This window comes from Myotis daubentonii, chromosome 3, assembly GCF_963259705.1.
Source record: "Myotis daubentonii chromosome 3, mMyoDau2.1, whole genome shotgun sequence".
In the NCBI taxonomy this organism is placed as follows: domain Eukaryota; kingdom Metazoa; phylum Chordata; class Mammalia; order Chiroptera; family Vespertilionidae; genus Myotis; species Myotis daubentonii.
In genome coordinates, this window is record NC_081842.1 from 73,448,548 (window position 1) to 73,520,636 (window position 72,089).

Consider the following 72,089-nt stretch of genomic DNA (forward strand, 5'->3'; position numbering starts at 1 on the left):
CTGTTCTTAGGGGAAATGGTGTTAGTTTTTGTCCGTTGAGTATGATGTTGGCTGTGGGCCTGTCATATATGGCTTTTATTATGTTGAGGTATGATCCTTCTACTCCCACCTTGCTGAGAGTTTTTATCAAAAATGGGTGTTGAATTTTGTCAAATGCTTTTTCTGCATCAATTGATATGACCATGTGGTTTTTTTCTTTCAATTTGTTTATGTGATGTATCACGTTTATTGATTTGCGGATATTGTACCATCCTTGCATCCCTGGGATAAATCCTACTTGGTCATGGTGTATGATCTTTCTGATGTACTGCTGGATCCGATTTGCTAAGATTTTGTTGAGGATTTTGGCATCTATGTTCATGAGGGATATTGGCCTGTAATTCTCTTTCATTGTGTTGTCTTTACCTGGTTTTGGTATTAGGGTGATGCTGGCTTCATAGAATGAGCTTGGAAGTGTTCCTTCCTCTTGAATTTTTTGTAGTAGTCTGAGGAGGATAGGTTTTAGTTCTTCCTTGAATGTTTGGTAAAACTCCCCTGTGAAGCAGTCTGGTCCTGGGCTTTTGTTTGATGGAAGCTTTTTGATGACTGCTTCAATTTCTTCCATAGTTATTGGCCTGTTGAGATTTTTAGATTCTTCCTGATTGAGTTTTGGAATGCTGTATTTTTCTAGGAATTTGTCCATTTCCTCCAGGTTGTCTAGTTTGTTGGAGTAGAGCTGTCCATAGTATTTTTTAACAATCATTTGTATTTCTGTGGGGTCTGTTGTTATTTCGCCTCTATCGTTTCTGATTTTATTTATTTGGGTCCTCTCTCTCTGCTTCTTGGTGAGTCTGGCTAGAGGTTTGTCAATCTTGTTTATCCTTTCAAAGAACCAGCTCTTGGTTTCATTGATTTTCTGTATTGTTTTTTTGGTCTCTATGTCATTTATTTCTGCTCTAATCTTTATTATCTCCTTCCTTCTGCTCACTCTGGGGTTTTCTTGTTGCTCTCTTTCTAATTCTTTGATTTGTAGAGTTAGATGATTTACTACCATTTTTTCTTGTTTTTTGAGATAGGCCTGTAGAGCTATAAACTTCCCTCTCAGGATTGCTTTCATTGTGTCCCATAGGTTTTGGATTGTTGTGTTTTCTTTTTTTTCTTTTTTCTTTTTTTTAATATATTTTATTGATTTCTTACAGAGAGGAAGGGAGAGAGATAGAGAGTCAGAAACATCGATGAGAGAGAAACATCGATCAGCTGCCTCCTGCACACACCCCCTGGGGATGTGCCCGCAACCCAGGTACATGCCCTTGACCGGAATCGAACCTGGGACCTTTCAGTCTGCAGGCCGACGCTCTATCCACTGAGCCAAACCGGTTTCGGCGGATTGTTGTGTTTTCATTGTCATTCGTTTCCAGGATGTTTTTAATTTCTTCTTTGATCTCATTGGTAACCCAATCAATATTTAATAACATGCTATTCAGCTTCCAGGTGTTTGAGTATTTTGGGTTGTTTTTATTGTAGTTTATTTCTAGTATTATGCCATCGTGGTCTGCGAAGATGCTTTTTATGATTTCAATCTTCTTGAATTTGGGGATACTTTGCTTGTGACCCAATATGTGGTCTATTTTTGAAGATGTACCATGAGCACCTGAGAAGAACGTATATTCCCTGGCTTTGGGGTGAAGTGTTCTGAAGATGTCTATTAAGTCCCTCTGATCTAGTGAGTCATTTAGGATTGCTGTATCTTTGCTGATTGTTTGTCTATAGGACTTATCCAGTGCTGTCAATGGTGTATTAAAGTCCCCTACTCTGATTGTATTGTTGTCGATCTCTCCTTTGATATCTTCCAGGAGTTTTTTTATGAATTTGGGTGCTCCTACATTGGGTGCATATATGTTTACCAGGGTTATATCTTCTTGTTGTATTGATCCCTTTAGTATTACGAAGTGGCCTTCCTTATCTCTTGTTAAGGCCTTCACTTTGAGGTCTATTTTGTCCGATATAAGTATTGCTACCCCAGCTTTCTTTTCCTTTCCATTTGCCTGAAAGATATTTTTCCATCCTTTCACTTTCAGTCTGTGTGAGTCCCTTCTAATGATGTGGGTTTCTTGTAGACAGCAGATGTATGGGTCATGTTTTTTTATCCATTCAGCCACTCGATGTCTTTTGGTTGGAGCATTTAGTCCGTTTACGTTTAAAGTTATTATTGAAAGGTACTTGTTTGTAGCCATTTCTTTGTGTGTGTGTGTGTGTGTGTGGCTGTTTTCTTTCTGAGCTTTTTATTTCTTCTTTTTATACCAGTCCCTTTAGCATTCCTTGCATTGCTGGCGTGGTGGTGACAAACTCCCTTAGCCTTTTTTTGTCTGTGAAGCTTCTTATTTCCCCTTCAAGTTTGAATGATAGCCTTGCTGGATAGAGTATTCTTGGATTCAGTCCTTTGCTTTGCATCACTTTGTAAATTTCAGTCCATTCTTTTCTGGCCTGATGTGTTTCTGTTGAGAAATCATTTGACAGTCTAATGGGAGATCCCTTGTATGCAACTTTCCGTCTCTCTCTTGCAGCCTGTAAGATTCTCTCTTTGTCCTGAACATTTGCCATGGTGATTATGATGTGTCTTGGTGTGGGTCTTTTAGGGTTCACCTTGTTTGGGACTCTCTGGGCTTGTGTGACTTTTTTCTTCCCCACCTCAGGAAAGTTTTCTGATATTATTTCTTCAAGTAGGTTTTCTAATCCTTGTTCATCCTTCTGTTGTTCTGGTACTCCTATTATTCGTATGTTGTTTCGTTTCATGTTGTCCCAAAGCTCCCTTAGGCTCTCCTCCTGTCTTTTAATTTTTTTCTCCAATTGCAGTACATTTTGGGTGTGTTTTGCTTCCTTGTCTTCTAATTCACTAATTCGGTCCTCCGCTTCTCCTAGTCTACTGTTGATACTTTCAATGGAGTTTTTCATTGCAGCTATATCACTCTTCATTTCTTCTTGGGTCTTACTTAAGTTGTTGATTTTTTCATCTGTTTCTTCTAGCTTCTTCCATATGTTATCGATTTTTTCATCTGTTTCTTCTAGCTTCTTCCATATGTTAGCGATTTTTTCATCTGTTTCTTCTTGATGAAGCCTGAAGTGTTTTTGAATAAACTTTGCCTTCAATTCCTATTAGGATTTCTTCCCTGTTGTAAAAAAGTTAGTCTCATTTAGACTACAAGAACTACGAAATAAAATAAAATGCTTTTTTTCTGGCTTCTAATGATGTTTCAATATAAATCTGTATCATTAAACCACCTAGTTAAGTAAAAAATTCAACTGAATATCATGAATAATTCCAAAGTTTTAGCTGTTAGGCCATTAGACACTTCCAGATAACCACTGGTCATTTGTCAAAAATCTGAACTCAATAGAATTTCCCTTCTCTGGAGACAGAAAGTGAAGGAACAAGAGCTATGGTGGATAGAAACAGAAGATGCTTAAATATATATTAGTTATATATATTTATAACTATATATATATATATATATACATATATATATATATTAGTTAATCTTATATATAATCTACCTATATATATATTAGTTAATCTTCACCTGAGGATATTTTCCATTTACTTTTAGGGAGAGTGAGAGAGAGAGGGTTAGATAAAGAAACATCAATGTGAGAGAAACACATTGATTGCTTGCTTCCTGCATGAGCCCTGACCAAGGCCCAGCCCAGGAGGAGCTTGCAACGAAGGTTTCTTCCCTTGACCTGGTTATCGAACCTGGGACCCTTTGGTCCACAGGCTGACGCTCTATCCGCTATGCCAAACTAGCTACAACTCACTAGCGATATTTTGACTAACACATCCCCAGACTGTTAAAGAATGTATTAGAAGTTTCTTTCCTAACCTCTGTAAATGCAGGTATTTGATTAATTAATTTGAGAATCTGAAATTATCAGCTTTTCCTAAAACCAAACCTCACTGAATCAGAAATAGATTGCTATGAGAAGTCTCTTATTAAAACCCACAGAAATGATGTTGTTTGTTATGAATATAATTTGACTACTTTCCAGTTCCACCGTTTCCACTGTGTGTGTGCGTGTGCTGCGTGTGTGTGTGTGCTGCGTGTGTGTGTGACTGCATGTGCATTAATTGGAATTTTTTTCTATTTTCTCATTTATAAAAGGGGACAATAACTTCCCAGTGGCTGATAGCTGAGGGAGCTATTTGGAAACGAGAATGATTGTTGATTCACTGAGCCCCTCATATTTGCTCCCTTGGGAGAAGTGCCCTGTGGTTTTGCTGGGGGCTGCCAATCACATGATCATACCCCCAGCACCCAGTCACAGAGGTAGCTAAACAGTGGTTGTGATGACATGGCCAGGGAGCAGCAATGGGCCTAGACCAGTGTCCTTCTCTAGAATGTTCTAAATACAAATTGGAAGAGAAAAGGTATATTTTCTCTGTGTTCAGGAGCTATGAGAATATAACTGTGTTCAGGAGCTGTGCAAATGTGGCCATGTTACTGCCACATGAAAAAAAGCTGAGAGAGTAGTGCCATCACACAGTGATAAATCAAATAGAGCAGACCGAGAGGGAAAGCAGAGACAGGACCCACCACATCCAAGTCCCTGTCCTGGCCCTGCTCCCAGATGGGCTGCCCCTCATTCTGGTTGTTCTTTGATTCTGGGGCATAATCTAGGATCTTCACAAAATACTTTTCACCCAAATGGATTTGAATTGTATCTTCCTCATAATACAATTCGCTATCTAACTATTCTTTCTTTTCTAAAAATGACAAAAACAGGGAAAGAAGGCTGTTAAAAGTAGGGCACTTTTTCAGAGATAAGTCATGTATTTATATCTTACGCAGATGATGGATGAACAGCTACATGATAGGGAGTTTCATCCTTGTTAGATTAGTTTATGGAGGTTTCAACTGACTTTCAAGTGAGAGAAAGCATCCTTCAATGACCTATCCCTAGGTGTCTTCCTTCTTATGAGGGGCTCCTGGAAGTCAGGCGAGGTCCCGGGGGCTTCAAAGAAAGTCTGGTTGAGTTGACTACTTCCTCTTGGCAGCAGTACTTCTGGACCAGTGTCCTGAAGCCACCCAAGAGTTCATTGAAGAGGAGTGACACCCCCTTCACCAAATTAGAGTTGCACCAAAATGTGCTTTCACAGAAATCCATAACAATGATATTGTATCAAAAGCATCTGTTCTGCATACCATGTTCATGGATTGGTAGAATCAACATCATTAAAATGTCTATACTACCCAAAGCAATCTATAAATTCAGTGCACTCCCCATTAAAATAGAAACGGCATATTTCACAGACCTAGAATGAACTCTCCAAAAATTCACCTGGAATATAAAAAGACCCTGAATAGCTGCAGCGATCCTGAGAGACAAAAACAAAGTAGGAGGGATCTCAATACCAGATCAAGCTGTATTACAAAGCCACTGTTCTTAAAACTGTCTGGTACTAGCACAAGAACAGACATATAGATCAATGGAATAGAATAGAGAACCCAGAAATCAGCCCCAACCAGTATGCTCAATTAATATTTGACAAAGGAGGCAAGAACATACAATGGAGTCAAGACAGTCTCTTCAATAAATGGTGTGGGAAAATTGGACATATACATGCAAAAAAATGAAACTAGACCACCAACTTACATCATACACAAAAATAAACTCAAAATGGATAAAGGACTTAAATGTAAGACGGGAAACCATAAAAATACTAGAGGAATCCAAAGGCAACAAAATCTCAGTCATATGCCAAAGCAACTTCTTCAAGATACAGCTTCTAGGGCATTGGAAACTAAGAGGAAATAAACAAATGGGACTACATCAAAATAAAAAGCTTTCGTACAGCAAAAGAAGCCATCAACAAAACAATAAGAAAGCCCACTGCATGGGAGAACATATTTGCCAATGATATCACCGATAACGGTTTAGTCTCCAACATTTACAAGGAACTCATACAACTTAACAAAAGGAAGATAAACAACCCAATCAAAAAATGGTTAATGGACCTAAATAGATACTTTTCAAAAGAAGACATAAGGAAGGCCAAGACACATATGAAAACATGCTCAAAGTCACTAATTATCTGAGAAATGCAAATCAAATCAATGAGGTAGCATCTCACACCTGTCAGAATGGCTATCATCAACAAATTAACAAATGACAAGTGCTGGTGAGGATGCAGAGAAAAAGGAACCCTCGTGCACTAATGATGGGAATGCAGATTGGTGCAGCCACTGTGGAGAATAGTATGGAGTTTCCTCAAAAAATTAAAAATGGAACTACCATTTGACCCAGCAATCACACTTCTAGGAATGTATCCCAAGAAATTAGAAACACCAATCAGAAAGGATATATGCACCCCTATGTTCATAGAAGCACAATTTACAATAGCTAAGATTTGGAAACAGCCTAAGTGCCTTTTCCAAAAGGCAGATGAGTGGGTTAAAAAACTGTGGTACATCTACACAATGAAATACTATGCTGCTGTTAAAAGGAAGGAACTCAAACCATTTGCAACAGCATGGATGGAGCTGGAGAGCGTTATGCTAAGTGAAATAAGCCAGTCAGAGAAAGATAAATATCACATGATCTCATTTGTGGATTACAATGAACATCATAAACCGATGAACAAAAACATATCCAGAGACAGTGAAATATCGATTAGATGGTAAAACCTCAGAGGGAAGGTAGGGTAAAGGGGAGAGAACAACCAACAGACTTGTGTGCAGGCATATAAGCATAACTAATGGATGCAGATGATAGAACATGAGGGTGAAGGCATGATTGGGGTAGTGGGGGTGGGTAATGGGCTGATAACCACACATTTGTAATACCTTAATCAATGAAAAAAATATTTTTGAAAGCATCTGTTCTTGCTAGCACAGTTATAAACAACATTTTAAACAAAATTTGACAAGGTTTCTGAACAGAAATTTACAGCACTTTTATTATAGCACTAGAGGCCCAGTGCACAAAATTTGTTCACTTGAGGGGGGGTTCCTTCAGCCCAGCCTGCACCCTCTCCAATCTGGGACCCCTCGAGGGATGTCCGACTGCTGGTTTAGGCCCGATCCCAGTGTGATCGGGTCTAAACCAGCTGTCGGACATCCCTCTCACAATCCAGGACTGCTGTCTCCCAACTGCTCGCCTGCCTACCTGCCTGATTGCCCCTAAATGCTTCTGCCTACCAGCCTGATCACCCCCTAACCACTCCCCTGCCAGCCCGATCACCCCCAACTGCCTTCCCCTGCCAGCCCAGTCACCCCCAACTGCCCTCCCCTGCAGGCCTGATTCCCCCCAACTGCCCTCCCGCCCCTGTAGGCCTGGTTGCCCTCAACCTTCCTCTCCTGCTGGCCTGGTCACCCCTAACTGCCCTCCCCTGCTGGCTTGATCGCCCACACCTGCTCTCCCCTGACCACATGGGGGCGGCCATCTTGTGTGAGGTTGTGATGGTCAATTTGCATATTACCTCTTTATTATATAGGATTAGTAGTATTTCAATGAGGAAACAGGTAATATCCTGCTTACTAGAGAGAAGGACAAAGGGCAGAGGATCATACTTGCTCCTCATCATCTGAGTGGCATAAATGTCAGAGGAAGAACAGTATGTTGAGAAATTAGATGGCTTGAGAAGCATAGCGTTGTCTTGAATTCATGTGAAGATTCTGAAGTTTTCCCTGAAATAACAATAAGATACTTTAAGGAATTCTTTTGAAAGCTTTTACACCTCTGAAATGTGCTGTAATAATATAAAGCAATGAAGCTGAGATATTTCAGCCCAAAGTACACACACACAGATGTTATTTTAAAAGCAACAATCCAGCAATTACCCATAATGTGATCCAACTTCATGCATCACATTCCTCACTCTATCGAGTGACAATGCTTGCCAGGAAATGCTGCATTTTAATTGAGGATATCAATATGAAATTTCACACAATAAGAGTGAAGGAAAGGGAGAAAGGCAGCGCACGTCTTTGGTTGATGAGATGTAAAGCAGCATCTAGGTGTGTCATATCCTCCTGCACATTTTGGCACAGTTTGGCTGTTTGCTGTTTGTTTAGGTTAGAGTTTAATTGAGTATTCGAAGAACATTGCCTGAGCATTTTTGTTCTTAATCATTATTATAATTGACCAGTGATGAATTGATTTTATATATAGTAGTATGTTTTCTTTTGTGGGACTTGGTTTCATTTTAACCAGCTGTCTTCCATGTAACATATGCTTTTACTAATGGATCATAATATATTAATAAAATATCAGTACATTGTGTTTATTCATTTTTTATTGGAAACAATAGATAATTTTTCTTAATTATAAGACAAAATGAATTTCAATCATCAAACTAAAGGATTGAGACAAATTTGAAGAGTGAAACAAATAATTATTCTTAACTAAATCCTGGTAGTAAAGTAATTTCCATGCACATTGATACAAATGTCATTACTTGAGTTACATTTTTTTTGTTCACATGTAATTTTGTGATTCATGTGCATGCCCTGTAAGCAACTTTTCTGAGAGAGTAGTTGTTTCAGACCATGAGTGGATGAAATGAAAGCTTTCCATCATGACATCATGTAAACAAGTGCCACCCAAAGCATGTGTGCTCCTTCGTCACCTAGGAGCTCCTTACAATTTAGACTGTCACTGAACCAGAATCTGAGTTGGCAAGGCGCTCCTGGACTCTTGTGTTTCAACAAGCTCTCTCAGTGATTCAATGCATGGCGAGGTTTGACAACCTCTACTGTAGATATGATAGCATTTTAATTCCTCATCTATCAATGTTGATTAAAACTTTCTATTCAAAAGCCATCAGAAGATTTAGGTTTTTCCCTACCCCTCATGGACACTAAAAATAAATAATCATATTCATTTAGGGAATAACAGGGTCAGTCACTGCTATGGTGTCCTCATGGGGAACTACTCATTCCTTCAGTTTATGCGTTCTGAGTCTAAGAACCGGCTTAATTTTGGAAACTAGCAAGGGATTCTGACACTCTAATAGGGCAAATGACTGCAGCCTAATGCTCATCCTTTAATTTTTTTTTTTTTGTTAGTAAACTTATACAGTTGTGTAACAGTGACCATGATCCAGTTTGAGAACATTTACATCACACCCCAAAATTCCCTTGAACCCCTTTCAAGTCAATTCTCACTCCCACCTCTAGTCCCAGACAATTTCTGATCAGCTTTATTTCTCTATAAATTTGTCTGTTTAGGACACTTTATATAAGTGGAATCTTACATGCACACTTTTGTGCCTGGTATTTATTCAATTTTCATGTGTTATTTTATTTTTTGATTCTTTATTGATTAAAGTATTACATATATATATATCCTTTTTCCCTCATTAACCTCTCCCCAGCCACTCCAACCCCCCAGTACATGCCCTCACCCTTATAGTGTCTGTGTCCATTGGTTATGCTTATACGCAGGCATTCAAATCCTTTGGTTGATATCTTCCCCCCCACTCCTCTTCTGAGGTTTGATGGTCTGATCACTGCTTCTCTGTACCTGGATCTATTTTTGTTCATCAGTTTATGTTGTTCATTATGTTCCACAAATGAGTGAGACCATGTGATATTTATCTTTCTCTGACTGGCTTATTTCACTTAGCATAATACTCTCCAGTTCCATCCATGCTGTTGCAAATGGTAAGAGTTCCTTCTTTTTTACAGCAACATAGTATTCCATTGTGTAGATGTACCACATTTTTGAATCCATTCATCTTCTGATGGACACTTATAGGCTGTTTCCAAATCTTAGCTATTGTAAATTGTGCTTCTATGAACATAGGGGTGCATATATTCTTTCTGATTGGTGTTTCTGATTTCTTGGGATATATTCCTAGAAGTGGGATTACTGTTCAAATGGGAGTTCTATTTTTAATTTTTTGAGGAACCTCCATACTGTTTTCCACAGTGCTGCACCAGTCTGCATTCCCACCAGCAGTGCACAAGGGTTCCTTTTTCTCTCCAGCACTTGTCATTTGTTGATTTGTTGATGGTAGCCATTCTGACAGGTGTGAGATGCTACCTCATTGTCATTTTGATTTGCACTTCTCAGATGGTTGGTGACTTTGAGCATGTTTTCATATGTCTCTTGGCCTTCTGTATGTCCTCTTTCGAAAAGTGTCTATGTAGGTCATTTGCCCATTTTTTGATTGGATTGTTTATCTTCTTTTTGTTAATTGTATGAGTTCTTTGTAAATTTTGGAGATTAACCCTTATTGAATATAACATTGGCTAATATGTTCTCCCATGCAGTGGGCTTTCTTGTCTTGTTGATGGTCCATTTGCTGTGCTGAAACTTTTTATTTTGATACAGTCCCATTTATTTATTTTCTCCCTAGTTTCCATTGCCCTAGGAGCTGTATCGGTAAAGATATTGCTACAACAAATGTCTGCTATTTTGTTGCCTATGGCTTCTTCTAAGATTTTTATGGTTTCTCCTTTTATGTTTAAGTCCTTTATCCATTTTGAGTATTTTTGTGTATGATGTAAGTTGGTGGTCTAGTTTCATTTTTTTGCAGGTATCTGTCCAGTTTTCCCAACACCATCTATTGAAGAGACTGTCTTGTCTCCATTGTATGTTCTTGCCTCCTTTGTCAAATATTAATTGAGCATACTGGCTTGAGGAGATCTCTGGGTTCTCTATTCTGTTTCGTTGGTCTATATGTCTGTTCTTGTGCCAGTACCAGGCAGTTTTGAGAACAGCAGCTTTGTAGTATAACTTGATATCTGGTATGGTGATCCCTCCAACATTGTTCTTTTTTCTCAAGATTACTGCAGCTATTTGGGGTCTTTTTTTATTGCAGATGAATTTTTGGAGAATTTGTTCTAGGTCTTTGAAGTGTGCCGTTGGTATTTTAATGGGGATGGCATTGAATTTATATATTGCTTTGGGTAGTGTGGACATTTTAATGATGTTGATTCTACCAATCCATGAACATGGTATGTCCTCCCATTTGTTCATGTCTTCCTCTATCTCTTTTTTTAGTGTCCTGAAATTTTCTGAGCACAGGTCCTTTGTCTCCTTCGTTAAGTTTATTCCCAGATATCTTAATTTTTTTTGCGATGATAAATGGGATTGCTTTTTAAATTTCTCTTTCTATGAGTTCATTATTGGTGTATAGAAAAGCAATAGACTTCTGGGTGTTAATTTTGTATTGTGCTACATTGCCAAATTCATTTATTAAGTTTAGTAGTTTTTTGATGGAGTCTTTGGGGTTTTCTATGTACAATATCATGTCATCTGCGAATAAGGACAGTTTTACTTCTTCTTTTCCAATTTGGATGCCTTTTATTTCTTCTTCTTGTCTGATCACAGTGGCTAGTACTTCCAGTACTTTGTCCAAGAGGAGTGGGGATAGTGGGTGTCCCTGTCTTGTTCCTGTTCTTAGGGGAAATGATTTTAGTTTTTGCCTATTGAGTATGATGTTGGCTGTAGGTTTGTCATATAGGGCTTTTATTATGTTGGCTTATGATCCCTCTATTCCCACTTTGCTGAGAGTTTTTATCAAGAAAGGGTGTTGGATTTTGTCAAATGCTTTTTCTCCATCAATGGATATGATTATATGGTTTTTATCTCTCAGTTTGTTTATGTGGTGTATCACCTTTATTGATTTGCAGATGTTGTACCATCCTTGCATCCCCGGGAAAAAACCCCTTTGGTCATGGTGTATGATCTTTCTAATGTATTGCTGGATTCAATATGCTTGAATTTTGTTGAGGATTTTGGCATCTATATTCATGAGGAATATTGGCCTGTAATTCTCTTTCTTTATGCTGTCTTTATCTGGTTTTGGGATTAGGGTAATGCTGGCTTTGTAGAAAGAGTTAGGAAGTGCTCCTTCCTCTTGAATTTTTTGTAATATTCTGAGGAAGATAGGTTTTATTTCTTCTTCGAATGTTTGATAAAACTCCCCTGTGAAGCCGTCTGGTCCAGGGCTTTTTGATTTTGTTTATTTGGGTCCTCTCTTTTTGCTTCTTGGTGAACCTGGATAGAGGTTCATCAATCTTGTTATCCTTTCAAAGAACCAACTCTTGTATTTTTTTTTTTTTTGGTCTCTATGTCATTTATTTCTACTCTGATCTTTATTATTTCCTTCTTTCTGATGACACTGGGCTTTTCTTTTTGCTCTCTTTCTAATTCTTCAAGTTGCAGAGTTAGATGGTTTATTACCAGTTTTTCTTGTTTTTTTTTGTTTGTTTGTTTGTTTGTTTTGTTTGTTTGTTTGTTTTTTTTTGAGGTAGGCCTGTAATGCTATGAATTTCCTTCTCAGGACTGCTTTCACTCTGTCCCAAAGATTTTGGATTGTTGTGTATTCATTGTTGTTTGTTTCCAGAATGTGTTTTATTTCTTCTTTTATCTCTTTGGTAATCCACTCATTGTTTAATAGTGTGCTATTCAGCTTCTGAGTGTTTAAATTTTTTGTGATTGTTTTTACTGTAGTTGATTTCTAATTTTATGCAATTGGGATCTGAGAAGATGCTTGGTATGATTTCAATTCTCTTGAGTTTGGAAAGACTTTGCCCGTGACCCAGTATGTGATCTATCTTTGAAAATGTCCCATGTGCACTTGAGAAGAATGTATATTCTTTAGTTTTGGGGTGGAATGTTCTAAAGATGTCAATTAAGTCCATCTGATCTAGTGATTCATTTAAGATTGATGTTTCTTTGCTGATTTTTTGTTTAGAGGATTTATCCATTGATGTTAATGGGGTATTAAAGTCTCCTACTATTATAGTGTTGCTGTCAATCTCTCCCCTGATATCTTCCAGAAGTTTTTTTATGTATTTGGGTGCTCCTGCATTGGGTGCATAAATGTTTACCAGAGTTATATCCTCTTGTTGTATTGATCCCTTTAGAATTATGATGTGGCCTTCATTGTCTCTTGTTATGGTCTTCACTTTGAGGTCTATTTTGTCATATATAAGTATTGCTACCCCAGCTTTTTTTTTCATTTCCATTTGCCTGATAGATATTTTTCCATCCCCTCTCTTTCAGTCTGTGTGAGTCCCTTGTTCTGAGGTGTGTCTCCTGTATACAGCATATATATGGGTCATGTTTTCTTATCCATTCAGTCACTCAATGTCTTTTGATTGAAGCATTTAATCCATTTACGTTTAATGTTATTATTGATAGGTACTTGTTTGTAGCCATTTCTGTACTTTATGTCTGTATTCCTTCCTACCTTCCCATTTCTTCTTTTTACAGCATTCCCTTTAGCATTTCTTGAATCGTTGGCTTGGTTGTGATAAACTCCCTTAGCCATTTTTTGTCTGCAAAGCTCCTGAGTTCCCCTTCAATTTTGATTGATAGTCTTGCTGGATAGAGTATTCTTTGGTTCAGTCTTTTGCTTTGCATCACTTTTTTATACCCCATTCCATTCCCTTCTAGCTTGATGTGTTTCTGTTGAGAAATCATTTGAAAATCTGGTGGGGGATCCTTTGTAGGTAACTCTCTGTCTCTCTCTTGCAGCCTTTAAGATTCTCCCTTTGTTGTTAAGATTTGCCATTGTAATTATGACATGTCTTGGTGTGGGTCTTTTGGGATTCATCTTGCTTGGGACTCTCTGTACTTGTGAAATTTTTTCTTCCCCATATCTGTGAAGTTTTCTGTAATTATTTCTTCAAATTGATTTTCTAATCCTTGCTGCTCTTCTTGTCCTTCTGGCAGCCCTATTATACATATGTTACCTCGTTTCGTGCTGTCCCAAAGCTCCCTTAGACTCTCCTCCTGCTTTTTAATTTTTTTCTCCCGTTGCTGTTCAGATTGAACTTGTTTCTCTACCTTATCTTCTAACTCATTGATTCAGTCCTCTGCTTCTTCTAGTCTACTATTGAAACCTTCCATGATGTTTTTGATTATAGCTATATCATTTTTTATTTCTTCCTGATTTTTGCATAAGTTGTTGATTTTCTCATCTATCCAGTGTATGAACTGTACAACCATTCCTCTGAATTCTTTTTCTGTCATGTTGCATGGTTCCGCTTCACTTATTTCCTTTCCTGGTGACTCCTCATTTTCTTTCCTCTGAGGATTGTGTCATTTCCCCATTCTGGCTATCACCAGAAGGTTCAAATGTCGAGTTGTGTGGGCCTGGGTCATGTGCAGTGGGAGCTTTGCACCACCCGAGTGTCACTGATGAGCTCCGACACCAAGACGAATGGCTGCTGTGGGTTGGTGGGAGCCATGCTCTCCCAGGATCAGAGTCACTGGTGCTCAGTGTGGCCTGGTGAGTGCACCTAGAATCAGGGACCCCGCCTGTGCCGCACTGGAACAGACACCCTGCTGGCGTGTGCCAAAAATCAGAATCCCCTAGCACGTGTCAGGAGTCAGAGTTTCCCTATGCCTCACCATGAATCGAGTATCAGAGTCTCTGTTGCTTTCTGTGGCTTCATGCTGAGAATCAGAGTCCCTTTGTGTGCATGCGCCAAGAATTGGAGTCACTGGCTCTTAGTGTGAATGCACTGGGAATCCAGGATCCCAGGCGCATGAGATGAGAAAGAGAATCAAGTCACTGGTGCTCAGTGCTGCCTCTCACGCACAAAGAATCAGGGTCCCTGGTCTGCTTGGGGGACCGGTTTCCCAGTAGCACTGTGTTGGTAGGAGGTCCACTCCTCTGCTGTGGAAAACACACTACCATGTGCGCTTGCCCAGAATCAAAGTCAGGTGGCACTGTCGCCCCGCTTGGGTGTGGGGTTTGGTAGCCCGATTGCTTTGCAGGGAACAGATTCCCAGTGCCTGTGCATGCTCAGGCTCAAATTCCTGTAGTGGCGCTGCGGCCCTGTGTGAGGGGTGGATCTAGCAGTTCCTATGGAGCTGCCACAAGCCTGTGAGGAGGGGAATGGGCTCTGTGACTCACAGAAATCTGTGGATGGGATGTCCGGATTCTTGGTCTCTCTGGATCTGCAGCTGTGGTCGCAAGCCTCTGTCCCCAGTGACTGTAGGGTCCCGGTTTGCACCTGAGACCAGACTGGGTGGTGCTGAGGCCAGGATCATGGTCTCAAGCAGCTCTGTTTTTCAAGATGGTGTGGTCTCTGTGCCCACTCTGGCTGCTCCCAAAGTGTCCGTGGTGGCAGCGGGGCTCCACCATCTCAGACTGCCCTGTTTAGCCGCCCCATTGGAAGACCTACAGGATCTGACTGTCCCTAGCTCATACACACACACACCACACACGCCCACACTCTCCTCTATTGCTCCCTCACTCTCTCACACTCTCTTCCTCCCTACCTTCCTGCTGGTCACCATCTTTGTAAAAACCTAGAGGAAATATTTTAATATTGCTATTTGCCCTTTCTCTATAGTAGAAGTGTCAGAGATGAAAGAAAATTAGTAAAATGTATATGAAAATTTTCCTCCTGTTAGAATCTTGGGCACACCGTAGGACCCAGATTCAAGTCCCTGCAAGACCCAGACCCGGCCGGCCCCACGCCCATCAAGCCTCACAGGGTGAGGGGGCACAGCCTCAGGTCCCCATCAAGCCCTGCCGGGTGGGGTGGTGCAGCCTCCAGTCCCCCGTCAAGCCTCACCAGGCAGGGGGAACAGCCTCAGGTCCCCTGGCCCAGCCTCAGGTCCTCCAGCCCCAAAACAAGGGGGCAAGGGCATGAGGGCATGACACCATTTGCATATTAGCTCTTTATACTATAGGATTATACAAATTATTTATATATTCTCAGTATAGATCCTTTATCATATATATGATTTATAAATATTTTCTCCTGGTCTGTAGATTGTCTTTTTATTTTTCTTAAAGTTGTATTGTAAGCACAAAAGATTTTGAATGTTAAGGAATTTCAATTCATCAGTTTTTTTTTTCTGTTATAACCTGTGATTATTGTACCATACCTAAGAACTTTTTGCCTAATCAATGTCACAGAAATTATTCTCCTATGTTTTCTTCTAAAAGTTTTAGATCTTTATGTCAGTGATCCATTTTTGAGTTTTTTATGTGTTAGTTATTGAAATGGCTTTATAAATGGTGTTGATAAAGGGTTCAGATTTGTGTTTAAAGACATTCAGTTGTCCCCTCAGCATTTGTTGAAGAGAGTATGTCTGGGAATCTTTGTCAAAACACTATTGATTATAAAGGTAAGGGTTCTTTCTAGATTCTCAGTTCCATTAATTTCTATACCTCTTTGCCAATACCATTCTATCACAATTATTGTAATGTTATGGTAAGTTTTGAAATCAGGTAGTGTAAGACCTCCAACTTGTTCTTTTTTAAAGTATTTTTGGCTATTCATGTTGCTAGTAGGATTTCAAATATTTCTGGAAGAAATACTGAATCTGGGATACAACCATATTAGGACTGGAAATGCAATATTTTGTGGGTATATCAACTTGAATGAATGGGTATGTAAGGGCTCCTGTCAGCTGTGGGGGAATCTAACAAATGACATATGACAGTATTTACTGATTTTTAACTTATGCTATTTTTTTTCCACAAAACCTGAGCAAATTTTGAGAACCCAGGGGCCTGAGTATGACTGACAATTTTAATAAATCCGTTCTTAAAATTTTATGCATATCTCTGCTGACTTGAATTTCTCTCTGGATACAGCTATAAGTATATGTGAAGAAACTCAACTGTATTAATCAAGTTTTCTTGTTGAATCAATCTTCTTTGATACCTTCTGTTTAGTCCAGTGACACTTCCTGTCTTTGTTATTGACTATCTGAACTCATTGATAAATTCGAAAAACCTTTCTTCAGTGTATTATTTGGCTTTGATTATTTTTTATAGTGTATTATTTTTTTATAGATGACTTTATTCAGATTATACCAGACCCCCCTAAAAAGGTTTTCTGATAGTACAATGTGGAATCATCAGTGTGCAGAGGATTGTATTGCCTTTGTTATTCTCCGAGTAATAATTGTTGCTTTACTTTCTGTTCGTATCTATAATTCTAAAGTGAACTCTTATTTGACAGAGGTACCTTATCAGTCATTTTGCTTGCTTTGTCCCCAATCATTGCTTTGCCAGTAGGATTCTCCATGTTTCAGCAATTATTTCACAACACCATAAAGCTTTTATATTCTTATCCTTATTACATAGCATGTTAGTTTCTAGGATGCTTGAATGTTCTTTTATTTTACTTTGGATATTTTCAGTTTCTCATAGTACCAGTGTTTCTAAACACAACACATTGTGAAATAGAATCACTCTCAGTTGGCAATGAAACCCAGCATTTAAATGATTTTCATCATATTTGTGTAATATTTTGTTTTGTTTTTGTTATTGTTGAAGCTGGTATTTCTATAACACTAACAGGTGATTTAGTCATTAATTTGGCTCTATTACTACAGTGGGGCCTTGACTTACGAGTGTCCCGTCTAACGAGTTTTTTGAGATACCAGCTGTCTCTGCCGAATTTTTGCATTGAGTTGATAGAGTACTTTGAGTTAATGAGCTCCTTAACGAGCTCGGTCTCAGAACGAATTAAACTCGTAAGTCAAGGCCCCACTGTATCACTAGTACTAACTTTTGTTTTAAATCTCTTTTATTATGCCTAAAATATTTTTAAACCTTTTACTCATCATCATGTCAATCCTAATACATAAAAACCCAGGGTCTGTAACAAAAGTCAGTCCTGCAGTCAGTGCTGGGTTGCCATGGTGACCCAGCACTGACTGCCGGGATGGCTGCGGATCAGGCCCAGAGAGAGGCCTGGACAGAGAAGCAGGGTCTGATCCATAGCCTCCATGGCAGGTATTGATCAGCCGTTGCCTCTCTCTTTCTCTCTAGGCCTGGCCAGCAGCTGTGCCTCTTTCTCTCTTGGCCTCTGTGGGGTTGCTGATCAGCCCCCCCTCTCTGATCAGGCCCGGAGATAGGCCAACAGACGCTGACTAGCATAAAAATCAACCAATCAGAACCAAATTTGGGTGGACTGTGAGGAGCCAATGGCTGCCTAGGAGGCAGAGCTTCTGACACTGACTGGCATAGAAGCAGACCAATCAGAACCAAATCTGGGTGAAATGCGAAGGCAGAACCTAAGGTGGGGCCTGAGGAGGAGTTTTAAGGGCGACAACTGTTTGGTGTAAGGTGTAAGAAAGCGGTTCAATTTTTTAATGACCGGTTTGGCAGCATAGTGCATATGGCTGGCTATCAGTCCAGATATAGGGATTATGTATTTTTGTCTGCCAAGAGCATCTCCTCCTGCTGAAAAAGGCTCCCCCCCATTTAAACAATCCTATCCTATATAATTTATCTATACTAATAAAAGGGTAATATGCTAATTAGACCAGGTAGACAGGCCATCTTCCAGACGTCCAACTTACTTTTGGACAAAGCCATGGTGGTGGGGGCCGAGGCAGAGAGGGCAGTTGGGGGCAAGATCAGGCCAGCAGGGGAAGGCAGTTAGGGGTGACCAGGCAGGCAGGCAGGCAGGTGAACAGTTAGGAGCCAGCAGTCTCAGATTGCGAGAGCGATGTCTGACTGCTGGTTTAGTCGGACATCCCTCAAACGGTCCATTATTGGAGGGGGTGCAGGCTAGGCTGAGGGACCCCCCTCCACCCCGTGCATGAATATTGCACACTGGGTCACTAGTTAAAAAATAAAAATCCTAATACAAATTATACTTACAATAGTATATATTCATATAGTAAACTGTGATTGATCACCAGAAGTGATGTATTGATTTATTACTAAAACATACATGATGATGAGAATGGAAATTTGGTGTATAAGAATCTATACCAGCCATCTACACATTCATCCTATCCTTACATCCAAAGCAAAAATTTTAATTATCGAAGGTTTGGCCCATGGATTTGTTGAATAACTAGACTCATTCTGTGAGAAGTGGATTACGATGGCACTACCTATTTTGGGACTTACTGCAAGTACTAATATCTATAAAAGTAAGTTTTTCAGCTAGTTAATTTGTTTCCTGATTGATGTTAAAAATAATTATTAAAATGTTTAAACTATATGAATAGTAAAATGTTCAAATGTTAATTTAAAACCATCTAGTGGTGGTACATGTGGCATATAAATATCTTATCCTAAAACATCAGAACTTTGAGTCACCTAAACAAAACCAGTACCTTTAAGTCATCTGACCATCTACACTGTGCCATTCAAAGATATGAATTGTTATGAAGACTATCTGTCAATATTCTTGATTCCTGCTTCTGAATCAAACATTTTAAAATTAAACAGTGGTATTATTAATAGACAAAAGAGGAAAAGAAAAAAATTGGGTAATAGAAACCTCTTCCACTTTCTCCTCTACATCCTTCTAGTTGTAAAGTAATCAGGTAGGATTTTTAAAAGCACACACAAGCTAGATTCAGATTCCAATCCAGATTTTTTAGCTGAAAGCTCTTAGGTAGCTTAAACCATTATACATATGGTTTCCTCCCATGTATAGTAAAAATAAGTATATCTATGTTTTTGGATTCTTGTGAGGCTTTACTAAAATAGTATCAAATGTAGCATGCCTGGCACAGGGCTTGGTGCACAGATGCTAAAAATATTAAAAATACTTTTAATTATTTTTTTTACTCTGGGTTAATAACCTGCATACAGTTTTTGTGCTACTGTAGAAACTAAATTACATTGTAAAAATTCTCAAAGCTGCCTCTCTATCAAGACACTGTGGGGTGGAGGGGAAGTGAGGGCATGTGCTGGGGGCTAGGACAGGCTGGGGGGAGGTCAACGGGGAGAAAAGGAGACATATGTACTACTATTTGTAATACTTTAAAAAATAAAATAAAATAAAATAAAATAAGTATGTGCAGGCAGACCTTAGAGACATTGCAGGCTTGGTTCAAGACCACAGTAATAAAGCAAATCCTATGTAATAAAGAGCTAATATGTATATGGTCATTGCACCCTCATGCCCTCGCACCCTCACACCTTTGTGCTCCTGCGCCAGAACTGCTCAGACACTCAACACTGGGGAGAAAGGAATGGGGACCAGCCAGACAAATGAGCTTGTGAGAGAGAAATAGGGACCAACCAGACACAAATGAGCCCATGAGAGAGGAATGGGGACCAGCCAGGCTGTGGCCTGGGAGAGGGACAAGCCACCCGCACCGCAGTCATGGGTGCCTGTGGCTGCGGCCCAGGAGAAGCCACCTGCCTATAGTCCCTTGTGCCTGCGGCCAGCCTGGGTGAATCCAGCCCAGGTCCTGGGTGCCTGCGGCCAGCTGGAGGAGGGAATTCTGGGTCCCAGGCGCACGGTGAGGCAGAGGCAGTTAGGGGCGACCAGACCAGCAGGGGAACAGTTAGGGGATATCAGGCCTGTAAGGGAGAAGTTAGGGGCAATCAGGCAGGCAGAGGTGGTTAGGGGTGATCAGGCAGGCAGGCAAGCAAGCAGGTCCCGGATTGCAAATGGCAGTTGGACATCCCCCAAGGGGTCCCGGATTGGAGAGGGTGCAGGCTGGGCTGAGGGACCCCCCCTCCTGTGCATGAATTTCATGCACTGGGCCTCTAGTATCACAATACAAAAAAGAGTAAATAATAATTTCTTTAAAAATTTCAAAGGCACAACAAATCTAAGAAGACAAATAATGAAAAAACTTAAACATTTATAAAATATAGCACTTTTGTCACAGAGTTAGCAAGGCCTAATACTATTACAGTTGACATTTGAACAAATGGGTTTGAACTGCGTGGGCTCACTTACAGGAAGAGTTTTTTCAATAAGTACAGTCAGCCCCTCATAGCCATGGGTTTCACATCTGAGGATTCACCCATCTGTTGATCGAAAATAGTATTTTCACCTGTCCAATTGTAGATTCCTACCAGCAGATTGAAAATAGTTTTTGTTTATCTTTCTTCAATCACAGTTAACTTTTAATATTATTTTTAACTGGTTTCAGGTGTACAGCATAATAATTAGACAATCATATTCTTTGAAAATACTGTTTCTTATCTGAGATTGATTGAATGCAGATGGGAAGGTCTGACTGTGGGGTCAAAAGTCATATGGGGCCTTGGCTAGCATTATTCAAGGGTTAGAGCATTGACCCATGAACCGAAGATCTCAGGTTTGATTCCCAGGCAAGGACAAATGCCTGGGTGCAGGTTCAATTCCCAGCATCACTTGGGGCATGTGTGAAGGCAACCAATCAATTTTCTCTCTCTCTCTCTCTCTCTCTCTCTCTCTCTCTCTCTCTCCTCTCTCTCTTTCTCTCTCTCCCTCTTTCCCTCCCTTTTACTATCTCTAAAAATCAATGAAAAAAATATCCCCAGTTGAACAATTATCATTCGCAAAAGCATGGATGGACCTGGAGAGCATTATGCTAAGCGAAATAAGCCAGTCTGAGAAAAATAAATATCACATGATCGCACTCATTTGTGGAATATAATGAACAACATAAACTGATAAACAAAGATAGATTCACAGACATAGAAGCCTTAACAGACCTTCAAACTTCAGAGGAAAGGCAGGGGAGGGTGGGAGGGAAGGGGGTAAGAGATCAACCAAAGGACTTGTATGCATGCATATAAGCATAACCAATGGACACAGACAATAGGGAGGCAAGGGCATGTGTTGGCGGGTGGGAGTGGCCAGGGAGAGGTCAATGGGGGAAAAGGGAGACATACGTAATACTTTCAACAATAAAGAATTTAAATTAAAATAAATAAATAAATTAATTAATTAATAGGATTCTCCCCTTTACTGTCTTAAAACTATAAATAAAATAAAATCTGATATAAATATCCTTAGTAGTAAAGAATAACTAACTTAGCAATAAATTGGCTTATATTTAAGCTTTAACTACAAAAAAAATAGCCTCAAGTGAGAATTAACAACAACAAAAAATGTCATATGGGAGTTTTCAACCCTGCTGGAATTGGTGCCATTAACCCTCATGTTGTTCAAAGGTCCACTATCCTATAAATGATGGATGTTTTGAGATGTCAGATGAAAAGCACTGTGGAAATAAGTATCATTACTGTTCATTTTACTCTGCTTTGCCAAACAAATTTTTTTAAATTATAGAATCAAACATGTAGCTCAGGCTTCCTATCTCCCATTATCCCTTAGAATAAGCACAAAATCTCTACATGAATTAACAAACTTGAATCACAATATACAAAATAATTTCCAATTATGATCCCCAATTATAAAAATACTGTATTGTATTCCCTAATTAGTGAACCTAGCATTAAATAATATAGAAAGAAAAAAAAGTTGTTTGCACAAATTATATTTAAATAAAAGACTTACCATAGAATACATAAAGCCAAAATATTTTAAAGATTGTTGCTATTTTTATTTTAATCTTCAAGAAAAAAAGAGTCAATGTTTATTTGTGCTAGGAATTCAGGATTCAATTCAAAATATTTCTATAGCAGGTGGTTTAGTTGGGTTATTTATTTATGTATTTATTTATTTATTTGTTTAGACATAAGCTACCTACACCAATGGGTGATTGTTCTAAGTCCATTCTTTTTTTCTTCCCATGTTCATGGGCTATTTCACTCATCACAGATATTACAGTATGAGCCCAGAGCAAAGGACCTTGCCCTTGATATGTTAGAAATATAAGAAACCAATGCAAAACCTTACCACCATTCAAAGACCATTGTTTCCTACAAGTGTTTATGACAGTAGTAATACAAAAAGAATATCACCTTTCTGGAATAATGAGTGAGCCCAATGAACTTGTGATTGATTCAAATCATGTGTCTTTTGTTTGGACTGTTCAGTATTACTATAAAAACTGAAATGAATTCACCAGACATATTTATTTTCTTTTTTTAATTTTCTTTTTGACTGTTTAAAAATTTTTAAAAATTATTTTGATATTTAAAATGCATATTTTTAGTACAATGTAACATGTTCATTGTAAAAAAAAATAGACAACATAGAAAAAACATATTTTGTATGGCATGTTGAACATTCTTTTGTATGAATGCTAATGTGTCCAAAAAAGTCTCATCTTATCTTTTTATAAACATTATTTAATTCTTATGAAGGAATACATATTTTATTTTTTATTATTGTGATCATCATTTTGCATTTTATATTTAAAATCTGCTGACACATGAAACAAGAAAAAAATACAAATATACAGATAAACAAAACCACATTAATGACCCTATCATCCAGGTGTAATCACTATTCACATGTTGTCTAGTCTATACATCCTTCCAGAGTTTTCTTCTTCTTATTATTTTTAAATATGTTTTTGTTGATTTTAGAAAGAGAAAAGGAGAGGTAGAGAGGGATAGAAATATCAATGATGAGAGAGAATCATTGATCGGCTGCCTCCTGCACATCCCTCACTGGGGATAAAGCCTGCAACCTGGGCATGTGCCTTGACCACCATGACCTTCTGGTCCATGACCTCAGTGGTTGATGCTCAACCACTGAGCGACACTGGCCCAGCTTAATTTTGAAATCACAAACAGAACGAAGAAGGTTCTTAAATTAGATTCATTGTAAATCAAGAATGCATTGGCTCTGTGCATTCTAAAGGTATACCTTGTTTTTCTATTCTACTACTCCACATATTACTAAGAACTATTTTTTAAAATTGCCTTCCAGAAGCTCATAGTTAAGTGAAGGAGTCAGACAAGCAAATAACTGTTATCTTTTACAATATACTGTAGAAGCTGGAGAATCGGCACTACTGAGCCCAGAAGGATGGGGGTAGGGGGCTTTAGGAAGAGGTTATGTTTGAGCTGAGTCTTGGAATAAGGAGCAGAGAGATTATCATTCATGCAAGGCAGAGGAGGTCACTCCTGGAAAAGAATATGTGCAAAGGCTGGGATAGAGTGTACAAAAGGCAGAGGGACAGAATATGAGATCAGAGACGTGGAAGTGGGGTGGGGATGGGTGTCACGTGGGTCCCTGGAGGCCATTGTAGGGCTTTGCCTTTTACTCTGAATGATATGGGAAGCCTTTATAGTGTTATGAGCAGGGAAGTGATACAATCTGGTTTATGAATAAGTCTAACTGGATGTATTTAGGACTGGCTGCATAATAGCAGGACTGAGTGCAAAATGAAACTACAAGACCATTTGTTTAAAAATTATTAAGAATTTAAAGATTGTGATAGCAGAGCATAAAACTGAGCATTGGCCCTAATGCAGGGCTGTGTTACTGCATATGTTTCACAGCCATGATGCTGACCCTGGGTGTGTTGATTATAGACCACACCCCAGGAATGAAGGGCAGAGACAGTGAGAACTGTAAGGAAGTAATGCAATAATTTGGTCTAGAGGGAGTGGTGATTAAAGTACAGATGTAGCAGTCGAGGAGGATGCATACATTTTGAAGATAAATGTGCCAGGATTTGCTAATGGATTGGTTGGATTTATTGAGGTAGGAAAGAAGAGACAAAGGGTTCTTAGGTAGATGAGTTCATATTTGAACTTCAAGATGTCATTAGAAATCAGGTGAAGATCACATGTAGGTAGTGGAAATAAGAATCTGGAATTGAGGGAGAGATCCATATTATATATCCAAATTTGGGAGTCTCATCTCGATAAGAAGGCATAAAAGGTAAGATAAAGAGTGGATGTATAGAGGAGAAGGACAAAGATGGAGACATAGAATATTCTACTGTTTAGAGATCAGGGACATAAGAAGGAATAAAGAAATGATAACTAGAGCAGTGAATGAGGAAAAGGATAATCCAGAGGCCAAGTGAGAGAAATGTGTCCAGAATAAAGTGTAAATTGTATCAAATGACCCAAATTAATAGAGGACTGAGCATTAACCATTGAATTTAGCCATTTTAGTTGGAAAAACGGCCTTTGGGAGGTGATTAGACTTAAATGGAGGTATGGCCCTCATGATGGAATTAGTGCTCTTATAAGAAGTGACACAAGATAGTTTGCTCTCCATTTCTCTCCTCCAAGTGGGGACAGAAGAAGATGGCCAACTGTAAGCCACGATGAGAGCTCTCACCAGAATCTGACCATTGTAGGTAACCTAATCTTGGACTTACCAGCCTTCAGAACTGTGAGAAATAAGTTTCCATTGTTTAAGCAACCAAGTCTATGGTATTTACTATGTCATCCCAAGCAAACTAAGACAAAAACAGAGATATGGCATAACTATTTCAGCAGAAGACAAGAGAAATGGGGTAGAGAAATTAGAATTGCTAGTTAGCACAAAGGGCCGATTTGAGATTAGAACTGATACATTTACTAATAGAGTGAGACCTATCAGCCTGAGAGTGTTTTTCACAAGTTACCTTTCTTTGTGCAGGTGCAGAGTCACAGAAAGCCATCTTTTACTGCACATGTAGTAAAAGTTGATGAGAGCAAGACAACTAAGCAGTTGTTACATGTCCAGCCATAGTGGAGAAACTATGGGTATCTACACTAATAAATGAGAAAAATGGTAATTGGCGTACGACGATACCCTTTTAATTGGCTAATCAGGGCTATATGCAAATTAACTGCCAACTATGATTGGCAGTTAACTGCCAACAAGATGGCGGTTAATTTGCATATGTAGGCACAATGCAGGGAGGCGAAAGGGAAAGCAGGAAGAAGCCCCCTGCCACTGACAGTGATCGGAAACCCAGGGGGGAGCTAAGAGCTGGGGGGCAGGGCAAAGGCGGCCCTGGGGCCGCCTTTGCCCTGCCCCCCAGCCATGATCGGAGAATCAGGCGCCTTTGCCGCCCTGGCCAGTGATAGCAGGAAGTAGGGGTGGAGCCAGCGATGGGAGCTGGACACAGTCGAAGCTGGCAGTCCTGGGAGCTAAGGGTCCCTTGCCTGGGCCTAAAGCGGAGCCCACGATCGCGGGGCCGCTGCAGCTGCGGGTCCCCGCTGCCCGGGCCGGATGCCTCAGCCAGAGGCGTTAGGCCTGGGAGGGGCGGGGCCTGCAACCGTGGGGAGCTGGGGGTCCCCTGCCCAGGCCTGACACCTCTGCCAGAGGCCTCAGGCCTGGTCAAGGGGCCGATCCGGTGATTGGTGATCAGAGGGTGATGAGGGTCAACTCCTCTGGCCGAGGCATCAGGCCTGGGCGGGAGGCTGAGCCGGGGATTGGGAGGATATGATGGTCCCCTTGCTCAGGCCTGAAGCCTGGGTCAGAGGCATCAGGCTTGGGCGGGGGGTGGAGCAAGCGATCAGAGGGAGATGGGGGTCCCCTGCCCAGGCATGATTCCTGGGCCAGAGGCCTCAGGCCTGGGCGGGGGCCAGAGCCAGTGATCGGTGGGAGATGGGGGTCCCCTGTCCAAGCCTGACACCTCTGGCGGAGGCGTCAGGCCTGGGCAAGGGGCCGATCAGGTGATCAGAGGGTGATGGGGGTCTACGCCTCTGGCTGAGGCATCAGGCCTGGGCAAGGGGCAGAGCCAGCAATCGGAGGGGGCTGGGGGTAGAACCAGTGATGGGGGGAAATGAGGGTCCCCTGCCCAGGCCTGACACCTCTGTCAGAGGCGTCAGGCCTGGGCAAGGGGCCGATCCTGCGATTGGAGGGTGATGGGGGTCAACGCCTGAGGGCTCCCAGTATGTGAGAGGGGGCAGGCTGGGCTGAGGGACACCCCCCCCCACACACACACCCAGTGCACCAATTTCGTGCACCGGGCCCCTAGTCTATACTAATAATAGAGGAATATGCAAATTGTCCAGGATGCCGTCATAATAACAGTAATGACTAGCAGGCTGCATGGGGTGACCAGGCTGGCAGGGGGTTAGTGAGGGATGACTAAACTACTGAAGAGCAGGCTGCATGTTGCAACCAGGCTGGCAGGGGATTTAGTGAGGGATGACCAAATGACTGAACAGCAGACTGCATGGGGTAAACAGGTCAGCGGGGGCGGGGGGCAGTAAGGGGCGACCAGGTTGGCAGGGGGGGCAGTTGGGGGCAACCAGGCCAGCAGAGGGGGGCATTTGGGGTGACCAGGCCAGCAGGGGGCAGTTAAGGGCAACCAGGCTGGTGGGGGGGTTAGGGGTGACCAGGCTGGCAGAGCGGGGAAGTTGGGGGTGACCAGACCAGCGGCGGGGGAGACAGTAGGGGGCAACCAGGCCAGCAGGGGAGTCAATTGGGGGTGACCAGGACAGCAGGCAGGGGTGGTTAGTGGTGATCAGGCTGGCAGGGGGGGGCAGTTGGGGGCAACCAGGCCAGCAGAGGGGGGCATTTGGGGTGACCAGGCCAGCAGGGGGCAGTTAAGGGCAACCAGGCTGGTGGGGGGGTTAGGGGTGACCAGGCTGGCAGAGCGGGGAAGTTGGGGGTGAACAGACCAGCGGCGGGGGAGACAGTAGGGGGCAACCAGGCCAGCAGGGGAGTCAATTGGGGGTGACCAGGACAGCAGGCAGGGGTGGTTAGTGGTGATCAGGCTGGCAGGGGGGGGCAGTTAGGGGCGATCAGGCAGGCAGGCAGGTGAGCAGTTAGGAGCCAGCGGTCCCAGATTGTGAGAGGGATGTCTGACTCCCAGTTTAGGCCCAATCCTAGGGATTGGGCCTAAACCGGCAGTCTGATATCCCCCAAGGGGTTCCAGATTAGAGAGGGTGCAGGCTGGGCTCTGAGGGGAGCACCCCCACCCCCCCGCCATGCACAAATTTTAACTCTAGTTTAGAATAAACAAAGAAGAGGCTATGAACCACAGCTCCAAACTCAATTACAGAGAAGCATCTGTGGTTAAACGAAAACCACAAATAGACTCGATCAGCAGACTTTAAGCCAAGGAGCTTCAATGTCGGACACCGTAGGTTCAGAAGCATGGATAATGGATTGCTTGCTTAATTGTTTGGCATGCTGTAGTCTTAATCACAAAATGTCTAAGATGGAGTCATAAACAGTGTAAAACTCTGGGAATCTCTAACCATTGACATTAATCTAAAGGTGAATCTTCATAAATACAGTCAATCCTTGTTATTCACAGACTCCATATTTGTGAATTTACTTGTTCACTACATTTGTTTGTAATGCCAAATGTACTTGTGGTGTTTCTGCGGTCATTCATGGCCATGAACAGAATGGTGAAAAATGTGAGTCCTCTGATGTTCATATTCCCAGCTGTCAATCAAGGTGATGCTCTGCCTTCTTGTTTTACTGGTATCTCTTATTTGTAAACAAGTGTCCTTTTTGCAGTTTATTTAGTGTCGTGTTTTTGGCATTTTTGTACTTTTTGTTGGTGATTTTCCTATTTAATATGGCTCACAAGTAAAAAGAGTTTCTAAACAAAGAGGCTAGGATGTGTCTTAGGGGGAAAATATGTGTGTTACATAAGCATTGTTCAGGTGTGAGTTATAGTGCTGTGGAATACAAGTTCAATGTTAATCAATCAACAATATATGTTAAATAAGGTGTCTTTAAACAAAAAACACATAAAACTAGGTTATGTATTGATCAGTTATGATGAAAATGTTATGTATGACCAAAGTCACAAAGGAACTTAACCCCCAAGAGAAATGGCTTAGTATCTGCTAACTCATTGGTCACAGAGACTTCATGGGACATACCTACCACAAATAATGAGAATTGACTGTATCTGCTAGGTCATTCAGTTATTCATACTGAAAATGTCAGACACACTGAGCTCTTGGTTTGTCCCTTCTCCACCTGCCCCCAACAATGGGACTCACTCCATCACCTTCTCCCTGTCCTTTGGCCTTGTGGGCTTCATGTGCCAAATCCTCTAGGTACCTTCCCACTCCCTTTTTCCATAAACACGGAACATTTGCCATTGTCATCTTGCACTGGAGTCCTCAACTTTCAGTAACCTTTTTAAAAGAAGCCATGAGTGATTCATCTTTTCTGTGTTCTTGCCATTAGGATTGTCTTGGCTGCTCCCCGACCTAGCCCCTGCCCTATGCCTGTAGAATCCCCTTACCTCCCTTGATGGCCTTTGTCAACTTGGCTAGGATGAAAAACTGTCTTCATAATTTTCTATCTAGTATGTTTCTGGTTGAAGAGTTAAAGAACTGAAATTTTGTAGCTTATATGTATTTTATTCCAGCTAGTGATTGAAACACTAATCTAAATTATGCTCTGAAGGGTTTGTGCAGGTGTGATTAAAGTCCCTAATCAGTTGACTTTAAGTTAATCAAAATGAGTACTATTCTAAGTGCATGTAACTTAATAAGCTAGGAAATCTTTAAAAGAGGGCTTAGGCCTTCCCTTAGGGAGAAACTGGTCTGTGATTGTTCTCCTCCTCATGAATCTTCTTTCTTGACTTCCATCTAAGGACAACAAGCTTCAAACTGAACCTGTGAACTGCAAACCTTCTCATAATCTTCCTTTCCTGCTTGCCCTACTAATCTTCATTTCCTGCCTGCCCTACTAATTCCTGCCTGCCAGGCTCCATAATTGCATAAGGCAATTCTATGTTTTAAAAAAAATCTCTTGCTTTGGCTGGTGTGGCTCAGTTGGTTGGAGTGTTGTCCTAAAGACCAAAAGGTGGCAGGTTTAATACCCAGTCCGGGCACATACCCAGGTTGCATGTCCAGGAGTGCATGAGGCAACCGATTGATATTTCTCTCTCACCTCTCTTGCTCTCTCTCACCTCTCTCACTCTCTCTCTTTCTTTGTTTTCTTCTCTCTCTCTCTCTTCCTCTTTAAAAATCAATAAAAATTTTTAAAAATCTCTTAATATGTATATATATATATATATATATATATATATATATATATATATATATATATATATATATATATCTGCTACTTGTTCTGCTCCCTTGGCTGGACTCTGATATACTCCCCATGTTGTAGACTGCCCCTCCCTGTCATCTTCCCTTCCTCTGTAAATGTTTCACATTTTTCATACAATCTATAATAATAAAAGCATAATATGCAAATTGACTGAACGACTGAACAGCAGAATGACTGCCCAGACGACCTTCCGAATGACCACACTATGACACCCACTGGCACCAAGCCAGCCAAGGTGGGTGCGATGTGATTGATCGGGGGCCTGGCCCTTGCCCCATCGTAGTCCTGCAGAGAGAGGCCCAGGCCGCCAACTGGTGGGCTGCAGAGGGTGAGTGGGGCTTCCCTCTGAGGGGTGCAATTGATCACATGATCAGCCTGCAGAGGGAGTCCCAGGCCACTGCCAGTGTGGCAATCAATCAGGGGGCTCCACAATTGCCCCAAAGAGGGAGGCCCAGGATACCTCGTGGGGGCGATCCATCGCGAAGTCCCAGTCACGTGGGCAGGGACTACCTCTTTGGGGCAATCAATCACAGGGCTCCCGGACTGTGAGGGCGTACAGGCTGGGTTGAGGAACCCCCCTTTCCCCGAGTGCATGAATTTCATGCACTGGGCCTCTAGTATAGAATAAATATTTGAATCCTGCTTTTGCCACTTTCAAGCTGTATGAGTTTAGAAAAGTTATAGAACTTCCTGAGCCACAATGTTTTTCCTATAAAGTGTGTATGTTAAGATATATACCTTAAAGAATTGTTTTCAAAATTATTTAATGTATATAAGGCACTCAAAACACTGCCTAGTGAGTCAAAAGACATTGATAAAAGTAATTGCCATGATTATTATCTATAAAATTTTATTTATTCTTTCACATCCCCAGCACTGTGGAGGACACAAAGAAAGCAAAAGACAGTTCTTTCTCTTTAGGATTTTATAATGTGTTTGGGAAGAGAACACAAACATACAGAGATTTATTTTCTGAGCCAAAAATAAAACCAGTCGATGTAAAAGACTGGATTGTATTTATAGGAACAATGCATACAAAATAAATACAATATGTGAGATGTGTAGTCCTCTTGGGAGGGCAGATACATAAGCCATTGCTCTTCCCTTTCACTTCTCTTTCTTAAATTTTCCAAGCAGAGGGTTCATTAGTCTGGATGCTTAGATTCAAGGACTCTGATTGGGTCAGGTGCATTGGTGAGCTGTGGTCAGTGTGCATTTCAGGGTTCTGTGCATGTGCTTTCCTTGTTCTGTTCCTGCTTCCAAAGTGATACGTGGTCTGTAGGAATGAGCCCTCTTTGCACACTGGTGTCAACTTCCTCTTTCCGCAGGGTGACTCCCACAGGAAAGATCTGTTCACCTGAGGTCTTCTTTGGTATACACTTTATACAGTTCACTTTTTTAGTCTTGTGTTCCATGTGGCTTGTAAGAAAATGGTTATAACATGAGATTTGGGTTTGGAAGTTAAGGCCACAGGGAGGCAAACCCAGATAGCCAGAGCTCTGTGCATTGGGGTTTCAGGAACAAGTCTTGCTAACAAGAAATGGGTGCTTTGTTTTGTTTCGCTCCGTCTCATGGATGTATACATCCCTTAGGGATTCATAGGGAGGAAAGGAGTGCTGACCAAATCCTTCTATTCTTCCAAGCCTTGTAGGCATATACATAGGATAAAAACTGACAACAATATGTAGTATGGTATAATTATTTGTAGTTTTGGCCCCTTTGGGAAAAAAATTAAGTATATTGAGCAGTGTAGCTTCTTTGAGAAAAATATAGGCCTCAATGGCCTTCTTTCCCCCCATACAAACCCAAACCTCCACATGTATCTCTCCAAAGAAATAAAGTCACACAAGAAGTCCAAATGGCCTTGGCCACTTCTCTTTCCACACTGTAAGTAATGACTGTGGTGGTTAATTTTGACTGGGTGTAGGCATGCCAGATATCTGAGAAACATTATTTCTGGGTTTGTGTGTGAGGGTATTTCTGGATGAGATTCATATCTGAATCTGTAGACTGAGTGCAGGAGATCATTCTCATCAGTGTGCAGGCATCATCCATCTATTGAGGGCCTGAATACTGCATTTGCTCTCTACCCTAGCTGACACCTTCATCTTCTCTTGCCCTTGGACATCAGCATCCTTGGTTCTTGAACTTTTAGACTCAGACCAGAACTCTGATCATCAGCATGCCCCACTCCCTCAAATCTCAGGTCTTTGGACTCAGATTAAATTACACCACCAGCTTTCCTAGTTCTCCAGCTTAAAATTGCAAATCATGAGACTTCTTGGCCTCCATATTCATGTGAGCCAACTCCTATATTAGTAAGGTTCTTTTTTACATATATCCTATTGGTTCTGTTTCTCTGGACAACTGATATAATATCCTAGTACATGGTATGAAGCAGTGCTCAGTGGGAGGATTTTCTCTCATTTATGTCTCTTTTTAAAAAAAAATTAGCATTATTGTTGCTAATAATGTATAATAGATGTCCCCTTCCCCCCCCCCATTGAATCCTTCCATTCCACTCCAACACCTTCCCCAATCCTTTATTGCCCTATTGTCTGTGTCTAGGAGCCATGCATATATGGCTTTCCCCCCTCCCCCCTTCCCTCTGAAATGTCAGTCTGTTGCATGCTTCAATGTCCCTAGGTCTATTTTGCTCATTAGTTTATTTTGTTCATTAGATTCCACATATAAATGAGATCATGTGATGCCTGTCTTTCTCTGACTGGCTTATTTCACTTAGCATAAAGCTCTCCAGGTCTCTCCATGATGTCTCAAAGGGTAAGAGATCCTTCTTCTTCTTCTTCTTTTTTTTACAGCTGCATAGTATTCCATTGTGTAAATGTACCACAGTTTTTTTTCATTTATGTCTCTTAAGGTGTTATAAGTTAAATTGAATTGTGTCTCCCAGATGATATATTGATGTCTTATCTTCTGGTCCCTGTGAATGTGACCTTATTTGGAAACAGTGTCTTAGTAGATATAATCATTAGGATGAGCTCATAGTGGACTAAGGTGGGCCCTATCCGAGTGATAAGTGTTCTTTTAAGAAGAGGGATATTTGGAGACATGGACACATAGGGAAGAAGGCAGACACAGGATGAGATTAGAATTATGATGCCATAAGCTAAGGAACACTGAGAATTGCCAGCAACCAACAGAAGTTGGAAGAAGCAAGGAAGGGCTTTTTCCTAGAGCCTCCAGAAGAAGCATGACCCCCATGGACACCTTGCCTTTGGACTTCTAGCTTCCAGAATTGTGGAAGAATAAATTTTTGTTGTTTTAAGCCACCCATTGTCATGGCAATCCTAGGACACTAATACACAAATCACCCCAGCGTGGTGCTGTGGTGTAGCAGCAGTCTATTTCAGCTCATCTCAATCCATCATCCAAACTCAGCTGTTTTTCTCCTTTAGTGATGGTCATCAAAGACTCCCACCACCCTGATGGGGCATAGGTATGATCTGAGAAAGAATTGCCAATGAGATAATAGTAAGTGATGTGGAGGTATGGGTCACCTATTGGTAAATTTTAATGCCCTCTGGCCATGCTCATAACTGGTTATAACTGATCCTATTTTCATCTTACAGTGGATTGCAGCTGGGCTGCCTGACCTTATGACTTGATGGGTCTGAATGAAATCAGCTCATGATGGGCTGCTCTCACCACATGGTCAGATGTTTTTTCACTACCAGGGCCCAGCAGCACACCAGAAGCTTTTTCTCAAATGATGGATACTAATTTGCTGCAGATGGCATGGATTTTCTCCAGACCTTAGGGTTCCTATGTTGCAATTTTTTCTATTGTGGCTTCCCTAAACTCCATGGGTTGTCTTTTCCCATCAGAGATACTTTTAGTAACCTAGGGTCTGCTGGGTCATATGGCAGACCCTTGATTACTGTGGGCCGATTGTACCACAGTCTGGACCTACCACAGACTCCACTGAAAGTTGGAAGCCTTCCTTATCCTATATAATAAAACCTAGGTGGCATCACACCCTTGTTCAATGCCCTCACATGATGTCATTACAAGATGGCCACCACAAGATGGCCGCATGCACAGCAGAGGCGGGACCCGGTGGCTGCTCCATGCGGTGAGGCCTGGGGTCCCACAGCTCTATGCAGCGTGAAGGAGGCTGGTCCTGGCAGAGGAGGCAGGTCAGGGGAGGGCAGTTATGGGTGATCAGGCTGGCAGGGGAGGGCAGTTGGGAGCAATCAGGCCAGCAGGGGAGCAGTTAGGTGTCAATCAGGACAGCAGGGGAGCGGTTAGGGGGTGATCAGGCTGGAAGGCAGAAGTAGTTAGGGGCAATCGGGCAGACAGGCAGGCAGGCGAGTGGTTGGGAGCCTGCAGTTCTGGATTGTGAGAGGGATGTCTGACTGCTGGTTTAGGCCCGATCCCCAAGGGGTCCCAGATTGGAGAGGGTGCAGGCTGGGCTGAAGGACAGCACCCCTCCACACACACAAATTTCATGCACCGGGCCTCTATTAGTACAATAAATGGGTTGGAGCACTATTGCCAACTATGGAAAATGCTGCCTCTAGGAGTCAGAGGCCTAGCAAGCTTTATGCTTCCTTCTTACTGCTGGGAAGAGCAAGGTGCAATAATTTGCCCTTTACTTTCAAAGGGATGTTCTTTTATGCCTTAGCCGCTCGTGCCTTAAAAGCTTCACCAGTGTGGAAGGATCACTACTATATACATTTGCTGTGCTGTTGCAGGGTCCTTCTTCATAGGAACCCAGCCTATCATGCACCAATGGCTTTTCAGCCTGAAAAGTGGCTCAGGTTTGGAAACTTGGTAAAGGGTTATACATTTCATTGGGATAATTGGCCTTATCTTTCTGCTCACACACTCCTAATCACTTTTGATTTTAAATATTTAGCAATGTTCTTGTTGGTTTCCCATTTATCTTATACCTGTGAGTAAATGTTTTATAAGCCTTCACCACAGAAGCTTATAAGTCAGGCCCTCCTGGTTGCTCTCCCAATCTTGCTGTTCATTATGGCAGTTATTCCCACCTCGCTTCTGTCAGTATAGTGCCACCACCTGGCCCATGCCATTCCATGATTTAGTCCATGATCCTGTCATCATCATTGATACTAAGGGTTTGGCTCTGTAATAGTACCTCCTACTGTTAGTCATGGCCCAAAGAGACGGAGTTTTTCAATGATGCTGGTGTCCGTCTTACCAGCACATTCCTTATTTCTTTGGTAAATGGGATGTTTTCTGGGTCTTCCCATAGAATACAGTTGGCTGGTAGGATGTTAGACCTTGAGAAGTATATCCATCATTGCATGCTCTGTTCTCTGAACGTTTTGACTTATCCCCCCACTGTCTCTCCCAGCAGCTCTAGCATGTTTCCGTCATGTAGTATGGGCCATAACTTTCTTCCTGCTGCCAAAAGCCATCCTGGCAGATGTTAGTAGCACCTCATACAACTTTTGCTAGGGTGTTAAATTCAGTATTATAGGAGAGTACTCTCCTTTCAATAAATTCTCCCTTATCTATCTTTATATTTTACATCTTTTAATCCAGAAATCTCATTTTCTTGTCCCATATATACTCTCTTGGCTCCTACCAGTTCACACTAGGTTGCCCTGCACTCTCACTGTATAGTCTCTTTCCTTCTTTTCCCAGGCTCAACAATTCCTCAAATAAGAGTTATGCTGAAATGGACTCCAAGATGTTTTTTTATTTTTAAAAAACTAGGGTTTTATAGGTAGGGATAGATCCTGAGAGGTAATGTGTTGTCTTTCAAGAATAAATCTCTGCATCATTTGTAAGCAAGAGACAGGGTAGCTTTTAAGAGAAGAGGTGAGATATTTACTGGCCCATGGGGCTCAGCTAGATTTGGGTTCCAAAGTTCTCCACTGTATTGACCCAGATAGCCTCATTCTTAGTTTTAGGATCCTTCTTCTTTTTTGTCTTTCATTCAATTTATTTATTTATTTTATTTTATTTATTTTTATTGTCTAAATTTGCCCCCCCCCCCAATTGACCTCTTCCCCAGTCATTTCCACTCCGGGCAAGCCCCCACTGCCCCAGTGTCTGTGTCCATTGGTTATGCTAATATGCATGAATACAAGTCCTTTGGTTTCTCTCTACCATTTTTCTTGGGATCTATTCTTGTTCATCAAATTATGCTGATCATTATATCCCACATATGAGTGAGATCATATGATATTTATCTTTCTCTGACTGGCTTACTTAACTTAGCATAATGTTTTCCAGTTCCATCCATGCTGTTGCAAATGGTAAAAGTTCCTTCTTTTTTATAGCAGCATAGTATTCCATTGTGTAGATGTACCACAGTTTTTTTTAATTAAATCTTAATTGTTCAGATTATTAAAGTTGTCCCTCTTTCCCCCCCCCATAACTCCCCTCCACCCAGTTCCCAACCCACCCCCTGCCCTTACCTCCCCACACTGTCCTCATCCATAGGTGTACAATTTTTGTCCAGTCTCTTCCTGCATCCCCCACACCCTTTTTCCCCCGAGAATTGTCAGTCCACTCCCTTTCTATGCCCCTGATTCTTTATATTCACCAGTTTATTCTGTTCATCAGATTATTTATTCACTTGATTCTTAGATTCACTTGTTGATAGATATGTATTTGTTGTTCATAATTTTTATCTTTACCTTTTTCTTCTTCTTCCTCTTCTTAAAGAATACCTTTCAGCATTTCATATAATACTGGTTTGGTGGTGATGAACTCCTTTAGCTTTTTCTTATCTGTGAAGCTCTTTATCTGACCTTCAATTCTGAATGATAGCCTTGCTGGGTAAAGTAATTTTGGTTGTAGGTTCTTGCTATTCATCACTTTGAATATTTCTTGCCACTCCCTTCTGGCCTGCAGAGTTTCTATTGAGAAATCAGCTGACAATCATATGGGTACTCCCTTGTAGGTAACTGACTGTTTTCCTCTTGCTGCTTTTAAGATTCTCTCTTTGTCTTTTGCCCTTGGCATTTCAATTATGATGTGTCTTGGTGTGGTCCTCTTTGGATTCCTTTTGTTTGGGCTTCTCTATGCTTCCTGGACTTGTAAGTCTATTTCTTTCACCAGGTGGGGGAAGTTTTCTGTCATTATTTCTTCAAATAGGTTTTCAATATCTTGCTCTCTCTCTTCTTCTGGCACCCCCATAATTCAGATGTTGGTACACTTGAAGTTGTCCCAGAGGCTCCTTACACTATCTTCATATTTTTGGATTCTTTTTTCTTTTTGTTTTTCCGGTTGGGTGTTTTCTGCTTCTTTGTATTTCAAATCTTTGACTTTATTCGACAGTTTTTTAATCCACTCATCTTCTGATAGGCACTTAGGTTGTTTCCAAATCTTAGCTATTGTAAATTGGGCTGCTATGAACATAGGGGTGCATATTCCTTTCTGATTGGTGTTTCTGGTTTCTTGGGATATAGTCCTAGAAATGGGATCGCTGGGTCACATGAGAGTTCCATTTTTAGTTTTTTGAGGAAACTCATTACTGTCTTCCACAGTGGCTGCACCAGTCTGCATTCCCACCAGCAGTGCAGTAGGGTTCCTTTTTCTCCACATTCTCACCAGGACTTGTCATTTGTTGATGTGTTGATGATAGCCATTCTGACAGGTGTGAGATGGTATCTCATTGTTGTTTTGATTTGCATCTCTTGGATTATTAGTGACTTTGAGCATGTTTTCATATGTTTCTGGGCCTTCTATATGTTGTCTTTCGAAAAGTGTCTATTTAGATCCTTTGCCCATAGGGTCCCACTTATTAATTGAAGCCTTTTCTCTGGTGTAGCAATGCTGCCAGGGTTAGAGTTCAACATTCTCTGAAGTTTCACTATCCTTAAAATTATGTTATTGGACTGACTTTAGCTTTTTTCCACCTTTCAGCATGTGATGCAGATCAAAGTAGCACTTAGAGCCTCCTTTCTAGGATCATTTCTGGTGCCCACGAACTCAGGTTGAGTTTCTTGGAAATAGATCTGAGATGAAGTTTTGTGTGTAGGATGTTTATTGGTAATTTCCCTCAGGAGAAATGCCTATAAGGAAGTACAGGAAGCAGAACTAGATAGATACAGAAATTCTACCTTGATAAAATTATAAGAGAAGTCTCAGATGACCCTTTGGGGATCACTGGAGCTGAGACAGCTCTTCAGAGTTATCCACAAATAACTCTGAAGAACAGGTCTTATACTTTGTATTAACCAGACATTGGATGTAAGCTGTCCTAGGGCAGATATTGTAACTTTGGAAGAGATGGGTCCCTTAGACAAAGATATCAGCAGCTAACACTTCAGTGTATTATTTCTGATAAGAGCATCTAAACAGTGTGACTTAGCATACAATGCAAAACATAACACATTCCCACATTTATATATTTATTTTAAGACTAGAGGCCCAATGCATGAAGATTCATGTAAGAATGGGCCTTCCTTCTCCTGGCTGCCAGCACCGCCTTCGCTCCAGCGGGTTCTTCCTTTCTGCCTTCATTCTGGCCTGGAGCCCCTTTCCGCTTTCCCACACTGCCCAAAGGCCTGGAGATGATGGGGCAGTATGGAATGCCTGCGTCGTCGCCATGGTGAGGACACAAGCATCCCGCCCCACCCCTGGCCACTTGGCACCTGCGTATGCAAATTAACCCACCATCTTTGTTGGGTTTATTTGCATACTCACTCCTGATTGGCTGGTGGGCTTCATGAAGGTATGGTCAATTTTCATATTTCTCTTTCATTAGGGTAGATGATAGAGTATGAACTCAAGAGAAAAGGGATCTTGTCTGTCTTATACATTGCCAGATTCTCATAATTTAGAACAGTTTGGCTTAGTATTTACTCAATAAGTATTTGTTGACTAAATGATTGAAATAAATAAATAATTAAACCATATTTATAGGTGCCACATTTTGTAAACTGAAAATCATTTAGCACATCACAAAGACTACAAATAAATGAAAACATACTAGTAAATGGAAAAGCATCCTAAAGTACATCTCTTCCTTCACATTCAATTATAAATCTCTACAGTGAGATTTTTTCATTTTCTGAAATGAAACCACTTCTAATGCATTAAATGAATTGATGAATGTCATTGCAATATACTTGTTTTAAACCACGGTTTTCTATTCTGATTTAGATTCTTTGTGAACTAACTTGGCTACAATATTAAAGAATATTAAGATAGATATTATAATTGGATCAGCTCTGTGGTTGGATTGATTCACAAAGGAAATTTTGGGTTTGCACCTATGTCTCATTAATATTCACTTTCAACTCCCTTCCAACCACTGCCTGCTTTTGTTTTAAACTTAGACTTTCAAACATTTTTATGATTCTATAAACATAGAGAATCTTTGGAAACGATTTTTTCTAATCATATTCTATTAAACATTGCCACTGTCCCATTTGGGGTGAGAAGAAAAAGTAAGTCTGAAATGTCATCTTGTCCACTCTTTAAATACTTCAAATGCAAAATGTCACAAGAACTCAATATTAGTAAAACACTTACTTTTCACCATATTAATAACTACCATGTGTGATTTCAGGTTTGCAATGGAAAACAAATGAACAGCTAATTATGAAAAGCAAATATCAGGCATGGCAACAATGAAGAGTTCTAAGGATCTGCTCCCTAGCAAAACAAATATAAACTGGCAAAAATAATTTTAAAAAATTCAAGTCTTTGGTATTTGTGCTGAAGGCATGCAACAAATGAAGGAAGATTTATTTAAGAAAGTCTACTCAAACTTGTTAAGAATAACAAGGCTCTGTGGCACTTAATTCATGACCCATTCTTTTTTTTAATTCTTTTGTTCACCTAGCACATAGTAGGTGCTCTACAAAATGTTTACTGATGACATAGTGAGGTAGAAGTTTGAGGAGGTGTGAGGTTGAAAGCTAGTGATGCTCCCAGTGGATGGTCAGGTAGCAAAGGCTACACAACTAGAGACCAGCAGGGGAAGAGGTCCAGGGAGGACTGTGAAGGGTCAGAGACCTGGCAGTTAGGGCAGTCATAATTAGGAATGAGACACAGAATGAGCAACAATGTCAATTTGAAAAAAATGTAGTACTTTGGTGTCAAATGTTTAGCTATACATTTAAAAGCTTAAGCAACCATTTAACCATTCAACTGTTCAACCAGTAGCTATAATGTGCACTGACCACCAGGGGGCAGACGCTCAACACACAGGCATGGAAACATGGAACAGACTGATGAATCTCAGAGGGAAGTGGGTAGAGGGGAGGGCAGGAAGAGAGTAACCAAAGATCTTAAATGCATACTAGAGGCTTGGTGCATGGATTCGTGCACCAGTGGGGTCCCTTGGCCTGGCCTGCAGGAATCAGGCCAAAACTAGCAGTCTGACATCCCCCAAGGGGTCCTGGATTGCAAGAGGGCACAGGTCAGGACGAGGGATACCACCAGTGCATGAATCTGTGCACCAGGTCTCTAGTATCTATATTTATAAAAGCCTAAGTGACCATTATGGCCAAATGACCAGAATGACCAGTCGACCAGTCACTATGATACGCACTAACTAACAGGGGACAGACGATCAATCAACACAGGAGCTGCCCCCTGGTGGTCAATGTGCTCCCACAGCCAACCTCCCACGTCCCCTCCCCCCTCCCCTCCCCCCAGCTGGCAAACCTCCTGCAGTCCCTCCCCCTGGCTGGTCAGACCCCCAATAGGCCTCGATGCTGGCCAGGCCGAGGGGCCCCACCCATGCACGAACTTGTGCACTGGGCCTCTAGTAATATAATAAACAAGAACATCTTACTTATGTGATCTTGATTGGCCATATGATTTTTCTGACTTGCTTTTCTACAAATTTGTTTTTTAGATCATCAAAATTTATAATTTTGATAATATCATTTTCTTTTTAAAAAATATATTTTTATTGATTTCAGAGAGGAAGGGGGGAAAAAGATAGAAACATCAATGTTGAGAGAGAATCATTGATCTGCTGCCTTTTGCACACCCCCCACCTGGGGATAGAGCCTGCAACCTGGGCATGTGACCTGACTTGGGAATTGAACCATGACTTCCGGGTTCATAGGTCAATGCTCAACCACTGAGCGATGCTTGCTGGGCTTCTTTTCTTTTTTTCCCTTTTCTTTCCTTTCTTTTCTTTTTAAAAACTTATCTTTATTATTGAAAGTATTACAGTGTCCCCTTCTTTTCCCACATTTCATAAGCCATTCTTTCATTTCCATGCCCACTACATTCTGATTGAAATTCCACACTGTATAAGTATGGCGAAGATGATGGAAGTCCTCTTTCCTAAACTCCCAGTCAAAGGATACAGTATCTCACATGGAGGGACAGCCTGCCATACCCTCTTACTCTGAGTGCGGAGACTAAACTCCTAGTGAATTTGGCTGAGGGGTCAGGAGTGCCCTCTTTTCATCTGGCCTCTGTTCACAGGGAGGAAGTTCTACCCAGGCATGGCAGGTGAGAATCCTGGGGCCTGTATTACTTTCCCTCCAACCCACTACTCAGGTACAAGTTCCATTCCAAGAGAGACAAACTGAGAAAACCTGCCCAGGGCCCAGCACATTGGCTCTGATACTTTTTTTTTTTTTTCCCCAAGCAGGGAGGCAATCCATAAGAACAGACACCTACAAAGCTTTCACTGAAGGAAGTGATTCTATTGGAAACACAGTGTGGGGAAGTTCAAGCCTAAGAGTGCTCTCAAAGACTATGGAGATGTTGGTGGTAAACAATTAGGAGGCAGTTGATACATCTATGACAGTAACAGCCTAAAGCAGTGGCCAGCTAGTTTACCAAAGACAATCACCAAAAGAGACAGTTAATAAGAGTGAGTCCTCCTGGGGCCAGAACAAATTTCAAAACCTGTCTTCCACAAGTGCTCCTAAAAAGGGGCTCAAAGTCAATTAGATCAGACTGTAGAACAATTTATGCCCTGGGGCATTATCAAAGATGATAGAGCAATCAGTCAGTAATAGCAATCAGTCAGCAATTAATGGAATCTATGAACTTGGTTTGAGGCCAAAGGCGGCAGACAGCTTAACAGAGAGATCAGAGAAAGAGACAGTGAAGGGATTAAGCAAAATAGCACACACACATGCACGTGCACACACACACACACACACACACACACACCCTATATAATAAAAGCCTAATATGCTAAGTGTCCAGTTGTTCGGTAGTCCATTCAACCAATCAAAGCATAATATGCTAATGATATGCTAAAGCCGCTCAACCGCTTGCTATGATGTGCACTGATCACCAGGGGACAGATGCTCTGATTGGTAGGTTAGCTTGCTGCTGGGGTCTGGCCGATTGGGACTGAGCGAGACTGGCCAGACATGCTCTGGAGTCCTCCTGTGGTACCTCCCTGGCTGGCCAACCTCCTGCGTCCTTCCCCAGCCCCGATTGTGCAATGGTGGGGTCCCTTGGCCTATCCTGTGCCCTCTCACAATCTGAGACCCCTCAGGGAATGTCGGAGAGCTGGTTTTGGCCTGATCCTGCAGGCCAGGCTGAGGGACCCCACTGGTGCACAAATTCATGCACCAGGGCTCTAGTCTGTAATAATAAAAGCATAATATGCTAATTAGACTGGACATCCTCCCAGACATCCTTCTTTCAGGACATCCTTCCTTCTGGACAAAGCCGCAGTGGATGAGGGCCACAGCAGAGGCAGCAGAGGCTCCCGGCTGCAGTGGTGGGGGTTGGGGCCAAGGCCCTTGCACTAATTTCATGCATTGGGCCTCTAGTCTCTCTATATAAAAGGCTAATATGCTCAGTGTCCAACCATCCAACAGGTCATTATGACACGCACTGACCACCAGAGGGCAGATGCTCAACGCAGGAGTTGCCAAGCTGCAGTGACTTGGCAGCAGTGGTTCTCGGGTGACGCACCCCAAAACCAGAGAGGATGGAGCCTGATTCCTCTTGGAGTTGCTGGATTCCACCTTCAGCCTTGGGTTATGCTGTTGCCGGGCACTGTCGGCCCCAAATCTGGTTTACTGCACACTTGCATTTGCGTTCCACACCCTGTATGACAGCAACTTTGCAGAGTGCCCTCTCGCACTACAGGACCCCTTGGGGATGTCAGAGAGCTGGTTTCGGCCCGATCCCTGCAGGCCAGGCCGAGGGACTTTACCTGCCAGAGGGACCCCGCTCATTCCACAGATGGCCTTCAAGGCTCAGTGCTGCCCCCGGTGTGGCCGACTCGGGAGGGACCCTGGGGGGTTGGCTCCAGGGCATGTCCAGCCCATCTCGCCCTGTCCCGCCTCACCAGCCACCTTCTAATTAATTTTCTTTTGATGTGCATGAATCCGTGCACCGGGTCACTAGTATATATATAAAACATGTAGACCCAGACAATAGTTTGGTGATAGCCAGAGGAAAAGCCAAGATGGGGATAGGTGGAGGTGGACAAAGAGAAGTTGGGGGTGAGTATTGAAAGAAACTGCCTGGGGGCGATAGGCCAAGGATGCAGTGTGTAGATGACAGTCTATTGAATTGTACACTTGAAGTCTGTTCCCCAATAAATTCAATAAAAAAAAAAGAAGTTCTGCTAAAACTGCTGTCATCTCAGGCTGACTGTGTGCGTATCCAAAGCTGTTCCCTCCAAGGAGCAATATCAGAGGTTTCATACTGCAGGGGAAATGGAATTCACTAGCGTTCTCTATCCAAGTCATTGAACAAATAAAGAAGCAAACAACAATAATAACAATAAAACAATCTCCAAAGACAGGGAGGGAAATCCGTGTCCAGTGTTGCTACAACATATTACTTAAAACATCCAATTTCAAAAAAAAAATTATGAGACATTCAAAGAACAGAAAAGTGTGACCTATGCAAAGGAAGAAAACACAGGAAACAGAAATGCCTATGATCCAAAATAGTAATTTGAATCCACATGAAAAAACAAATCGCAGTGGTAAAGGTAATTGTGCAATTATGAGACAGTATAAATGCATATTTATTCTCCCATCTTCTCTTAATTGATTTAAAAGCAATTGTGAAAGAATATATCCACAAAATTGTATTGTTGAACCTATAATACATAGAAATGCAATATATTTGCCAATAAAAGTGTAGCACAAAGAAGGTAGGTGGGAGCAAGGTTACACTGGAGTTAAAGAGAGTCAATAGATGGTGACTTGAATCCACAGAAACAAGTGAAGAGAGCCAGAAATGGTAAATAAGAAGGTTAATATAACAAATTCTATAAATATATGCTTGCCTATCTTTTCTCAGCTTTTTAGTAATCATAAAATTATATAAATTGATAATTATAACAATGTAATTTTGCATTCTGAACACATGTAATGTGCTTAACAATAACAGCAATTAAATTATTGTAAATATAATGATACTAATTAGGTAATATACTAGAGGCCCAGTGTACAGATTCGTGCACCAGTGGGGCTCCACAGGAGGGCTCTAGGGCATGTCTGGCCCATCTTGCTCAGTCCCAATCGGCTGGACCCTAGCAGCAAGCTAACCTACCAGTCAGACCGTCTGCCCCCTGGTGGTCAGTGCACATCACAGAGAGTGGTTGAGTGGCCTTAGCATATCATTAGCATATTACACTTTGATTGTTTGAACAAACAACCAGATGACCGGACACTTAGCATATTAGGCTTTTATTATATAGGATTAACTTATCAGAAGTTAAGATATGTATGATAAAGCCTAGAACACCACTAAGAAATAACGTTTAAAAAATTAAAAAGATAATTAATGATGTCCATGTGAAGATGAAGGCAGAGATTGCAGTGATAAAGCTGTTGGCAATGAAATGGTCCCAGAATGTTATAGGACCTTGGTTCAGTAACCTCAGTACTTGAGTTCTGGCTAAGAAAGAATTCAGAACCAAGATTCAAATACAAGCAAAAATCTATAATAATAAAAGCGTAATATGTTCATTAGACCAGAAATCCTTCTGGACAACCTTCCGGATGAAGCCGGGGCTGCGAGGGAAGCCTGGGTCCAGGGTGCCTGCTGGCAGCTGAAGGGAAGCCTGGGTCCTGGGTGCCAGAGGGAAGCCGGTGCCGGCAGTCGGGAGAAGGAAGGCCTACTCTTGCAAGAATTTTGTGCATCGGGCCTCTAGTTTATTTAGACAGTCACAGAGGTAGAAGGAGTGAGCCATGGAAGAAATGAGCCAGCTGGGCTGTGTGGGCTCAGGAAACAAGTTACAGAGACAAAAGAAGGGCTCTTGGAGATTAGGAGAGAGAAAACAAGTATATATGCTCCTGGAAGGAAGGAGAGGGAAAAGGCTGAAACATGAATATTCACTAGCTTTCTAGTTGTGTTCTTTCAGGGTTGTGGTCTTCACTGATTGGTTGGTGACAGGGCAAAGGGTCATTAGTCATCACAGTAGGACCTGATGTCAGCCATGGCATCGCCCTGCCTGGCCTCACTGCTTTTCTGGGTCTAGAGCTGAAACACAACTGAGACTTAGATGTTATCTCTAGTGCTTAATGCTTAAGGGAGTGGTTGTGCAAGGGCTTGTAGGAGGCTGTTTTTCAGCCTCATTGTTCCTCCTCTAATGGGACCTACCACATGCCTAGAGATATGAGAGATCAGGAGGTCCAAACAGCATGACTAAGGATATGATAGGGGAGGAAAGGTCACCCTGGGGGTGAAGTCCCACCTTATAATTGTCCATTGCTAGGTCCTCTGGGGTTTTCAGCCCTGGTGACCTTCAGTACCTGGCCTATGGTTCCTACTCTGCTCATGTCGTTCTAACTGCCTACTACAAAGCTACCCAGCAAGGAATGCCAAGGACTGCTGGCAACCACAGAACTAGAAAGAAGCAAGGAAGAGTTCCTCCCTGGAGCCCTCAGAGGGAATGTAGCCCTGTTGACAACTTGATCATGTAATTCTAGCCTCCAGAACTATGAGACAACACATTCTGTTGTTTAAGCCATTTAGTTTGTGAGTACTTTGTTATGGCAGCCCTCTCAAACTAATACACCGATGATACTATTTCCAAGTCATAATAACTATTCAATTTTGGTTTATTTCCTTTCAGTTTCATATCTATAAATCTATAGATCCACACTTTATATATATGCAACCTTAATCCAAATATTAGAGGCAAGTTCCTCTTAATAAAATTATCCAAACTTGGAAATAAGGCAGAAAAATTATAACATGACCTTCCAAACTCATATTAGAGGCTGTCTAAGAAGCTGGTCTGAGTCTTCTGCCACTCTTATTATTTATTATTGACCAAGGCCCAAACCCCATAAAGCTGCATGTTAACTTGACAAAGAGCAAATTACTTTTTTTTCTGGTAGAGATTCTAATGGTTTTTGTCCTATGGAAAAGATAACCCCTAAAGGTTACAGTTTCATTGCCCTGTATATAAATTAGCAGTCTTATTTCAGCTTTCTTTTGGTAATTCTCTTTCAAACTCTTATTCTTCTTCTTTGAAACAGGTTTACCATCCTGCTGATTCATTCATTAATGAGTTAAAAAAAATCTTTGACATTTGTACACTACATATTTGCATGAGAGTCATGATTTTAATTTTTTGGAAATTATACTTTGACATGCCTAGATGAGTAGTTCCCAGACTTTCAGAGTTCACAAAGAAGAAAATTATTAAAATGAAATGAAGTTGGATGACGGAGATAGTGTTTCCAATTTTAATTTTCCAAGTAATATCAATTTAAAAATCACAAACACAGTAAACTGTCATATATTAATACCACCATTTCATAAAAGAAGGGGAAGCCTTTTTAAAACCAAGAGAGTGGAGTGAAAAATAATATAAACTATGTAACATTATGAAAATTTACTCTATCCTACTTATTTTTCTCATTGCACGGCATACTTGTGAGAACAGGCATAATTTAGGAAGCATTGCCTACAGATGACTGGTTTTATTTCTATTTGAGCAGTTTCTTTTATTCACACATTTAAGGTCTTTACTGAAGGCTTTCTATATCCTAGTGAGAGTCTACCAGGCGACACCAATTATACACCAAGACCACTGATTATATAACAAGGAAGCATGTATGCTTCCTAACATTAGGGGAAATATATTTTAGTGGGCAAAGATGCACTGAGTAATCTTCCAAATAAATATAATTTAAATTGTGCTAAGAATTATGAGGAAGAGCATAAGTTTAACAGTATGCATTGAGCTGCTTAAATGCCAGTCACATCTCAGTGAACACTGTTGCCCTAATAGAAGGGCCTAGTGGGTTATTCTGAGTTGCTTCTCCCAACAAAAGAAAGCCACTTTTTGCTCATGAAACGTTAAATATGTGACTGTGCTTGAAGTAGCAGATCATCAGTAATAAAAGGTGTGGACTTGCATAGCAACCCTGGGCTGAACAGGAACCCTCAAAAAGAGCAGAGACCTCCTATCTCTCCCTCCCACCCCCTCCTCCTCTATGCCTAGAAGAAAGGAGCTGGGCTCTGAAATGTCTCTTCTAGATAAAATAAATTAAAATGAGGTCAGTTCATAGTATTTTTAAAAGACACAAAAGTGCTCTATTACAGTTGATAATAATGTTATATAGTTAATTGGCCCTAATTAGCTTAGCAGCTCCAGAGAGTCAGGCCGTAACCTAAGGCTGTGAAGCAGTCTCACAAGGGGGGGGGGGGGGCATGATCATGTGCTAATGCCCCTTATTATAGACTTTCTGGAGAGAAATTTTGACTCAGTTGAATAAGTATGGGCAATTGGGGTTTCAGGAGAGTTTGTAAATACATAAGAAAGGAACTCTATCAGGCCAGACTTTTTATGCTTTCCCACATTATGTCATGGAAAGTTGATGGGGAAGGAAGACAAGAAACCCAAAATCAGAAAAATTTAGGGCTAGTGACACTTGCTTTAACAAAGATGGGGATGAATCTTAGAAAAGAAAGACACCATCAAGTGTTTGGACTGAGAATCTGGAGACTGTGAAATTGGTGGAGGAACATAGAGTTTTCTGCCCCCCCCCCCCCCCCCGAAAACAAAGCTTGTTGTGTATGTAAGCATGAAAGTAGGTGGCTGGATTTCTCTTTGTTACACGGCCAGGAAATACCTCTACAAGTCTGCATATAAACAAAGTAGAACTTTGTAGGTTGGGCAGAGAAGTAGGACAATGAGTAATCTTCTCATCTTCTGTTTTCCATAAGCTTTATCTGCATTCCACTGTAGTGCTCATGGCTAGGGGATAAGCCATAGGGGTGAGGATCACCAAAGGGGATGAAAGTTTTCTATGAATTTCAGAAAATCTTAAGGGATATTTAAAAAAACAACAACAGTCAGGTAAGATATTCTGAGGACAAAGGCCCATTTTGATAAAAGTTTAGTAATGACAACTGTCTACACCTCAGTAGATCACCAGAGAAGCCCACTGATCAACCAAGACTATTTATTGCCCTGATTGATGTGTTCAGTGGTTAGAGCATTGGCCCCTGGACCGAAGGGTCACTGGTTTGATTCCTGGTCAAGGGCATGTATCTGGGTTGTAGGTTTGATCCCTAGCCCTGGTTGGGGTATGTGTGGGAGTCAACCCACTGATGTGTCTCTCACACTGATGTTTCTCTCTCTCTCTCTTTCTCTTCCTCCTCCTCCTCCTTCTCCTCCTCTTCCTCCTCCTCCTCCTCCTCCTCCTCCTCCTCCTCCTCCTCCTCCTCCTCCTTCTCCTCCCTTCTCTCCACTCTCTCAAAATGTCAATTGAAAAAATACTCTCAGGTGAGGATTAACCAAAAAACACAAAGATTAAATTTATTAGACTTACAGCAGTGAGGGAGAACACCAACTTGAAAAAATATATCAATAGCTTCTCAAAGTGGAGAAATTATGGAAGTATATTTATAGGGTTTAGAGTTAACTAATTTAGGAGATTTCAAGCTAAGTCCTGCAAGGTGGGTAACTTTGTTGGGATTGGGAAGAGTTTATGATATAATAACTGGATTGACAGGCACAGCAGATGAGGATCTTGAAGAGAGTCTTGATAAATTGCTAGTTTTGATAAGCTGTTAGGTTGGTTTACAGGCTTATCTTCTTGAGAGCAAGTAATCCCTGGAGCAAGCAAGTAGTCATTTTTGCTCTGCCCAGTATTGTTTAACACCAAAATGGGAAAATGTGTCTGCGTTTAAAATAAAGATGGGAACTTATTTTGCTTTCAGTTGTCAGGATTCCTTTTTGTTTTTTTCTCTGCCGAGGCTGCAGGATAGACCATTATCACCCACGGACATGATTGCTCAAGATTTATATCATTGTTTGATGTGTTGTAGTCATGTGAAAAGTTTCTGACGGCAGTCATTCCAAACTCTACTAGTGACAGATTTTCTTGTTCATTTTTTTAGAGGATCATGTTTAGACCATTTGATGGAACAGTGACTGCACAGCATAATTTAAGACCCTGGAGAGCAAATGAGAGTTGCAACATGGACAATTACTAAGAGAACAGTTATGCTATGAGTTTGTAATAACTTCTAAGGCAGGAGCCAAAAATGGCCAATTAAATCAGGAGAACTGATAGCATTTCCAATCTGCACAGGCCACACACCCAGATATGGGGATATTAGCCAAATTACATAAATTTATGATTTTTATGTTTGCTTTCTAGATAATTTAATAATGGAGATCCAACAGAGGTCTTTTGCAATGTAAGGACAACATTCTGTCCCTATGTCCTAAGTCAGCACATGTTTCACCCCGAAAGGCCTCAATTTTGAACAACCATCTGTCCAAATTTATGAACCTCTTAGGTGAGTTCTATGGCCTCAGTAATATTGTCTTCTCCTGCTAGTCTCTGTACCATTGCTTGTAGAATTCTGCCTACTTTTCAAGCCTCATGTAAAGTGTGAAATGAAGAAGAAAGCCATCTAAAATATTCCTTCAGTGATTGTTTTTATTTTTATTTATTTTCTATTTGAGAGAGAGGAGGAGAAACATCAATTTGCTTGCTTTTGGTATGTGCCCTGACCAGATATCAAACCCCAAATTTGGCAAATTGGGAGGATATTTTTAAATGTAAATTGAAGCTCAGAATTTTTTACTTTTTGGATTAAATTATCTAAATGTCTATTTTTTTTTAAGAAGGGAAATTGGTGGGTCAGAATAGACCAAGGGTAATATTAAGAACTATCCTGAAGTTTACTGACATTAGAGATGCCTGTCCAGTTTACAGATTTCAGAATGCAGCCAATAGTCTTTTGTGCTTCAAATATTCATATATGGGTGTTAAGTAGAATAGGCCTGTCACAAATTCCATTGCCTGGTGACAGGCCAATTCTATTTGACATCCACATGTGAGTATTTCACTGAAAGCAGATCGTGGGGTAGCCCCTAACAAGTAGTATTGGATTTGAAGCACAAAAGACTCTCGGACTGAAATCTGTAAATTGGACAGGCATGAGGGTTTAGCCTAACCAATGCATCTTTATTGCAAGGTCTATAAGTGAGGTAACTTTTCAATCTACCCCATGTGTTACCTAGCTTTTTCTATGTTCTTTTTCTGTGAAAGCTTGGTTACATAGGCTAGCTCCTCTGTGTGCTATTTTTTTTTTTTCTACAGGAAAAGGAGCACCCATGTCTAGGTTTGACATAGTAGGAACTTTAGATTTCTATATGGCCTATTGTGGTATTTGCCACCTAAATAAGTTGCTTGGTGATTGAGTCCAATTAACAGGGATTAACAAGAAGTTTGTTTTGTCTGATTTATAACAAGGAAATAGCACCAAATGAAGCTGGGTAGCACTCCCAATAAAATGAGTACAAACCCAACAGCCAGTTTGATTATATGCTTTAGCCAAATCACAATCAAATTATAGGCAGGTATTGGAATCATGCCAGAAATATATATGTATGCAAAAAAGTTATTAAGTATAGAAACTATACAGATATCAGAGTTAGTAAGTGTCTACTCACAATCAGGAAACATCAATGATGAGAGAGAATCATTGATCAACTGCTTCTTGCACCCCCCTTACCCCACTGGGGATTGAGCCTGCAACTGGGGCATGTGCTTTACTTGTTTATAGGTTGACAATCAACCACTGAGCCACACCAGCCAGACTCATATTAATTATTAATAGAACCTAGTAAAGTTCTCTTCACCAAGCCACAAGGACAGTTTTTCTGTGATGTCTCTTTTAAAGACTAAATGTCCTGGAGAATTAGCAGAATGGAAAATGGGGAAATTCTCTCTTGAAGTGTAAAGCAATAAATGTATAAGTATATAGCCTTACTCTGGGAGGAAGAACACATTATGAGCAGTGAGGACACAGAAAACTCCAGGGCCTTTTGGTTTGTGCCTTAAAGTGTACTATGATTATCCCCAGTTCACATAGGTGCTGAAATTGAGTAACCTAAAATTTAAGTCTTTTTTAGACAATTACACCAGTCTGTGTACATGAACATTACCTTGTATTTTTAACATAAAATTGTAGTTATTGAGATATTTTGTTATGCAAACTTAATATAATTCATTTAGTGTCAGTAATATGATTATAAGTAAATGATTATTAGTAACATTTTTAATTCTAAAAAATACAAACTATTTAATAGAACAAATGAGGACTATGCCAAAAATTTAGAGAAGAATCTTAGTGATAAAAAAGGAAACTATTACTGAGCAAAGAAATTCACGTTTGGTGAGGGAAAATAAAATTGACAACCAACAAGCACAGCAAATTCCAAACAGGATAAACTTAAGGAAATCTTCCTTCCAAACACAAAGTAATCAAGCTTCTGAAAACCAAATATGAAAATGAAAATTCTTGAAAACAGCCATTGAAAAGTGCCAACAATTCAAATGACTGAAGATTTCTCATCAGAAACCAGGAGATCAGAAAATAGTAGAACAACATTTTTTTAAGTGCTGCAAGACCAGACTGTCAACCCAAAATTCTATAGCCAGTGAAAATATCCATTAGAAATGAAGTAAAATAAACACATTCTCAGGTGAAGGGAAACAAAGACAATTTACTGACTTAAAACCCTGCCTTAAAAGAAATGCTAATAACTCTTTGGGTAGAAGAGAAACTGATAACAGTGAAATTTGGAATTTTACAAATTAAGGAAGAGCAACTGAAATAATAAATATCTGGGTGTATTAGTTTCCAAGGACTACTGTAAGAAATTACTGCAAACCTGGTGGCTTAAAATAACAGAAATTTATTCCCCATCAAAAAGTCCAAAATCAAGGTGTTGGCAGCACTGCATACTCTCATAGATATTGAAAGGATAATAAAGGATTGCTTTAAATAACTCTATGCACATAAATTTGACAGCCTACATGAAACTGATTTTTTTTGAAAGACAGAAATAAGAAGAAATAGAGAACCTGAAGAGTTTCATATCTATTTAAAGAATTGAATTAATAGTTTAAAATACTCCAAAAGAGAAAACTCCAGGCCCAGACAGTTTTTTAAAAAAATATATTTTATTGATACTTTACAGAGAGGAAGGGAGAGAGATAGAAAGTCAGAAACATCGATGAGAGAGAAACATCGATCAGCCGCCTCTTGCACATCCCCCACTGGGGATGTGCCCGCAACCCAGGTACATGCCCTTGACCGGAATCGAACCTGGGACCTTTCAGTCCGCAGGCCGAGGCTCTATCCACTGAGCCAAACCGGTTTCGGCCAGGCCCAGACAGTTTTATTGGTGTATGTTGCCACACATTTTTTTTTGGCAAAAAATAACACTAATTTTGCATAATTTCTTCCACAAAACATATGTGCCATTTTCCAATTTATTTTATGTAGATGGCACTATCCTGAGACCAAAACCAGATAAAGGCAATGCAGGAGAAGAAAACTATAGACTAATATCTCTCATAAATACAATTGCAAAGATCCTCAACAAAAAGTAACAAACTGAATCCAGCATAATATCAAAAAAACAATATGTCATGACCAAATGGGGTTTATCTTAAAAGGTAACCAAGGCTGGTTCACCACTCAAAAAAATCCATCAATGTAATTTACCATTGAAATTGCATCTACTAATGTAATACCAATAATTGTATTTCATATCAATAGATGCAGAAAAGTCATTTAATGAATTCAATTTCCATTTATGATAAAATCTATTCACAAACTACGAGTATGGAACTTTTGCAACACAATAATGGGCATCTGAAAACAACAACAACAACTTAGAACTAACATCATATCTGGTAGTAATGCAAAATGGAACAGCTATTTTGGAAAAATTTGACAGTCTCTCTCTCTCTCTCTCTCTCTCTCTCTCTCTCTCTCTCTCTCTCTCTCTCCCCTATGTGTCAGGCACAGGAGGCAATGGGAAACAGATAAGGTTTTGCCCAAATGAACCGCACATCCCGTGTCAGAGATTGATAGCTGTTCACCAAAATTCAGTCTCCTTTCTGTACTCATAGCTAGACTACGTTTCCCAGCTTCCTTTGCAATTAGGTCTCCAGCTGGCTCAAGGTGAGTGGAAATGATGAGAGACCCTTCCAGGCCTGGCCCGTAAAAACTTCCCTCACTTATTTCTCTATGCTGAGATGACTAGTGCAACCTTGGAAGCCATGTGTGGAAAATGTCAAAGCTGTGTCTGTTGATGAGGAACATATGATTTGGCCTGTTACTTAACAAGGAATCAATTTATATTGTGTTTGAGACATTACACATTTAGGAGTTTATTTTTTTATAGCACTAGCTATATTTTAATTAAAACATACTCCTACATGAATAATGCCTAGAATGGCTTTCTTTTTACCAAAAGAATTGGAGATAAACTTTCCTCCTTATTAAACTAAACTACTTTCTAAAGAAAACTTTGAAAATATAGTGATGTTATATGGAAAACAGGCACCTGCTGGCTGGAAGGGACTTCTTTTGCCTAAATGGGCAACCCCAGGAACTCATGTGAGAAAGCCCACCTCCATCCAGCACTGCCTACACCTGAGGGGTAAGTCTCCCCAAGTCTGGTTCTGTGTTAACGACTCCACTTTGCAAAAAGACTTGATGCTACACCCTCAAGTTTGCCTCTATCAGTTATGATAAAGGTGATACCTTAACTTCTCCCTGCCATTCTTTTGTTTTACTTCTCAGTTTACTCAGAACTCAGGTTGGTAAGATGATTGCTACTTATTGGGTCCCCTCAGAGACCTCAAAAGTTATCATAATTTTTGGATAAAGCAGTAATCAGTGATTGTATTATGATAATTGTAATATCAATCATCACAGTTGAACCAAATGGTTATTCTATTTCTAGTACATTTCCTCTGAGTTCTTAAGTGCCATATTTTTTGTTTAAAAAAAATTTTTTTTTTTTGGTTCTCTATGGGCCTATTACTGTTTTTTCCCAACTATTACAGTTTCTCTGTCCAAGGTTTTCAAACAGGTCACTGGTAGAAGTGAGTTTAGTGGTTACCTTTGTTGGGAAGAAGAGAGCTTGTGGGAGACCATCTGGGGTGCTGATTATATTCTATTTCACAATCTGGGTACTGATTACACTTTTGTTCATTTTGTGAACTTCTTTCAGCTGAGCACTTATGATTTCTGAACTCTTTTATATGTATGTTATACTGCACCAACAAAAAATTAATCTACCAGATCATGAAGATATGCTGAAAGAATTTGGAAATTCTAGGAAATGAGATTCTTCTGAATAGGTAAGTTCCACAGTCCATGAATTCATCATTGTCTGCAGGATTTAGTCTCTTGGACGTTTATTATAAACACCTATCACATCTGGCTCCTAAGTACTTATTTTAGAGAAATTTGTGTTCACACAAGTCTGGACACAAATGTTTATAATAACATTATTCATAATTGCCCCAAACAAGAAACAAACTAAATGTTCTTAATGGGTGAATGAATAAACAAGCCGTGGAATAATTCTCAGATATAAAAGGTGATGAACTTTCAATACATACACTGTGATTGTATCTCAAATGTTTTATAGTAAGCGAAATAAATCAATCTTAAAAGTTTAAATTTTTATGACGTTCTGAAAAAAACAAAACTATAGTGACAGAAGAGCAGTGGTTACTAGGCTTAGGTATGAAAGGAGAGTGACTACATTTTGGACAGTAAGAAGGAATTTTGGGAGAGTTTTGAAATTATTCTATATTCTGTTTATGTGGAGCTTACAAGAATCTGTGCACATGTTAAATCTCAGAACTGTGCACCAAAAAAGTGAATTTTATTGAGTAAATAAATTTATTTATATATTTACATATGCCAAATTTATTTATATGGTTACATATATAAAATTTATTTATATGTTTATATATAAAATTTATATGCTTATATAACTAAATATATAAATAAATATCAATAAAATACTTTAAACAAAACAACCCTTATTTATTTTCTTAATACATATGATGATTTCTTCATAGCCAGTTTTATTAATTACCACTTTTAACAAAATTAACTAACTTAATTTTTTTCCAGACACATGAGAAAACTAGAAAATAGGAAACCAAGATCAATATAGCTAAATTTTTTAAGAGCATATATGTTATTTTACTTAAATAAATGTTAAGATGGTAAACTCAATGTATTTAATATTATTTAAAGTATTGACACATCTCCTTAATCTATAGTCATTCGCTATCTATACTGATAAAACGATAATATGCTAATTAGACTGGACATCTTTTGGACATCCTTCTGGATGTCCTTCCAGACAAAGCCACGGTGGTGGGGGCTGAGGCAGAGGCAGTTAGGGGCGATCTAACTGGCAGGGGAGCAGTTAGGGGGCAGCCAGGCCGGCAGGGGGGCAGTTAGGGGACGACCAGGCTGGCAGAGGCATTTAGGGGCTACCAGGCAGGCAGGCAGGCAGGCAAGTGGTTAGGAGCCAGTGATTCCAGATTGCGAGAGTGATGTCCAACTGCCAGTTTAGGCCCAATCCCACAGGGATCAGACATCCCCCAAGGGGTCCTGTATTGGAGAGGGTGCAGGCTGGGCTGAGGGACCTCCCCTCCCCTGCATGAATTTCATGCACTGGGCCTCTAGTATAAAAATAAATATCAAGGGAAATGTAAAACTATGTTTAGAGACCAAAGGATTATATTTTTCTTACTGAGAAATTATCGAGGTAGCTATACATTATATATTAAATAACACAATTTGACATTAGCTTAAAATCTTAAAGTGACTAAAGGTCTGGATAAACAATTTAAATGAGACCATATTGTGGCTTCTAGCATTATAAAGTTAACAAGATAAAACGCTTTAAAAATATGTCAATTCAATTTTCTTATTAAAAATATTTTTATATTTTTTCCAATTTAAAAATTTTTGAAAAAAAAACTTATATCTTCCAATATCCATGATGCTAATAAAGGAAATTTTAAAAATAGAAATTATTACAAATTGAACTCAAATCTTGTACTAATTAAAATATGGTGCAAACATTATTTTTACATAGTGACAAAACCAGGGAGAAGACATGGAGTTGTTTTTAAGCTAAAATTAAATTATTCTAATTTGTCCAAAGGCTCATCTATTTATTAGGCATACTTTAAGACTTTTGAACCAATTCCAAGCTCTGAGTCTCTAGCTTTTCTCATGTAGAATCCAACATGATTAGCCAAATTCACAGTTAAACCATTTCTTCTAAATTATTGTTTTAACTGGGGAAAACATACAAAAGGAAGCAGTTAACATTTTCTCTTTTCTTTTTGAAATTCTTGACTACCTGGAGTAGATTTTTTCAGAGTGTATAAATTACTACAAAAACAATTTTTAATGATTAATTAACCTCCTAACTTTCCCAAGAGTAAGAAAAAGGAAAAAAAGAAAAAAATTAATTTGTTTCAGATAAGTAAAAATAAAATCATAACTGTAAAATGCTATTTGTCTCCCCCATTTTAAGGAGGTTTCCTTTCACAAAAATATTCTGGGCATAAGAATATCATTTATGGAAAAGATATTTGAGACCCAAAAAAAAACAACCCAAGATGGCGGCATAGGTTAACGCCGGAGATTGCTGCCTGGAACAACCACTTCAAAAAACAACTAAAGACGGAACGGACATCATCCGGAACCACAGGAAGGCTGGCTGAGTGGAAATTCTACAACTAGGAGGAAAGAGAATATCATACCCAGACTCAGAGGAGGCTCAGTGCTGAAGTGAAATACTGAGGTGCGGAGTGCATGAGGAGCGGGCTGGCAGCGGAGGGCACGGTTGTTGTTTTCAATCAGGAGGGAGTTTCAGACTCTGAGCTCCAGATCCGGGCGAGTCTCTAGGGACCCAGACTCAAACAGGAGAAGCTGGACTGTCTGGCTTCGGTGGGAAATCGAAGGCAGCTTTCTCTCCGAGGTTTGCGGCGGTTGCTGGGGCTCTGAGAGGCAGAGCCCCTAGGGACGGAACTGAGAGCAGCCATAACTGTTTGCTCCACCCACCCTGTAGATCCCCAGGGACCCACCCCACCCAAGCCCTGCACAGAGCCATTTGCCGAATAGCCTCAGGCAAATGCTAGATTAGCACCGCCCTAGAGGTCCAGCACAGAAGCTCTCCCACTGCAGACACAGCTGACTCTCATAGCCAGTTAGCCTGGAGGTCAAATCACCCCCACTATTGCTGACAACAATCAAGGCTTAACTACAACAAGACTGAGCACAAAGACCACTAGGGAGTGCACCAAGAAAGCATAAAAAATGCGGAGACAAAGAAACAGGACAAAATTGTCCATGGAGGATATAGAGTTCAGAACCACACTTTTAAGGTCACTCAAGAACTGTCTAGAAGCCACCGATAAATGTAGCGAGATCCTCAAGAAATCTAATGAGACCCTCGATGTTGTGATAAAGAACCAACTAGAAATTAAGCATACACTGACTGAAATAAAGAATATTATACAGACACCCAACAGCAGACCAGAGGAGTGCAAGAATCAAGTCAAAGATTCGAAATGCGAAGAAGCAAAAAACACCCAACTGGAAAAGCAAAATGAAAAAAGAATCCGAAAATACGAAGATAGTGTAAGGAGCCTCTGGGACAGCTTCAAGCGTACCAACATCAGAATTATAGGGGTGCCAGAAGATGAGAGAGACCAAGATATTGAAAACCTATTTGAAGAAATAATGACAGAAAACTTCCCCCACCTGGTGAGAGAAATAGACTTACAGGTCCAGGAAGCGCAGAGAACCCCAAACAAAAGGAATCCAAAGAGGACCACACCAAGACACATCATAATTAAAATGCCAAGAGCAAAAGACAAAGAGAGAATCTTAAAAGCAGCAAGAGAAAGAAACTCAGTTACCTACAAGGGAATACCCATACGACTGTCAGCTATTTCTCAACAGAAACTTTGCAGGCCAGAAGGGAATGGCAAGAAATATTCAAAGTGATGAATACCAAGAACCTACAACCAAGATTACTTTATCCAGCAAAGCTATCATTCAGAACGGAAGGTCACAGATAAGGAAAAGCTAAAGGAGTTCATCACCACCAAACCAGTATTATATGAAATGCTGAAAGGTATCCTTTAAGAAGAGGAAGAAGAAGAAAAAGGTAGATACAAATTATGAACAACAAACATGCATCTATCAACAAGTGAATCTAAGAATCAAGTGAAAAAATAATCTGGTGATCATAATAGAATCAGGGACATAGAAAGGGAAAGGACTGATTATTCTTGGGGGGCTGAAAGGGGTGTGGGAGATGCTGGAAGAGACTGGACAAAAATTGTGCACCTATGGATGAGGACAGTGGGTGGGGAGTGAGGGCGGAGGGTGGGGCGGGAACTGGGAGGAGGGGAGTTATGGGGGGAAAAAAGAGGAACAAATGTAATAATCTGAACAATAAAGATTTAATTAAAAAATAAATAAATAAAAATAAAAAAGAATATCATTTATGAAATACTTTAAAAGTGGTGATATAGCTATGAATAGTTATTGTCTTAACCTTCAAGGCATTTTTAGTCCAGGCAAAAAGATAATTATTTTTAATGAACAAGAGAGCATCCTTGTGTTGCTCCTGTCTTTAGACAGTGTATGTTCCAGTGTTTAAAATTATGTTTCTGACTAGCTTACAATAAATACTTTTTAAAAAAAAACACTATGGGGATGTTTATAAATTCCAATTTTCTAGGTGATTTTTTTAATGGTTGAATTTTATCAAATATCTTTTGCATCTCTTGATATGATCATGTACTTTTCTGCTTTAATAAATGTCTTAATATGGAACTGCTCTCTTATTTATGATATAAAACATACTTACTTTTGTATTTATTACACTTCTGGAATAATTTTATGACACTGTATTTAGGATTTTGGCCTCTGTATTTATAGATACTATTTCAAGTTTCACTAGGCTAGGAATTGGTTTAAAGAGCAAATAGAAATTCCTTGTTTCAGAAATGTTTGATGGTGCCTTTTTCCAAACTCTTCTAGACCTGTTCCCTTTTTGGCTGAAAATATTTTTGTTTTTTTCCAATTTATTTTTATCTTATTTTTTTCTCTTTTTATTGATGAAGGTATTACATATGTGTCCTTAACCCCCCATATCCCCCCACACACACTCATACCCTCACCCACTTGGTGTCTGGGTCCATGGGTTAGGCCTATATGCATGCATACAAGTCCTTTGGTTCATCTCTCCCCTTTACCCCTCTCCCCTACCATCCCTCTGAGGTTTGACGGTCTGTTCGATGCTTCTGTTTCTGGATCTGTTATTGTTCACCAGTTTATGTTGTTCATTATATTCCACAAATGAGTGACATCATGTGAATTTATCTTTCTCTAAATGGTTTATTTCACTTAGCATAATGCTCTCCAGGTCCATCCATGCTGCTGCAAATGGTAAGAATTTCTTCTTTTTTGCCTCAGCGTAGTATTCCATTGTGTAGATGTACCACAGTTTTCTAATCCATTCATCTGCTGATGAGCACTTAGGTTGTTTCCAAATCTTAACTGTTGTAAATTGTGCTGCAATGAATATAGGGGTGCATATATCCTTTCTGATTGGTGTTTCTGGATTCTTGGGATATATTCCTAGAAGCGGGATCACTGGGTCAAATGGGAGTCCCATTTTTAGTTTTTTGAGGAAAAGCCATACTGTTTTCCACAGTGGCTGCACCAGTCTGCATTCCCACCAGCAATGCAAGAGGGTTCCTTTTTCTCCGCATCCTTCCCAACACTTGTCATTTGTTGATGATAGCCATTCTGACAGGTATGAGATGGTACGGCATTGTCATTTTGATTTGCATCTCTCAGATGATTAGTGACTTTGAGCATGTTTTCATATATCTCTTGGCCTTACTTATGTCCTCTTTTGAAAAGTATCTATTTAGGTCAGTTGCCTATTTTTTGATTGGGTTATTTAGCTTCCTTTTGTTAAGTTGTATGAGTTCCTTGTAAATGTTGGAGATTAAACCCTTATTGGTGATAATATTAGCAAATATGTTCTCCCATGCAGTGGGCTTTCTTGTTGTTTTGTTGGTTTCTTTTCCTGTGCAGAAGCTTTTTGTTTTTATGTAGTCCCATTTGTTTATTTTCTCTTTAGTTTCCATTGCCCTAGGAGCTGTATCAGTGAAGATATTTCTACTACATATGTCTGAAATTTTGCTGCCTGTGGATTCCTCTTATTTTTATGGTTTCCCGTCTTATGTTTAAGTTGTTTACCCATTTTGAGTTTATTTTTGTGTATGGTGTAAGTTGGTATTCGCAGATGACATGATACTGTACATAGAAAACCCTAAAGACTCCATTGTTGCAGAAGACCTGAGAAAAACCTAGCCACACTTAGAGAAAGGGAGTTACATTTTATTATTAAATTCTGCGCAGGCTCAGAGAAAAAGGTGTCTTTCAAATTCTGGGTTCTCCAACATAGAGGAAACTTCTCTATTTATACTTTTTCCAGTCCTTTGTCTCCCAAATTTGGAATGAGACTTCCAGGCCTTCTGAGAAAGAAGGCCTGCGTGCTGGAAAGGGGCCATGAGACCATATCTCAAAGCCTGTCCTGGTGTCAGCACTGACAACTCTGTCTGGTGCATAGTTTATGGACTCTCTGGAATGGGAGTAGTCTTCTTTTCCTTATAATTTAAGCAAGCAAGCATTTACAGAAGCCATACTATCAGGGTTAAAATTTCAAACAGCAGTTTTTATGTAAGATGGATGCTTCATCAAAAAATTATTAAACTTAATAAATGAATTCGGCAATGTAGCAGGATAAAAAATTAACGCCAAGAAATCTATGGCATTTTTATACACCAATAGTGATCTTACAGAAAGAGAGACTGAAAAAACAATCCCATTTACCTTTGCACCAAAAAAATTAAGATACCTAGGAATAAACTTAACTAAGGAGGTAAAAGACCTGTACTCAGAAAACTACAGGACACTGAAAAAAGAGATAGAGAAAGACATAAACAGATGGAAGAACATACTGTGTTCAGGATTGGTAGAAACAACATCATTAAAATGTCCATACTACCCAAAGCAATCTATAGATTCAATGCACTCCCCATTAAAGTATCAATGGCATATTTCACAAACCTAGAATAAACTCTCCAAAAATTCATCTGGAATAAAAAAAGACCCCAAATAGCTGCAGCAATCCTGAGAAAGAAGAACAAAGTAGGAGTGTTCACAATACCAGATATCAAGCCATATTATAAAGCCACTGTTCTCAAAACCGCCTTGTACTGGCACAAGAACAGACATATAGACCAATGGAACAGAACAGAGAACCCAGAGATCAACCCAAGCCACTATGCTCAATTAACATTTGACAAAGCGGGCAAGAACATACAATGGAATCAAGACAGTCTCTTCAATAAATGGTGTTGGGAAAATTGGACAGATACATCCAATTTATTTAATGCCCCCTAGCCCCCAAGTATGTGGTCTGGGTGGGGCGATTACTATGGTGAGCAGTACTGCTGTGACTCCTACCTTCTCCCTGGGCGGGTCTAAGGTTCTGTTCAGATTTCCTACCTCCTCTTGATTCAGTTTGGTAATTTTTGTGTTTCTAGTGTATAATAGGTTTAATCTGGGTTTTCAAATTGATTGTCATAGAGTTTATAATTTTATTTCTTTAATATTTTAAATTCTTTCTATTTCCTCATATATTTCTAATAGTTTTTATTAGAAATAACAAAAAGGGTTTTTAGGTTATGTGTAAAATATGCCAAATTAATAGATGAGACTTTAGAATAATTCAATTTTAGCTTTTTATTTCTTGGTCAGGTGGTAGTATATAAGACAAGATTTTAAAAGATGCATTCTTCTAATAATAGCTCATGTCTTCATGGTACTTTCAAGCTGATCTATTATTTCTCATATTATTTTGCATAATCCTCACAAACCCTGTGAGGTGACTATCAACGAAAGCCTGTGCCCCTTCAAAAACCCGATGCCAACTTCTATATCTGGCATATTGAAATCTGCATCTCTGTATCTTGCCATTATTTTTTTCCCTAAAGGGATATTTCTATTCTTGTTTCTTTTTCTTTATCCCTGGCTTAAGTCTTTCACTGTCTCTGTAATAATAACTACTAAAGAGAAGAAATGAGGGGGACAGCACCAACACAAAGGAAAATAAAATTGTTACAAAGAACTGCCTCTTGCTATCTGTTTTGTTTAGGAGAAAATATTTATTTGTTAAATGGTTAAAATGAACATTCCAAAAACTCTTGCAAGGAAAAGGCAGGAGTAAAGTAGATTTATTGGAATTGTAAGCATTACAAAATCTGCTTGGGTAGACAGGCACCAGAATATAATATTCTTAAATATTTCCTCTAGGGAGGAAGTACTAGAATTTAATTTATATAGGTACAGAAGGCAGAACTGAACTAAGGAACATTTACCAGGAAGCAGATATTGAATAAATATGAGGAAGAACTTTTTTGTAATTGTAGCTTTTATCTATGAATAGGAGGATCTGTTTCACAGTGCAATGAATTTCCTTCTCAGATGGGTGATGTAAAATGTTGAGAATAAAATGGGGTACTAAGTATTAGTTACATAATTCTTAAAGAAAATATTTATTGACTGATATTGGTTTTATTTTATTAGTGAACGTACATAGCAAAATTTCTATTCAAAAACGGTTTAAAATAAAATTCTTTAAAAAAATTTTTTTATTGATTTCAGAGAGGAAAGGAGAGGGAGAGAGAGATAGAAACATCAATGATGAGAGAGAATCATTGATTGACTGCCTCCTGCATGCCCCCTATTGGAGACCAAGCTTGCAACCCGGGCATGTGCCCTTGACTGGAATCGAACCTGGGACTTTTCAGTCCACAGGCTGATGCTCTATCCATTGAGCCAAACTGGCTAGGGCTAAAATTCTTAATAAATAAGATTTATAGGGTGGGCAAAAGTACATTTACAAGTACATGAAGCACAGAATTTATTCTTGTATTATTATTTATTAATTATTATATTATTTTTCAAGCAAACCACTGTAAACCTACTTTTACCCCCACTCTGTATCTATGTATATTAAAGCAAAATATAAAAAGTACTTATATGGATTATCTGTATAATAAAATTATATCAGCAGAGTTTTCTACCTTATTGAACACTTCTTTCCTTTTTTAAATTATTGATGCTATTAGAGATGTCCCCTTTTCCCCCTCTTTGACCTCCTCTATCCAGCCTCTGCCCCCTTCCCTCTGTCCATTACCACACTGTTGTCTGTGTCTATGGGTTATGCACATATATTCTTTGGCTAATTCCTTCATCTTCTTTCATTTAGTCCCTCCCTTCCATTCTGACATCTATCAGATTGTTCCATGTATCCATGCCTCTGTTTTTATTTTGTTAGTCAGTTTATTTTGTTCATTTGACTCCACATATAAGTGAGATCATATGGTATTTGTCTTTCTCTGGCTTATTTCACTTGGCATAATAATTTCTAGGTCCATCTATACTGTCACACTAAGGTAAGATTTCTCTCTCTTTTATCATCTCATAGTACTCCATTAAGGTACCACAGCTTTTTTATCCACTCATCTGTGGCTGGGCAGGTTGGACTTACTGAATGCTTTTTAAAAAACTTTTTGTACCTATTTGAATACTTTAATCAGTAACTTACAGGACATCCTTGCCTTCATCTCCCCTGCATATTTTACATATATCAACCCTATAATTCCCCTATTTCCTAAAGACTCCATTGACTGGCAGGCTCACACCTGCCCCACCACGCCAGGAGGGCAGCAGGCACCAAGATGGCATTCATGTGCATTTCTTTTTATTATTAAGCATCTTGCCTGATGCTCCTGGGAGACTGATGTTAGTTGCTTGGTTCCTAGAAAGATCTGGGCATCTCTCAGATTTAACCAAGTGCTAAAATGGGAACTCTGCTCACTGCACAAAATTTCAGTTGCTCCTAGCTGAGTCTGAGCTGGAGCTGGAAAAGCGCAAGTCCACCAGCCCCATCTTAGCATTTTTACTACAACTTATTACTATATTACTAGTTTAAAATGAAAATCCAGGGCAAATGCTAAACTGAACAGGCCAACAATACAACAGAATGTATGAGGGAACCATCCCTAGCAAACCAGCTATGAAGAGCTCAGAGATGCAGAGTTGTTTTCTCTTTTATGTAAGCACTACAGGCCCGGTGCACAAATTTGTGCACTGTGGGGTCCCTCAGCTTGGCCTGTGGGATTGAGCCGAAACCAGCTCTCCGACATCCCCTGAGGGGTCCTGGATTGCTAGAGGGCGCAGGCCAGGCCGAAGGACCCCACTGGTGCATGATCGGGGTGGGGAGGAACGTGGGAGGTTAGCCAGCCGTGGGGAGGGGGTGGTGGGGGAACCACAGGAAGGCTCCAGGGTGTGTCTGGCCCATCTTCCTTAGTTCCTATCAGCCAGACCCCAGCAGCAAGCTAACCTACCATTTGGAGCGTCTGTCCCCTAGTAGTCAGTGCACATCATAGCGAGCAGTTGAGCGGCCTTACCATATCATTAGCATATCACACTTTGATTGACTGAATGGATGACCGGATGACCAGACACTTGGCTTTGAGCAAGTCCCTGTTTTCCACACAGTCTCATTTTCTCCCTTGTAAATTGGAGATAACAATAGTAACTATGTCATGAGGTGACTATGAGGATTAGATGACCTGACATTGTGAAATAGTATTTGCTATGTAATTGTTTGTAAGTAGAATAAGATCGGCTCCAGAGCCATGTGGGGGAGAAAAGGAAATGTGTTTTGTCCCACTGCGTTCTGTTCTTCAAACTGACTGTTGAGTGTTTCTCTTCACCCTCAATGAGGAAAGAATTGCTTTTGGTGCTAAAATAAGAATCCTATTGGATATGGTGACGAAGACACCAGGACATGATTGCTGCTGCTCTCAAAGGCCCTTAATGCAAGATCGGCTTGCTTGCGATTAGAAACTGAATTAAGGGCTTTCAGGTCCCTGCACTCTGGTTAGGAGACATCCTTCAGATCCTGAAACAGAGTTAGCCCCCATACTTTCTGTAAAGAGCGTCAGCGGCAGACATTAAGTAGCAGCTTCAGGGAGGAAAATTAGAATGAACTGGAAATCTCTTCAGACTCCCATCATAGTTACAAGGGAGAACAAAATGTTAGCACCATAAACAGGTCTGTGACTCATCATCAGATGGCCCCTGAAATTATGGTCATGGAAACCAAAATACTGTACCTAAGAAATCCTATAGCAGCTCTGATATACTTTGATATTATCATGGTTATGCGATGATTCTGGTTTTAGACTGAATTGCCTGTCATTCCGTGTTTATGCTAACCCCACACCACTGTGGAACATTGTTTTTTTTTAATTTTAGAATAAAATGTTCTTTAACTGGAAAACCATTGAGATGAGTCACAGCCCAAGAAGTGCACGTGGGCAGCTCATAATAGAATAAAAGCATTACCTTTGCTAAGGCATCAGAATATTTTTTTAAAGCAGGATGCACTTGTATTCAATAGTAATTATTATGTTTTTAAAAACAGCAGTTGGAGAAAAGCTTGTGTTACTTATGACATGATGACTCACCTGAATTTTAGTGCCTTTAGATGATGCCAGATTGACATTTCTCGAAAGTAACATTCCAGATTTAGCCACAGATTTGGGTAATCTGGTCATGGTATTCACACTTCTCTGACACCACCCCTGTCCGTTATCACCTAGTTAGGGCAGTCTCAGTTCCGATTCTTATTATCCTTTAGACACTGTGAAGAAAGAAGTTTCAGATTATATGTCAACAGGTAGCTCTTGTCTCCATCAAAACCAAAGTGTCAGACTCAAAGCATTACCCATGGAGAGGATTTGGCTCAATTAAGACTTGCTCAAAAGCTCCCTGCAGGGCAGTACTATAAAGGTGTTCCTTGCTAAGGGATAAAGACCCTATCAGCCACACTGCAACAGAGAAACATTTCCTCACACAGTTCACACACATTTCCATAGGTTGAAATTCTCAAACCCTTTGTTCAAAAGAGAATTCTGAGAGTAAGAAGTAGTAAATGATTAATGAAGCTCTTCTTTAATTTTAGAGCTTCCTCATATGCCTCATAGCTTTAGGTAGTAAAGAACAGTTTGTTAGGCCAGGAACAAAGTTCTTAGGGGTTGAGGTTTTATTTGTATTAGGAGAAAGCTCTTGCATTTCAGGTATCTGCAACAAAATAACTTGAGTCTTTATTAACTTTACTTGCAACAAATCAGATTTTTTCATAGACCTAAATCATTATTGTTTTATCAGTGAAGGATCAAGTAATTTATACTTGAAGCTTAGACATATAATTGTGTTGATTTGATTAATGCAGGAGTTGGCGCATGATGGCCTGCACACCCAATCTAGACTTCAACTGTTTTTGTAAATATTTGTTGGATATAGCTACACTATATTCATTTACAAATTGTCTCTGGCTGCTTCCACTCAGACAATGTGTGTCAAGTATAAAATAGTTGCTGTTTGGTTCTTTACAGGAAAAGTTTTCTACGCTTTGAGTTAATACATATTTTATTAAAACTTTCTTAAAGCCCTCATGGGTTTTCTTATGGTTGCTTGCATAATGAGTCTGGGAGGAGAGAGGAAAGTAATGTAGGTACAGCTGGGCTAAAATCCATTCCATAGTTTTATATACTGTGTTGCCTTCGTTTACGCAGCCAAGCCAAGTTGCTCCTTAATTCCTTTGTGTCTCTCTAGACTCCAGAGATAAGTCTATTTTTGCAGTCATTTGTTTCCATGCTTGTCTTTCCCATTTGATATTGAGTAACTTGAGAGTAATATTCATGCATGACAATTTTTATTCTCAAAATCAAATACAATACTTGGCATTATACTAACAAGTTTAAGGAATTAAATTAAACTGGGCAGAATTTCCTAGCATCCCCAAATAGAAGCATTTATGATGGGTGCAAAGAAAAGAGGCAGAGAATGCATTCTCCCCACAGCAGTTAAAATTATTTAAAAAATAATTTAAGGGAGAACCAAGATGGCAGTGTAGGTAAATACCTGTACTTGCCACCTCCCATAACACATCAAACAGAACAACCATCATTCAGAACCACCTGAAAGCTGGCTGAATGGAAATCCTACAATCAGAGAAGTAAAGAAGAAAGCACATTGAGCCTTCTAGGATGGGTGGAGGCACAGAACGGGCTGGTCTGACATCCATATGTGGCATTTCTTTAAACAGGAGGAATATCTGGGCTGCTAAGGCCTCCCATGAGGAGTAAGGGGTCCCAGCCCCACACCAGATCCCCAGCAGAGGGTTCCAGAGCTGGAAAGAGAAATATCTGTAACTTCAGGCTGTAAAAACCAGTCAGGATTGTCACTGAGTGATAGGAAGCTGCTGTAGACCCAGGCATTTCCACTTAAAGGGCCAGTGCATGAACTTACACAAACTTGCTCCCCCTGAGCTAGGGGGATTCAGGAACATACAGGGAGAAACTGGACTTGTCTGGCATTGGAGCAAGAACTCTTGGATGGCTTTCTCTCAGGCAGGAGTTCTCACAGGGGTCATTGTTCCTTTGCTGAGATCTCCCCCATTCCAGAGCTGACTGGCAGTCATATCTGAGGTTCCATCAGCCTGACTCACACTATTTGCTTTGCCCTGAGAATTCCCTGAGATCCCACCCCACCCAAGCTGTTTTCAGGAGCTTTTCCATATAAATGGCCTGTTCTGATTCAGGCTTCAGACTTACCTAAAATCTCTCAAACAAGCAGCAGCTGGTGTCAGCATGCCCCAAACATATCAATATAAGGCCCCAAACCCAGCATTAGCATCAGCCTACCTTGCTTCACCGCTGGGCCTCCCCTGGGCACTTCCAAGTCCAACACAAGCAGCAGCCATTTGCAGATGGCTCTGTAACTCCAGACTGGTGGTCCCTAGGCAATGGCTGACTTTGCACCTCCTGGGAGATCCCAGAGCCAGTGCACCCAATGGACAGTTTTAGACCATACTAGATTACAACTCTACATATCCATGAGCGACACACACTCAAGGGACAGAATGAGTGAGCAAGTCCTGCTCCTAGGGGCATCTCCTGCACAGCAGCTCTTCCACTGTAGTTGCAGCTGGTTCTCACAGCCAATTGGCTTGGAGGTCAATTCTTCCCAGTGATGCCAATGGCAATCAGGGCTCAACTACAACAACAAGACTGTGCACAGGGGTGTACCTAGAATGCCCAGCTCAGGTCACCGGGGAGGCTGAACCACTGGGCCCACAGGACAACTACTACACAAGGTTATTCTGCCAATTCCAGGAGCCATAGCAGCTCTACCTAATATATAGAAACAAACAGGGAAGCAGTCACAATGTGAAGACAAAGAAACATGTTACAAATGAAAGAACAGAAGACATTTTCCAGAAAAATAACTAGATGAAATGGAAGCAAACAAACGACTAGATGCAGAGTTCAAAACAATGGTTATAAGGATGCTCAAGGACCTTAACAAGAACCTCAAGGTACTTAGTTTGAATTTCAAAGAATTTCAAAAAGGACCATACACTAACTGAAATAAAGAATAATTTACAGGGATTCAAAAGAGTAGATGATTCAAATAATCAAATCAAGAATTTGGAATATGAGGAAGCAAAAAACACCCAATTAGAAGAACAAAAATAAAAAAGAGCCCTGACTGGTTTGGCTCAGTGGATAGAGCATCGCCCTGCGGGCTGAAGGGTCCCAGGTTCAATTCAGGTCAAGGGCATGTACCTTGGTTGCGGGCACATCCCCAGTCGGGGCTATGCAGGAGCCAGCTGATCAATGTTTCTCTCTCATCGATGTTTCTAACTCTCTATCCCTCTCCCTTCCTCTCTGTGAAAAATCAATAAAATATATTTAAAAAATAAATAAATAAAAAAGAATCCCAAGTTATGTAAGGAGCCTCTGGAACAACTTCAAGCATACCAACATTCCCATTATGGGGATGCCAGAAGGAGAAGAGAGAGAGAGCAAGATATTGAAAACCTATTTGAAAAAATAATGACAGAAAACTTCCCCTACCTGGTGAAAGAAATAGACTTACAAGTCCAGGAAGCACAGAGAGAAACCTTAAGAAGCCCACACCAAGACACATCACAATTAAAGTGCCAAAGGTTAAAGACAAAAAGAGAATATTAAAAGTAGCAAGAGGAATAAGAATAAGAATAAGAATAAGAATAAGAATAAGAATAAGAATAAGAATAAGAATAAGAATAAGAATAAGAATAAGAATAAGGAGGAGGAGGAGGAGGAGGAGGAGGAGGAGGAGGAGAAGAAGAAGAAGAAGAAGAAGAAGAAGAAGAAGAAGAAGAAGAAGAAGAAGAAGAAGAAGAAGAAGAAGAAGAAAAGATACAAAATGTGAACAACAAAATGGCAATAAATACATATCTATCAACAATTGAATCTAAAAATAAATGAACAAGTAATCTAATGAACAAAATAAACTGATGAATAAAATAGAACCAGAGGCATGGAAACATGGAACAGACTGATGTATCTCAGATTAAAGGAGGGAGAAGGGGATGGGAAGAGATTAACCAAAGAATTTATATGCATATATGCATTTCTTATGGACACAGACAATAGGGTGCTGAAGGCCTGAGGTGGGGCAGGAACCAGGTGGGGGAGAGCAATGGGGGAAAGAGGAGGACATCTATAATACTCTCAACAATAAATATTAAAAAAATAAATTAATGTGAATCCAATCCTAGGGTTATCTAGAAGAAGAACAGGAAGTGAAAGTCTCTGGTGTGTCTTGATCATACATCTCAAAATACTAGTGAGTAACCAGGAAATATGTTTAACAAAGATGAACATTTATTTTAGCCTTTGATTTTAATTTTTCTTTTAAAATAGTTAAGCCCTATGAATGAACTCCTATTCATTGAAATGATTGAGGAAATGGGATTTTACAGTAAATTTAATAGTCTCTCTAATTACTATACACTGTATAGTATACAGTAACGAGTTTTCAATTTTTAGAGGGAAATAATGAAATAAACAGTAATAAAACCATTTGGACAAATTTAAACTTGCTTTATTGGTTTAGAAGGTACTTTGGGATCTTGAAGTAACACAGTTATCATAATGAACATAAATAATAGGTGATAATAAACTCATTGATTTGTATTCTATACTTCAAAGTAGACAGTCCAAGAAATTGAGCTGAAAATATGCTGACCTGTGGTATATTTTGGAAATTGCTTCAAAAATTCCTGGTATCAGCTTGTTTACTTGTCCTTTGTATTTTTCACATAAAAGTTAATTGCAGCTGAAAACACACACATTTCAGTTATTTGAGTTCTTTAGTTATTTGCATTGCAGATAACAGGATGTTTTATAATTCTTAAATATCTTGAGAGTTGGCAGGCTTCTAAAGTACTTTTCAATTTTGATGCCAGTAATAAATATTAGTTTTTATCCATCTTACCCCTCAGAAGCAAATATTCTAATATCAATCTTTTTCTCCCAAATTGGTTTTCTGTCTTAAATGTTCAAAGTGATGATTGTTGTGGATGTAAATGGAGGGATGAATTTAAATCTTGACCCAGCCACTTATTATTTGTGTGATTATGGGCAAGTTGTTTAATCTCTCTGGGTTTGAATTTCCTCACGTGTAGAATAAGGATACTTAAGTAACAGGGTTATTTAATGTAAAGATCGATAAACTAATGAATATAATGCCTTTTTAGCTATTTAGCTAGCAAATTTCAGTCACATAGAGATCTGAAAATGGTAACTATTTGTCTCTTAAGAGTTCAGATTATTAAAAATTATTTACTTTTTTATTGTTTAAACTAACTTATAGTAAAGTGCCCTTTTTGGTGTAGAGTTCTGAGTTTTAACATATGTTTTAGATTCATGTAACCATCGTCACAGTTGGGATGCAGAACGGTTTCATCATCCCTCCAAATTCCTCATGCTGTCCATTTGAAGTCACACTTTCCCCCTCAGCCCTAACCCTTGACAACCGCTGACCTATATTTGCCATCACTGTAATCTGTCCTGTTCTCGAATGCTATATAAATGGAATCATATGATGTAACCTTGTGCAACTGGCTTCTTTAACCAGCATAATGCATTTAGGATTCATTCAAATTTCCATGTGTATCAGTAGTTTGTTCCTTTTACTGCTGAATAGTATTCCATTGCATGGATGTTTCACAGTTTGTTTATCCTTTCACCCACTGAAGGACATTGGGCTGGTTCTAGTTCTCGGCAATTTTGAATAGAGCTGTTGTGTAAACATTTGCTGTGTGAACATACGTTTTCAGTTCTCTAGGGTAAATATCCATGAGTGGGACTTTTAGGTCATATGACAAGATGTGTTTGACTTCATAAGAAACTGTCAAAATGTTTTCAAGAGTGGCTGTACCATTTTGCATTCCAGGAATGTATAAAAGTTCCAGTATCTCTGGATCCTCACCAACACTTGAAATTATCATTAAAAAAAATAAATAAATAAAGGAAGCTTTTCTGATAGGTGTGAAGGAGTATCTCAAAATGGCTTTAATAATAATGTTGAGCATATTTTCACATGCTTATTTGAAAACCATGTATTTGCTTTGGTGCAGTGTTTGTACTAATATTTGTCCATTTTGGTGGATTTTTTATTGGCGAGTTGTTGAGAGTCTTTGAATATTCTTTGTACATTCTGGCTGCAGATATTCTTTGTACATTCAGATACATGACTTGCAAATATCTCCTCTGTTTGTGACTGGTCTTTTTATTCTCTTAACCATCTTTTATAAAACAAAGTTTTAAAGTTTGATGAAGTCTGATTTATTAATTTTTTCTTTTAGAATTGTTCCTTTGGGGTCATGTCTAAGAACTCTTTGACTAACCTAATACCATAAAAATTTTTCCTATGTTTTCTTCAAAAGTTTCATATTTTAAATATAGATTTAGTATTCATTATGAGTGAATTTTTGTATGATGTGTGAAGTGTATTGTTTTTGTAAAAAATCTATTTGCCATATTTGTGTTGGTCTGCAATGAACATAGGGGTGCATATATTTTTTTGAATTAGTATTTTGGTTTTCTTCAGCTATATACCCAGAAGTGGAATTGCTGAGTCATAAAAACAGTTTCATATTTAAATATATGAGTAACTTATATACTGTTTGTTTTTCCAAGTGACTGCACCAGTCTGCATTCCTACTAACATTGCACAAGGGTTTTCTTTTCTCCACATCCTTGCCAACACTTGTTGATTTATTGATGATAGCCATTCTGACAG